Consider the following 58455-nt stretch of genomic DNA (forward strand, 5'->3'; position numbering starts at 1 on the left):
ATGTTACCTTTTTTGTGTAGTGGTATAACCTTAGCATGCTTAAAATGTGTCGGGTAATAATGCTTGGCAATACAGAGGTTATAGACATAGGTTAAAACTTCGGAAATTATTGGAGCTGAAATCTTCAATACATTATTAGAAATAACATCAAACGAAGTTGTTGAAGACGGTTTAAGAGATCTTAGGCTAACATATACTTCATGAACAGTGAGAAGCGGAATGATCAGCTCTGTCCTACCACGGTGAGCAGAATTACAAAAATTTTTAATCTCCTCACTGATTGTGTAATCAGCATCTGTGTTGAGCGCTACAGATGATATAAAATGATTGTTAAAGGGAAAGTAAAGACGGCTGGGCATAGTGCTGACCACATCAACCTTTCATATACCGAGGTCAAGAAACATAATATCAACTCTACATCATGTGTCCAATGGATCGCTAGGTCTAAAGAGGAATCTTTACTTCAAGCCTTAAATTTAGATTAGCTGCTATGGGAGGCCTAACATTTCAGCATGTATACAGGTTCCTTTGAAGCAATGATCCATTACATTTAATTATCCACGCTGATGATTTACAAGTTTCAAATCATGGAGAGACAAGCGTATGTTTTCCTGGCTGAGATTGATTTGTGCTCATGTATTCATACAATACCCCACAAGCCATCTAATGTGACACCATGGAGAACACGAGACTGTTGTGTTGTAGTTAGGTTGCGTGTGAACAACGTCGGCCGGTCCGTGAGGTGCAGCTGGTATATGCTTCACGCGCAACTGGATGGTAGCCAAAATGACAAAGTATTTACTAATTTACATATGCAATTTTAACAAGAATAAAATAACTACGAATTTAAACATGCACTTTTTAAGCACAAAATATATAATAATTTCATTTATGCATTTTTAAAAAGCACACAAAAAACTTTTGCGTATTTAAAATTTTGAATTACAGAAGCAAGATATGTCTTGGACCTCTTTAGGTTATATTTGAGGCTAAATATTTTTACATGAACATTTATAATAAGAAATTATGTTGTGCTCATTTATTGAAGCAAGATCGTTCAAGCCACGTAACCTTACAACATAAAAACCGTTGGATAGTAGAGAACACGTTGGAATAACGTCGTCCAGTGTATGGTCGAAAATTGGTACACTGTCAACGTAGAAACTGGATTTCGACCAAAACAGAAAAAATGTCATTGAGGCAAAATAAATTAAATTAAATTTTAAGTTAAAATGTAAAATTTAATAATTTTATTTAAATAAAGATGTTTCCAAAGCTGTTGTTTCCATTTCAATTAAAAGTTATTTTCTTGTTTATACTAAACTGAAAAAAAATACCTTTTCTAGTTTTTGCATAGCATGACTGGGTATACCTTTCGATCTTCTTCATTGTTCTCTATCCTGTACATATATTTGGTATCGTCGAGTTGGTATCGCCACGTTAGTATCGCCTGGTAGGTATCGCCGGGCTGGTATTGCCGAGTTAGTATCGCCTAGCGGGCATATGTCCAGTACAAGTATGTGACGTAACATCTGTTGTTGCTACTTCACACTTTGTGTGGGCGTCACATTTCTGCAAATAAAACACCAAAAGCAAATGTTGATTTCACACAGTAAAAGGCTGTCGTGTTCTTTGCTAAATAAGGCAAATGCCTAGCGAACAACCTCATTCCAGTGGTCAGACCGGAAAACACATTCACATTTATACCTGGTGTTTCTGTTGTTATTTTCAAGAATTGAAAGAACGCTAGTACAACATCACTCTGTGATATGGAATTGTTTGTGGCCTTTCTGTTGCTGTCACTTGCCTCGGGACTAGATGGTTGTGAGTTATACTTGGTAGCTAACTGACACTGGCAAATAGTATCTATGTCGGAATTAGACTGTTGCTCTGTGAAATATCTGTCATTCATCAAACAACAAAGCTTATATCCTGCAATGATATTGTTTTTGCGATAACTTTGAAACATTGATACAACAAACACCAACTTTATCTTAACGTATACAAACTAACATTATTCGAGTGATTGGTATTGATTTTAACAAAAAACTCTTGTTTTTATTTTAGTTAATTTTACCTGATAGAAAAATATATAACTTTAAAGTATAGCATTGAGTGACGTCTATAGAAATAGGCTAGTCTCTTCAATTGTCCCTAGGTGTATCAAATCTTCCAGGTAACATCTAAAGGTCTTCCTTGACAGGCCTTTATTTCCTTTTGCCCTATCCTTTTGTAGGTGAGGGCCTGTTTTGTCGTGATAGATGCAGGCTTCTGAGTTTCTGGCCGATCAATCTTCATTTTGTCTGAGGATTTTGTCTTTAGCTGTCTGTTTCTTTATTCGTTGCCTTAGAACGACGTTATGACAGTGTATTCGAATGATCTGTCTGATGCTACGATTGTATTTTCTTCTTATTTGTGGCAGTTATTCTCAATGTCTCTGTTTCACAGAATTAAAAAGGTTTTACAAGAATTTTCAGATCCGGGTTTTTATTTCAAGAGTTAAATAAAAAAATAATATTATTATTTGTCTTTATTTAACTGACATTTTGAACTGAGGTATCTAAATACGTGTTGGTGTTTTTGTATTCTGTAGCAGATGAATGCGGTATCGCCAACAACTTTAGAATCATTGGAGGGAGCTACAGCTCAGCGTGTGAGTTCCCTTGGATGGTGCTAGTACACGACATCTACCACGACAACAAATGTGGTGGGGCCATCCTAGACCAGACTCACGTTCTGACTGCTGCACATTGTGTGGCTAGGATCAAATACACGTGAGCTAATACTTCATAGCTAGGATCAAATATACGTGAGCTTTTCCTTCTCAGCTAGGATCAAATATACGTGAGCTTTTCCTTCATAGCTAGGGTCAAATATACGTGAGCTTTTCCTTCATAGCTAGGATCAAATACACGTGAGCTTTTCCTTCATAGCTAGGATCAAATACACTTGAGCTTTTCCTTCATAGCTAGGATCAAATATACGTGAGCGTTTCCTTCATAGCTAGGATCAAATACACTTGAGCTTTTCCTTCATAGCTAGGATCAAATACACTTGAGCTTTTCCTTCATAGCTAGGATCAAATATATGTGAGCTTTTCCTTCATAGCTAGGATCAAATATACGTGGGCATTTCCTTCATAGCTAGGATCAAATATACGTGAGCTTTTCCTTCATGGCCGCGTGGTAGCCAAACTCAAGTACAGCAGACAAACTAACAACAGACAAACTAAAAGCAGATACAGACTCTCAGCAGATACACACCCATAAAAAACAATTACATCAACCACAACTACCTCAATTACAGCAGTTGAAAGAATCAAATTATCACACATTTGCAGCTACGGCTAAAGGCTCATAATTATAAGAGACACAATTCAGCAGACATAATTACCACTTGCGCCCTGCATTTACGTAACTATGACAGATTACACAATTTTGTCATATACATCAACAACATACACAATTATACAATTATAACATCTACCAATAACAACAGACGAGACAATGACAGCAGACAGACACTTACTCCAGACCCATCTATCACAGGATCAAACCAGAACATCTGAGAGTGTACACAGGTAGCTCTGTCTTGGACTTTGAGAACGGCTTGGACGCTGCCACGATCAGATACGTCACTTTAGTGACACCGCATGAGGACTTCGGTGTTGCCAAGGGTTACCTAGGTGAGGTCTGGAGGTGGCAAGTCTCTGGTTGTTTGTTTTTTGCTATTTGTTGTCCTTATGTATGTGATGATGCCAATGTGGGTTTGTGATATATCTATTTTGTTAAGGCCAATGTACATAATCTTTTTCTGTTTGAACCCAAGCGGCAGATAAAATAGAGTTTGTCTTTTTCAATAACGTCAACATACAATGAGATAATGTGGCCAGCACTATGCCCAGCCGTCTTTTGTTCCCTAACGAGAGTTAGGTAGGCCATCCATTTGAGTTGGGTGACTCAGGGACGTCCTTTAAACTCGAGCCCGGGATCCTAACTCGAAACAATGGGGTTAGCAGTCGTCAGCTCTACCATTCGACCACGCCGGCCGGTGTGTTTCCCATGTTGGATAGTGGCATATATGTTAACTAATGTTGGTTGCTGCTAAATGTTGCAGCTGTTGTTAGTTTTTTCTGTTGATGTTATTGTTGGTTTTGTAATATGTTGAAGTTATTGTTGGCTGGTGGGATACGCTGACGTGACTGTTAAATGGTTGGATGTTTTCACCAACGATAAACTTAAATCATTTAAAAATAAACCGGGAGTGATCTCCCCTAAACTTTCTCGAATATTCTTATATAAAACAACAGGGTATGGTAACTCGGGATATAGTTATGATTTTTAATCCATTTTAAATACTTAAACTTTTTAAAATAGCATAGAATCTCATAAAAAAGAATTGCCGAATAAAGATGTGTATAATAGAGCGGAATATTATTAGTACTTTATAAACTCACATGCGTTTTTGAGAAATCGGAAATAGCGTAAATTAGTACTTCCGGTCAACGGAAATTACTCAAAATTTGACAGAAGGTAGAGATATAGATCTTTACTTACATGTGAAATTTCATTTATCTATCTGAAATAGTACTCAAGTTATAGGCTTTTGAAAAATTCAAAGTAGAATAAGTTCCACTTCCGGTTATCGGAAATCGCTCAAAAGTTGATACGAATCTACGATTTTGATAAAATACTTATATATAAAATTTCATCAATCTAGCTGTAACGGTACTCAAGTTATCGTGTTTACACACACACAGACAAACACACACACACAGAGACATACGGACAAGATTACAAAATTATGTTTTTTCCGTATCAGTGAGGTGTAAAACGTTGAGATTTGTAAAAATCTCGATTTTTTTTTTTTGCACAATTATAAGATTTTCTCTATACTTCGTATACACGAGAAAGTAAATATATTCATTTTACGACTTCTCACACCGGTACATATTGCTGCATGTCTATCCCAGCCAACGACCTCGCTATCCTGACGCTGAGCGAACCCATACAGTTTGACCCTTGCCACGGACCAATTTGTCTGGCAAACGGCACCAAATCTACACAGAAGGCATCACGGTGTAAGGTGATGGGATGGGGGCTTTCATCAAGTAAGTATAGCTGGATAGTGAGGGATTAGGGGCTTTTATGAAGTATGTCTGGGAGGCGTTGGTCTTGAGAATTACATCAAGTAGGTATGGCTCGGTAGTGAGGGATTAGGGGCTTTCATAACGTATGTCTAGACGGTAACGGTTTAATGACTTACTTTAAGTAAAGCCAGGTGGATTGGGATTGGGGGTTTCATCAAGTAAGTATGTCTGGATGGTGTTGGTCTTCAGACATACTTTAATTAAGGCTGAATGGGCAGGGATTCGGGTTTCCATCAAGTAAAAGTGGAGAGTTCCATCAATCGATTGAACAGTGTAAGTAAGCAGTCTATGGGAGAGTCATGCAATGTAAACTTATCCCATTACATTTCCGTGTTAAATTCAACACGATGTAACAATGAACCGTATATTTATAACACAACCAGTTCTAAAACTTTATCCTGATACAACCTGCCCTAATGTCCACAGCCAACCAAAACTTTATCCTGATACAACCTGCCTTAATGTCCACAGCCAACCAAAACTTTATCCTGATACAACCTGCCTTAATGTCCACAGCCAACCAAAACTTTATCCTGATACAACCTGCCCTAATGTCCACAGCCAACCAAAACTTTATCCTGATACAATCTGCCTTAATGTCCACAGCCAACCAAAACTTTATCCTGATACAACCTGCCCTAATGTCCACAGCCAACCAAAACTTTATCCTGATACAACCTGCCCTAATGTCCACAGCCAACCAAAACTTTATCCTGATACAACCTGCCCTAATGTCCACAGCCAACCAAAACTTTATCCTGATACAATCTGCCTTAATGTCCACAGCCAACCAAAACTTTATCCTGGTAAAGCCTGCCTTAATGTCCACAGCCAACCAAAACTTTATCCTGATACAACCTGCCTTAATGTCCACAGCCAACCAAAACTTTATCCTGATACAATCTGCCTTAATGTCCACAGCCAACAAAAAATTTATCCTGGTAAAGCCTGCCTTAATGTCCACAGCCAACCAAAACTTTATCCTGATAAAACCTGCCTTTATGTCCACAGCCAACCAAAACTTTATCCTGATACAACCTGCCTTAATGTCCACAGCCAACCAAAACTTTATCCTGATACAACCTGCCTTAATGTCCACAGCCAACCAAAACTTTATCCTGATAAAGCCTGCCTTAATGTCCACAGCCAACCAAAACTTTATCCTGATACAACCTGCCTTAATGTCCACAGCCAACCAAAACTTTATCCTGATACAACCTGCCTTAATGTCCACAGCCAACCAAAACTTTATCCTGATAAAACCTGCCTTAATGTCCACAGCCAACCAAAACTTTATCCTGATACAACCTGCCTTAATGTCCACAGCCAACCAAAACTTTATCCTGATAAAGCCTGCCTTAATGTCCACAGCCAACCAAAACTTTATCCTGATACAACCTGCCTTAATGTCCACAGCCAACCAAAACTTTATCCTGATACAACCTGCCTTAATGTCCACAGCCAACCAAAACTTTATCCTGGTAAAGCCTGCCTTATTGTCCACAGCCAACCAAAACTTTATCCTGATACAACCTGCCTTAATGTCCACAGCCAACCAAAACTTTATCCTGGTAAAGCCTACCTTATTGTCCACAGCCAACCAAAACTTTATCCTGGTAAAGCCTGCCTTATTGTCCACAGCCAACCAAAACTTTATCCTGATACAACCTGCCTTAATGTCCACAGCCAACCAAAACTTTATCCTGGTAAAGCCTGCCTTATTGTCCACAGCCAACCAAAACTTTATCCTGGTAAAGCCTGCCTTAATGTCCACAGCCAACCAAAACTTTATCCTGATAAAACCTGCCTTAATGTCCACAGCCAACCAAAACTTTATCCTGATACAACCTGCCTTAATGTCCACAGCCAACCAAAACTTTATCCTGATAAAACCTGCCTTAATGTCCACAGCCAACCAAAACTCCAACGAGAAAAACCTCAAGTCTGTTGATGTTGCTGTCGTGTCGGACGCTACGTGCCGGTCGATCTACAAAACAAATTTTGACGGAACAATATTCTGCGCTGGCTCGCGAGGGAACGGCTATTGCTATGTATGTTACTAAATATAGAACTGTTTCACACAATTATATAGCCCACAGAACCTTTTTTTTGTAAATTTTGGTTTAAAAAATTGCTATAAAACGGGTTGTCAGAACACAAATATTCTATTCAAAATCTCTTTCCACAAAACACAGCTACTAAAAAATTTCTACACAAAATTCTACTAATCTAAATATTTCTTTTAAAATTATTTCTTTTGCAAAATCATTCTTTAATATCCTTTTCTACAAAACTAATTTCCCACTTAAATTCTATTTTCGGTTCCCAGCTAAATTTTCTTCTATTGCCATCTTAGTAAGCTTCACACACTTCAAGAACATGAACTTTTAACCAGACATCTAACAAATTTAAATACAATTTTGTGTGTTAATAAATCGACATTACTTATTTTTAAAAAAACACATAAGTAGACATAACGTCAGACAATGGAAGCTAATAGTATGTACTCACCAGGGGGACGCAGGCGGACCACTGGTCTGCAAGGAATCAGACGGACGCTACTACGCCTACGGTATCGCTATCGGCAACATGGGCGACTGTTCAGCCACGGCTGAGTTCTACACCAAAGTCTCCAGCTACTTCAGGTGGATTAAAGAGAAGACGGCAGCGTAGGGCTAAGCTGAGTCCAGTTTTTCTAGCAGGAATTTCTCGGATGGTGTGGGGTGTCCCCATAGCAAGTCTAATGCCCTCCCTTTCCCCCTCGCACATACCATGCAGGAAATAAAAAAATATCAATTTTATAGAAACTATATACTTTAGCCTTGAAGTTTTATATACACCCAACACAATGTCTGAAAGAAACCCTGTCTGTTTCGTGCAGCTTACCACAATAGTTAACTGGTAATCTTGTATTAAATCTTGTTTTATTTTACTCACAAATTAAAGCAAAATTCATTTCGATTAATGTGATGTTTATTTTTCAATTGTTGTGTTGTTTTTTGTTGTTGTGATTTTCGGAGTAGTAAAGTTAATAGATAGTTTATTTGTGACTGTAGTACCTTATAATTATACAAAACGAATTGTGTCTGCTTGTCATTTACTAATGAAAAAAAATAGCAACAAATACTTTCTCTAACTATAAATGTAATCTATTGTTGATGCAGTAAACATACTCACTGGTCACATAACAGTTACTGACAACAATAACGCAACATTTAACCACCAGTTTCAATGCAATCCCGCCCTGGGGACTGGCGGGGTTGGTAAAGCTCATGTTTGCTAAACCGAAAAGTCCAGAGTTCGAACCCCGGTCAGATGAGGCTGGGGACAGATACCCGACTAGGGAGAGAAAACCCAAAATAAAAAAAATAAAAAACTGCTTCTTTGTAGATTGTTCTTGAATGGACAAAGACTATTGAAGCAAATCCAGAAAGAAAAAGCAGGCTGAAATATGAGTTTCCTTTAAATTTTGCGCATAACATGTTGACATGTAATACTTTAATTAATTGTATTGGAAGAAACCCATTCCCACTTAACAATTAAGAAATAATAAGGAGAATCACTCATTCACAACTTTTAACCCAATACCGTCTTTTGTTACTTATAAATTCACTAAAAACAAACACCAAATCACTGTCATTTGTTTACCAGATCTATGAATGCATTAAGTTCGCCGTGATTTTCATTGATCTACACAACTACTATAATCTCTGTGTCACTATAAATAGAAGTTGACATGGCTAGGATATCGATTGCAAACACATGGGGAAAACCCGAGGATTTCCCGATAACCATTCGGATTATATAGGTGGATCCCGATTCCTAAACCTTGTAGTTGTACGGTAGATGTTAAAGGTAACTTTCACAACATTAACTTCAAAGTAAGGTTCTATAGTAATATAAGCTTTATACTTGTATATTATCTTTAACCATATGATTCATTTATATCGTTATATTATTAAACTGCTACGTTTTAATTGAACAGTACAACTTCATAACATTCGTTTTAAAAAATCGTGCTCGGTTTGAATTTTTTTTTTTTAAATTCGACCAAACGGTTAGAATTTTTTTTTTAATTCGACCAAACATAAATGGTTGTTATTTTTTTGGTCAAATTTCTCACAGTAATAAATTTTTGTGAATGCGTATAAACGATAATTTGAATAGAAATAATATTGGTAAACGACAGTAACGTGCTTTCAGTTTCAGTTTAGTAGAGGTGGTGTTTAACTTGTATGCCGCTCGGTCCGTGTTGACCTACATTTTTAAAACCTACACACACAGTAAATAGAGTGTCAGATTAAGTGTGGTTCGTATGTTTGACGCTAACTCGCTTTTTAAAGATATCGCTGAATTTAATTGTATGCTAAATATTAATCATTTACATAAAAATAGCTCTTTAATTATTTGAAGAGGAGAAGCTAGGCCTATAAACATTGTGAATTAAATTAATGATTACACAGCTCAATCAACAATTAAATTAAAGGCCAAAATCAGTATAAGAGGATTATTAAGAACTGCGTTTCGAAAATTTAATCAAAAGTCATAAGAAATAAGTACATGGACTCAGTGGCGTAGCGAGGTCGGGTGTCACCCGGTGCGGCACTTAATGGTGTCACCCTCCCAGAGGCGTAGCGACCCTTCCCGGGGACAAACTTTCAAATTTTCGATTTGCACCCCCCCTCAAGTTTTCGATTTGCACCCCCCCCCCTCGAACTTTCGATTTGCAGCCCCCCCCCTCAAGTTTTTCTCTATATATTTTGCTATTTTTTGCCTTGGTGTCACCCCCCTAAATGGTGTCACCCGGTGCGGTCCGCACCCCCCGCCCCCCCCCCCCCTCGCTACGCCCCTGCATGGACTAAAGTAAAGCTAGATCTAGGCGTATTCGATTTGATCAAAGTGATGTACCCTTATATATCAATCTTTTCTGTTTTGCTAACCAAGTAAAGCTGATTGCAGTATATTTTTTTAAATTTTTGATAAATAGTTTAAGCCGGTAATCACACACCATAAAAACCCAACCCATTGGTGGTATTCATCTTAATTTGAACATACATTTGTTGCCAAGATACTTTATTTAACATTTTAGTGACTAGGCTAATTAAACAAACAAAAAAACCCAAACATTTCTTAACGTATGGTTGAATTTCATATGCATATATATATATATATATATATATATATATATATATATATATATATATATATATATATATATATGTGTGTGTGTGTGTGTGTTTGTGTGTTTGTGTGTTTGTACGTGTGCTTGTACTAACTGTTCCATATGTAAATTTATGCAGACAAAAAATGGCGGAAGCAAAAGCCAGAATTGAAGAGGAGAACAATCTGAACGACAAAATCGCTTCAGCGATGAGAAAAACTTTTGTCAGTCAAATCAATGCTCGAAAATTCTTAGGCCACATGAGAACAAAAGAAAATAATTTTTTTACTAAGGAAGATTACGTGAGTATAAGTTTTTATAAAGTAAAGTATAGATTTCTCTTTAGACTGAGTGATCCAGTGGGTAGGTGTAGTAGAGTGTATACGTTTCCTAAACTTGGCATGTAGAGTGGTCAGCGCTATGCCCAGCGCGTTTACTTTCCGTTACAAGAGTTAGGTACCCATCTGAGCTGGGTGGACCCAGGTTCGTCCCCTTGACTTGAATCTAGATTCGAACTCAAGACTTTCAGGTTAGCAGTCTAACGCACAACAAAGGCGTAGCGAACCTTCCCGGTGACCGGGGACAAACTTTTCGATTTGCACCCCCCCCCCCTCAAACGTTCGATTTGCACCTCTCCCCTCAAAATTTTCATTTTCACCCCCCCCCCTCAAACTTTCAATATGCACCCCCTTCAACCTTTCAATTTATTTTTCCAACCCATTTTGGCGCCCCCTAAGGTCGGCGCCCGGGGACATATGTCCCCCCCCCCCTCGCCCCCCCCACCCCCTTGCTATGCTACTGACGCTCAATAGCTAGGTCATACCGTCCCAAAATTTTATATTTGTACTATTTTTCCTAATCTTACACCTGAAATAATTCATGACATCCTGGGTTAATGAGATGACGTAGCTTTAGATGAGACAATTATGCCAAGTAGAGAAAAGAGAATACTGTAGGATTGAACAAGGAAACGATTGGTAAAAAGGTAAAAATATGTATAGCCCAAACATTGTGAGAAACGAGATTTATCGTTTATTTTTTTTTTCCATGAAGGAATATTTTGATATGCTGATGTTCCAAGACGCTAGAAATGTAAACGAAGAGATATTTGACACACTGGTCAAGTACATGGACTGGTTTGACTGTCTGATTCGAGCTGTTAGTGATGCGAACCTTCATCTGTCACATCTGGTTCAAACATTTTCTGATCTAAGAGGTATACTAATCTATCTTTCTGAATACTTATATATATATATATATATATATATATATATATATATATATATATATATGGTGCCCTGTCAAAACGGCCCGGGACAAATCGACCCCGTCAAAACGGACCCGTTAATACGACCCCGTCAAATCGACTCCCGACAAACCGACCCCGTCAAAATAGCCCCGTCAAAAGGGCCCCGACTTATTGGCTCCCGTCAAATGGGCTCCCGTCATATTGACTTGCGACATATAGGCTCCCGACAAATGGGCTCCCGACATTTAGGCTCCCGACAAATGGACTCCCGACATATTAACCCCTGACAAATAGGCTCAGGACATATTGGCTCCCGACAAAGCGGCCCCCGACATATAGGCTCCCGACATAAGGGCTCAAGACAAATGGGCTCCCGGTAAATGGGCTCACGACATTTTGGCTACCGACAAATGGGCTCCCGACATATTGGCTTTTGACAAAATGACTCCTGACATATTGGCTCCAGAAAAATGAATGATATGACCACTATTGGCATAAAAGTAACCATTGTGTCCTACCTCCAATACCACCATAACCTCTTTTTAATGCCCGAATGAAATTATTTTTTCATGAACCAACATTAATTCACAAATAAATCGAGCCCTTAACAGCTAAATTCCACCAATTCTAAAGTTTTGATAATGTTTAATTTACAACAGAAAAGATCTGTTGCTTAAAAGCGAGCACAGAAGTGTAAATGTATGATATACATGATGTTAACATGATAACACCATTTTGTTTTGATAACCTACAAGCACAGTGGCGTAGCGAGGTCGGGTGTCACCCGGTGCGGCACTTAATGGTGTTACCCCCCCCCCCCCCCAAGAGGCGTTGCGACCCTTCCCGGGGACAAACTTTCAAGTTTTCGATTTGCACCCCCCCCCCCAAACTTTCGATTTGCACCCCCACCCCCTCAACTTTTTCTCTATATATTTTGCTATTTTTTGCCTTTGTGTCACCCCCCTAAATGGTGTCACCCGGTGCGGTCCGCACCTCCCACCCCCCCCCCCCCCCCCCTTCGCTACGCCCCTGTACAAGCATATTGCAGTTAGGAAGGTACAGCGTGGACCCTTCTCCCCACACAATGAGTTGGAACAGCCTATAACCGACTCAATTATGGATGTCATAGATAGATGACCCTTAAATTAAAACATACTATATTTTATAATAGATAAACTAATATAAAAATAAGGCCTGCCGAACAAGATATGCATACGTTGTATTACATAAGAGTGTTGGATAGGCTAACTTTAAAGAATATTGATGAAGGGGTCCCACTGGCAGATGTCATATTCAATGAGAACACTTTGCCGGGAGACTTAGTCTCTACAGAAACGGTATTGTCAGTGCAGTGGCGTAGCTAGGATTTTTGGGCCCCTATGCAAAAATTATCGTCAGCCGTTAGGCCAGTGGCGTCGCTAGGTTGGGTCTCACCCGGTGCGGCACTTCGTATTGTCACCCCCTCCCAGGAAACAAAGCATATATATATATATATATATATATATATATATATATATATATATATATATATATATATATATATATATATATATATATATGTGTGTGTGTGTGTGTGTGTGTGTGTCGGCCTACATAGGCCTAAAATTTATATATATATGCCACATACTGGTACACGTACGTGTTTAAGCTTTAATCACTGCTGACTTAATAGTAACGATGTTTATCTACAGTCTGTTTATAATACAGTTGGATGTAGCATTGTTTTCTTTATAGTTTACGTTTACGTCATGGTGTCACACCCCCCCCCCCCCCCTCTTGATATAATTTTCGATTTGTACTTAGAAGACTATTTAACTGTAACTAATGGATCTGGAAAATGGCATTTCATTCTATAAATTTTACAATTTTTTGCCTTTGTTGTCACCCCCCCCCCTAAATGGTGTCACCCGTTGCGGTCCGCACCCCCCGCCTCGCCTTCGCTACGCCTCTGCGTTAGGCTACAGAGGAGTTAAACGAAGAGATCAACTTCTACTTACGATGGATATTTTTTAATATATAAATATTCTGAAGGCAACATTTTGTATCTTATATGTCCTGATTTTGTATTTATACTATATTATTATGTTTGCCTACTACTCCTAAAAAGTTTATTTATAGGCTGATTCTCTCAATGTCTTGCACGACAAAGTGATATAGCCTGTAGTGTTATTATAACGATTGGGCTCTGTTTGACCCACAAACACTGAATCCCACTGCTTTTTGGAACTTTTAACCTTTTTCTTTTTTTAAATTATTTATATGTAACAAACATTAAAATTCCATTGTAAAAGTTTTAATTTTTTATGAGCGAAAAGGGCCCCTATGTGCCTTGGGCCCCCATGCATTGTTTACGCTAGCTTTACGGTAGCTACGCCACTGTGTCAGTGGTCCTTTTGTCTGGAGCCAAATTGACAGGAGCCTTTTTGTCGGGAGCCAAAATGACGCTAGCCTATTTGTCGGGAGTCGTAATGACGGGGGCCGTTTTGTGGAGAAACTAAATGGCGGGAGCCTATTTGTCAGGAGCCTTATTGACTGGAGCCCTTTTGTCGGGAGCCTATATAACGGGAGCCTATTTGTCGGTAGCCTAAATGACGGGAGCCTATTTGTCGGGAGCCTATATGACGGGGTCCATATGTCGCTGGCCCTTTTGACGGGGCCGATTTGACGGGGTCGTTTTGACGGGGTCGTTTTGTCGGGGTCGTTTTGACGGGGCTGTTTCGTCATTGGCCGAATTGACGCCGCACGATATATATATATATATATATATATATATATATATATATATATATATATATATATATATATATATATATATATATATAATTACCTAATATCTAAATGTATATATTTATTTTTCTGCGTCAATTAATAAATGCATTTAAATATCCGATCAAAAACAATTTTTATTATAGATGGCGTAGTAAATTCAAAAGAACAGTCGTCATTTGAGGCAAGATACAATTTATATAATAAAATTGTAATTTCATAATTGTTAAAATATTTTTTATTTTAAATTTACAATTTGTTTTTATCATTACATTATGCCATTAGACAACATAATTTCTGTATTCAAAATGTAATATACTGAATATTTTTAACATTTTGATCTCCAGAACCCTGCAACACAACATGAAGGTGAGTACTTAAGTTTCGCCTTTGAACTTTATATTGGTAGGTTATGGAACGAAAGGACGCCGGACAGTGTCTATATTCGCTAAAGTGTTTAAACTAATCTTTAGGATATTGCAGTTAAGCCATCCTAAGAAAACGATATTTGATATAGACTTATTCAGCTAGATAACATTAGCACAGTATAAGTCAATGAATATAAGACAAGCTAACAGATTATGTACATATGCGATCCTGACTATAAAATGAATAAAGCAATCATAAGAAGAAAATGAATATTTTGCAACATCCATAACCTTTAAAAATGTGTTTTTGTTAAAATTTTTGAATTGTTAAATTTAAAAAATAAAAATTAAAAAAAAATATTTAGTGCTGATTTTATTTTTATACATCATAGATGAAGCTTTGAACGCCAAGATAATTCTTGAAATTAAGGAAACTTTTATCCGCCGTATTAACGCCAGGTCTTTTTTAAATCACATCAAGCAACATGAAGCTGGTATATTTTACCAAGAAGACTATGTAAGTACATTGTTTATTAACTGTATTACATTTTATGTTACTACTGTATACTTGTTGTTTTATTGATTGTTTCGACACATGAAAAGTGAATGATAACTATATCATTGTAATATATATATATATATATATATATATATATATATATATTTATATATATATATATATATATATATATATATATATATATATATATATATATATATATATATATATATATATATATATTATAAATCTTTAAAACGGTTCGAATTGATTTACAGGAGCTATTTGATGAGCTTATGAAGAAGAACTGGAAGAATGTAAATGAAATTATCTATGACAAACTGGTCAAGAAAAAAGACTGGTTCAAATGTTTAATCAGGGCTGTCAGCAACCCAAACCTTAACCAGTTGGATCTCGTGAAAACATTCGAAGATCGCAAAGGTTGGGTCAGCGAAAATTGACATTACAGTTTTAGTGTCTGATATTTGTTTCTCACATAATAGTTTGAAGAGGCTAAGCTATTTTAATGACACTTAAGATATTTTGGGATTGTTCTAATGTTTAGTGACATCAACTACTTTCTCTATGATCGTGGTCTCATTCAGTTTAAAATACTTTCTAATAAATGTATCAACCATGTTTAGGGGAAGATGATTAAATGACATTACAATTATATCTACGCTTTCTCTAAAGTGTTGTTGTCTAGATACAGCCATCATAAAAAAACAAACACAAACATAATATACTACTTTTACAATCTCAGAAATGGCGGAAGAAGATATCATGACATCCCCCGATCAAGTATGTAATTCTATCACAATTTTAAGATATATTAGAAATAAATATAACTACATTATATCTTAATCTTTTAATAATTTAACGTTTGAGGTATGCTTGGTCATTAAACATATTCAATTAATAAAAATTGAATTTATAAGTTAAATTTTAGCATCCAGTTTATTTTTAAAATTTTAATCGTTGATCTACGTGTTTGAATATTACACACTGTGTGGGAAGAGAGTTAACCCGGTGACTTTAATCATGATCACATTTTCTTGCATATAATTTTATAAAAACTTCGTAAATTAAAAACAACATTTTAAAAAGCGTTGAATATCTGCTTTACAGACTGTATATACACCATCTAACTGTAAGTAGAACCATCTCTTTTTTTTCTTACTTTAATGACATATTATAACGAAAATACTGATGACTGTTAAGAAAATCATTCATACGCCAGTCGAGGTTAAAAAACCACGAATTTGTAGTAGGACAAGTACGATTCTTTGCAATCATTCGTTAGTTTGGAAGATATGTATAGATATATAATTTTAGCTAATTAATGGATTTCCGTTTCCGCTATAGCGGACTATATTATTTTGATGCTCCACAATTATTTTTTGTTTAGCTGTTATTACAGAGAAATAAACAATAAAAAATCGAATAAACAAATGATATACTTTTATAACATAATGAACAATTAAAACAGTTACTACATTATTTGAGGTTTTGTGTTTTAATATAGAAAAAAAAATGTAATGTAAATTTTAAACGAAATACGAGTTGTTATTCATATTGTATTTTTAAAAGCACCGACTTCAGAAGAGTCAGAAAGTGACGATGAAGTAACAGTACAAAAAAGCCAGGGTAAGGATATAGCATCAATATAATATATTAAATTTGCATATATAATACGACCTACATGTCTTTGTATTATACTTTATATGATCGTATACGTTTTCGTTGTAATAGCTTAAATATGTATAAATACTGTTTTTCTTTGGTATAATAGCATCTAAATTGTATGAATAAAAAACGCCTTAATGTAATAGTTTACAAAAGAAAATTGAATGTGGGTTGGTCGAATTGGGCATTTGCAATGTGCTCTATATACAAGTTGTAAATGTGTGTGTTTTAAATTTTTTATAAATTATTAAAAAACAATGTTAATTAATAACGTAATGTGTTTGAATGTATATTTTTCGGGTTATTTGAATGTTGGGACAGTAGTCGTGTCTTATGTCTGTCACAGTTGTACCTTAGGGCAAGTGATGTATATGCGTATATCCAACAAACGTACCCTTTTAACTTCACCTTTGCGACTAGCAAGTAACACAATTAAAAAAAAACTGCAATAGAAGTTTTAAAGTTTGAATGTTACTCTAATAATATAACGTTTTCTGTTTAGCGTCTAATACAGAGGCCGTCACGTGCAAAGACCAAGAAAGTGATGAAGAAAGTCAAAGTAAGAATAACAAAGTAAAATTTCCTGTCAACATATTGACGTGTTTCAAATGGATGTTTTAAAGTATAATTAATATTCATTTAGAAAAATTATGTATTTTTACATCCCAGTCTGGCGAGACAATTTTTTTTTTCTCTTTAAGGCCATGCTGTGAAGAAAAGAAAACTTAACGAATCAGACGATGCATTTTCAAAGACCGTAAAAGGAAAGCCTGGTAAAAATATTTTGTTTGCTATTATTTATTTAGATATCCTCAAAGCTCAATCTAAGCCACACTCACTTTGCTGAGCCTTAGCCACTGACCAAACTGGAGTATCTCTATACGAATAATATTTTCAACCTCCGAAATTAAATCAAGTCAGCGTGGTCGAGGCGGTAAAGCTCATGTTAGCCAAACCGAAAAGTCACGAGTTCGAACCCTCGGGCAGATGAGGCTCGTTAGCCAAAAACAAACAACTGCTGACATAGTTTTTTCTTCGTTGGACAAAGGCTATGGAAACAAATCGAAAAATCGGAGTCAATAATCTCAATAACGTTTAACCGGTTGACACGTATACTTAATTATGTTGGAGGCGTGGTGGAGTCGGCAAAGCTCAAGGTTGTTAAAATCGAAATCAACGTCTCGAGTTCAAACGCTCTGGCAGATAAGGCTCGATCCCTTCCAAAACTAAAAACAAGGATGAAGAAATGCCGAGAAATTTAAAAAAAATCCTTCTTCGATTTTGTGTTTGTTTCTTGAGTTTTCAGCGATCGTTTTGATTTTCTTAATTATACAGTAGTGCTAATGTCATTTGTTTGACCAGGCTGGTGTAGGTGCGGGTACTGTGACGTCAATGAGAAATTCAACCACGTTTGCTGCGTTGACCTTCACAAGACCATAGAGAAAAACAACGAACGCAAGAGAAAAATATGGGACGTGGACAAATGTGTTATAAAATGGCCAAAGGTTTTCAAAACTGCTTTAAGTCAGAAGTTCTTGGAAAAAGAAGATAACTGGAGAAGATACAAAGTTGAAATGGATCCTACTAACAATCCGTAAGATAGTTTATTTTAAAACTTCCCATATATCACTAAATCAGATTATTAAGTTTCTTTTACAGTTGTGTTTATGACATTGGGTGTCATATATATATATATATATATATATATATATATATATATATATATATATGAATTAAGTAAAACCTAATTTGCAGTTTATGATTTATTGTTTTGTAATGTTTTAATTTGACTTATGTGTTCTTATATTATTTCAGGCTTGTTCTTTACCAACTAGGCTGTTCATACTTTCGACGTTTTGTAAGCGGGGAGAAACCTGAGGAAAAGATATACGCTATACCTTCGTGTGTCGACAAAAAACTAAAATCTCGTTTATTTGATCTTAAATAAAATAAATTTGAATGATTTTTCCACCTATTTGTTCTGATTAAATGTATCTGTGATCGTCATATTGTATTATTATAACTTAATTTCCCTTAATTCTAATACTTTAAATTAAGTCACTATTAATGCAAATTATTGATAGGAGACAACCGACGAAATCAAAAGATTAAAAAATCAAACATTTGTTTTTGCATTTTGTTTGGAATTCACTAAGGTCCGACAATATACATAAAAAGATGTACCATAATAAACGTTACTCATTTGACACGAACGACACGATCCGTATTTAACATTGAGTTTGTAGTAGAGCTCATGGTTGCTAAATCGAAAAGTCCTGAGTTCGACCCCCCCCCACACACACACCAGGCAGATGTGGCTAGATGGCTGGGGACAATTAAGAACGAAGAAAAAGAAGTAATAGAACATTAATTCTTACTCAATAGCCATAAAAATATAACGATCTTGTCGCCGTTATTTCATTCATAACTACTAACTCTTGGACACTAAGGTCAAGAAATTTTTATTTGAAAACGAGTAATTATATGCTTTTTGTTGTATTTGTTATAATCATTTACATGTGGTCATTTTACACATCTATTAAACATTCATTTTTAACACTACTTTGTTTGAATTTTAGTTCTTCTTTAATAAAGCCAAATTGAACTATTGATAATATCCAATTTAAAATACACTAGTTTTAAATCATTTATCAAATGTGTGAGCGTTATAGTTTAAAAAAAAAATAGGTTAGATTTTTATTTGCAATTTATATTAAATATAATATCTACATTTAAACAAGATCATTTTAAGGGCGTCCCCGTGTGTCTTGGGCACAAAAAAGAGAATGTGATATTTTTGCCTCACACATATAGTATCTTGTTGTTCCCTTTAAAAACTGCGCATTGTTATACATAATTCCGATAAATAGAAAGTTTACTGTAATGTTAATTTTTTTTCTTCATATGCTCATAATAAACATGCTTTTTTTTCGTCCACTTATTTGGTTCCTGTTTGTTAATCCTGATCCTATTTTAAACCCAAGAAAACCCAGGCACTGCCCCCCCCCCCCTTTCCGTTCATATACAATATTTAAAATATTTTTAAAAAAATGGCGTCTCAAAATAATTGTGTTTACCTAGGATCAGGGAAGTAAAAATAATTAGTGCAATTTTAATTACGTAGATGAAACCTGTATGTATGTAAACAGTGACAACCGGAACACAATACATGCTTTATAAACGGCCGTTTGCAGCATTGGATCAGTGAACGAGGGAAACCATGGAGATTTTGCTACTGGTTAAGATCGTTACACTGGCACTAGTGTTTCTGGTAGCCTCAGCCAAGGTAGGTTCTATTGCAAGTGGCCAAGGATATTATATTAAACATGAAAGAATATTTAACTTAATTTTCTGAAGTAATAATTTCAGTCTTTACTCGCTATCGAACACTCTATGTTTTTTTTCTTAAATTAACCTATTGAATCTACAAGAGAACATTTTGTGTAACTATCATTCAAATGTAAAACCCATTTATATTATTTCCTCCTGAATTTGTGTTTAAATCATGCAATTATATTTCGCCTTGTTTCACAATGAAATAATCCATGCATATTTCACCATGTTATTCTAAACGATGCCTAACCCAACTGTGCTATCCTCGCTCAACAGCAGTTTACCAAAGACGACTATGACGCGTTCTACGACTTTGAAACTGGTGACAAGAAAGAAAACGAGAGTGTTGTCGTGCATGTTCCATTCACTGGGTCTGGATGCAGTACAGTTGGTAGATACAGATGTGCATACGTTATACAAATACACCTACATAGCCACAGTGTTTCTTTCAGATTTTTTTCTCCTGGGGGGGGGGGGGAGGCGCAATTGAAATGTTAGGGGGGGGGGACGGTTTCAAATTTCCATGGGGGTGGACACTGTTAAAAGTATATATTTTATAAATATATATTTCATTTCTTGGGGGGGGGGGAGGAGGGGGTGTATAGAAATATAATTCACGCCAACTGTCGTGTTCTGCATGTTGGAAATATTTCCAGGGGTTCTCAAAATAATGCTGTCAAAGGATGACGTTCAGAAGAAGCGGGTGTTGGTCGACATGGAAATGACGTCCCCCACAGGCTGGCTTTTTGACCTAGGAGACTCAGACACCAACAACGGCTACGGTAAATTTTTTGTGAGATTTATTTTATTTAAATTAGCCACTGTAAACATGTACTTTTTTTTTATTTATAGTAAATTAGGAAAAATAAACAAAATCAACTCATCTAATAACCCCGAAAAAAAAAACTTTAGTACAATCAAATCACGAAATTTTTTTCCCTTGTTTAATATTATCAGTAATTTCAATTCAAAAGAATTACATTTAATAATAATACTAGTTTTCTATTGGTTTTAATCACCAAAGTTATCAAAACAATTCGTAGAATTACGGAAAAAAGTTTCTTTCAGTTAGTGTTTGATAGGCCACCAAGTAAAAACATTTTAAAAATTACTTTATTATATTACATGATTACATTTTAGTCATTTTAGAATTTTATTAAGTATCATTCACAATTTTAAAAAAAATAGGCATTCATTCAGCTGGGTGTATAATTAAAACAACAGTTAGTATCAAAGCTCGTACAAGAAAACATTGTATGCATCCAAACATCGACTGTACTTTGAAGCTGATGCCGCATTTTGTGCTTTAAATCTAGCTGGAGACTTGATGACACAAAGCTTATGTCAACTATTGTACTTTTGCTCTAGCTAGACATTCAATGACACAAAGCTTATGTCATCAATTGTACTTTAAATCTAGCTGGAGACTTGATGACACAAAGCTTATGTCATCAATTGTAATTTTAATCTAGCTGAAGACTATAATGACACAAAGCTTATGTCATCTATAGTAATTTTAATCTAGCTGAAGACTATATGACACAAAGCTTATGTCATCTATTGTAATTTTAATCTAGCTGGAGACTCGATGACACAAAGCTCAGACGCTGAGGTACAAGGCTTAAACGGATTTTTATCGGCCTACAACAGCGATAACGGCGGCAGTGGACTGGCGTTTAGCTTGCCCAACAAGTTTACGTAAGGAAACTTTATGTAAATGATGGAAAACTTTTGCGCTAAAAGACAAGGTAGAAACAAAGTATCATAATACATTCAGACGACGGATAGATGAATCACATAGACACAGATAACAATACACAATATACTCACACACCCTCATACACATATACACACACACACACACACATATATATATATATATATATATATATATATATATATATATATATATATATATATATAATAAGTAAGCTTTTAAAATATCTTGTCGTAATATTATACTTTCCCCCTAAATATGTGTGTAGTTTCGTTTTTATTTTTTTCTTATTTATCAACAGTTACATTACTGATAAAAAAAAAAACTTCCAACTTATATACCCAACAATATATCTAATTATTAACTAATATAAATAACAACCAATGTTACAGTTTGACCAAAGAAACAAGTCGTAAATTTTAACGATACATTTTACAGAGGCGTAGCAAGGGGGGGGGGGGGGGCGGGGGTGCGGACCGCACCGGGTGACACCATTTAGGGAGGTGACACAAAGGCAAAAAATAGCAAAATATATAGAGAAAAACTTGAGGAAGGGGGGTGCAAATCGAAAGTTTGAGGGGGGGGGGGGGCGCAAATCGGAAGTTTGAAGGGGGGGAGGTGCAAATCGAAAATTTGAAAGTTTGTCCCCGGGAAGGGTCACTACGCCTCTGGGGGGTGACACCATTACGTGCCGCACCGGGTGACACCCGACCTCGCTACGCCACTGCGATACAATGACTGATGCAGTTTATAATAATATAATAGGGAAGAGGGACTAAATCCGAAAATGCTAAATTGGTGGAAATGGTAGGACCTAGTAACGCCACTGAATTTCTCTCTCGCATCGCTTAATGGGGGGGGGGGGGGGAGCGAGGGGGAGATAGGAGCACGTCTACTGCTCTCCCCCACGAAATACTAAAAAAATATAGATAGAAAGTTCATACTTTAAACAGGTTCCGAAATTCTACCCACCACCCTATGAAATTTTAAGAGTGCACTCCCCACCTTAAGTTTAACATTTATGCCTGAAAAAAACCCTGGTTTCCTTTACATCCGATCCTCGATCTCAACTTTTTAGTCCATCTTTTCTTAGTTACTATAGTTACGAGAGAATAGTTAATATATCACACGGCGGGGAAGCAGCTGACAGAGGTTGGACTGTCATGTGAATCTTCCACAAAGATTGCCGGTGATTGACAAAAGTGGAATGTCCTTTTTGTGTGGCGGCCCCATGTGTTTGGGGAACAAAAAGGAAATGAAGATTAATTAACATACGTCACATGTAAATATTGCAACACAATATAATTAACTGCGACTGTGGTAACAAAAAATATTATTCTTTCTTGCATCAGACTTACATATAGTAATTAGCTATGTATGTTATTAATTATACATTGTGACATCGATTACAACGATCTTTGACAGTTCGTGGTTTTATTTAAGATAATAAACAACTGAGGTATATTAAACATAAACAACTGTAATGTTTATTTTCCTCACTCCTGTAGGTATACAGATGACAGATTAATTTTAAACTCTGTTTACTTCGTTCAATTAAAAACAATGGTGGGCAATTCTTTAATTAGACTTGAGCTCATGACTGACTTAGTTATTCCCCTTGTTTTTTCTGGACATCATACTAATGCTATTTTTATCCACAAGCTGGTGAGACTATTAATAGTTCATTCCGCCTTTGTTTAACAGCAACCGTGTGACACTGGTTGCCGGTGACAGTCACGTGACCTGGATATTTGACGATGACGTCACCACGACCAACTACTTCTCAAGCCCTGGCCTCTACGGCCTGAAAGGTCAGTGGCAGTGTGAGGGTGCGGTCAACTATGACCTTTACCTTGGCATCAACGGGGTGGTGTATGGCGCCGCTTACTCGGGACGCACAGGGAGCGGAGTGTGCCGAGTCGGCTTGAAGATTTTACCGGAAATTTAATGCATATCAACTGAGAGTCTTCAGAACACATTTTCTTTCCTTTTTGTACTTCACTATTATTATTAAGCTTATGACATTACTAGCTCATTACGTATCAATGTTTAGTTATCCACTGAGATATATTAATTTTTAATTTATCTTATAAAAGTGAAAACAAGGAATTCATATTTGGAAAAAATAAATTATTTTGTTGTTAACACAGTAATTTTATATATTATTCAAAGAAGATTATAGTTGTTTTTTTTTAAAGTTGTTAATTGATTTCGCGTTTGATTTTCTTTTTAGAAATAGCTTTTATCAAAATGAATTTTATATTTATATTTGTATTTTAATCGTTTAATTTTAGCATTGCAGATAGTAATCACTACAATTGGTTTTTGACTTGTATTCTATTTTATTTTGAAAACGTGTTGCATTTCTTTTATTAAAGTACATTATTAGAAGGCAGAAACATGAAATATTATGAATTGTATATCTATTAAACTTACTATACACTACTAAACATTAAATTTTACAAATTTTTTGTGTTTTAATTATTAACGTTATTTAATAAACAGATATAATTGCATCACAAATCTATTGATTTATTCCCTGTATGAGAATGTTCGTGCCGTGTATTATCATGAATATATAGATTCCTTCCCTGTATGTAGAACGACTATATGACAGTACACGTATTTGCTGAACATTATAACTTTATTTTACATATGTCCACATCTTTGAGTTGAGACAATTAAACAATAAAGAATAGTTGAAATAGTATAAGAACAGTCTACGAACAGAGTGACATGGTGACGGCAGTGGCGTAGCTACCGTAAAGCTAGCCTAAGCAAGTTTGAGGGGCGGGACTGCAAATCGAAAGTCTGAGGGGGGGGTGCAAATCAACAGTCTGAAGGGGGGGAGGTGCAAATCGAAAGTTTGTCCCCGGTCGCCGGGAAGGGTCACTACACCTCTGAGGGGCCCCACTTACACTTTTTGCATAGGAACCCAAAAATCCTAGCTACGCCACTGGTTGACGGCATACATTATTCTATACAGGTTCGTGCACCTTTCCACATTACACTTACCATTCTCTGCTCACGACATCAATGAGCGAGATTAACAAAAAGCATGGCAAAACATGATTAATCTCTCCGTTGGCCAGGTATTCTACTTCCATACAAGTTTATGCAATAGCTCCATTTCATTTTTTTCTAATTCAAATAATTTCTTACTAAGTGTTGTATTGTTATTTTAAACTATACTGGTGCTTATCTAGATTATGCGATTTAAAATTAGGACATAATCGAAGTGTGTTGACAAGATTTAATAACCTAATTTTGGAAAACTATAATAATAAGAAAAACGAAAAGTGTCATTGAAGCAGAAAAATGCATGACCATGTGGTAAAAAATGACTGCACGTGTTCTATGTAAATCTTATCTAAAGAGAAAAACTAACTGGTAATTGTAAAAGTCGCGGACGGACCCGAACAAAAAACCGTAAGTTAAGAATTTCTAAAACGGCAAATTAACATCCGCAGTTCTACAATATATATATATATATATATATATATATATATATATATATATATATATATATATATATATATATATATTTATATATAAAATAGTCGCAAACTATTGAATGTTAGACCAGTGGCGTAGCCAGGATCGTCTCAAGTGGGGGGGGGGGGGGGTCCAATTTTTACCCGAGGACAAACTTTCAATTTGCACCCCCCCCCCCCTCAAACTTTCGATTTGCACCCGCCCCCCTTCAAACTTTCCATTTGCACCCCTTCCACAAACTTTCGATTTTCACCCCCCCTCATACTTTATATATATATATATATACCGAGGGGTCTATGGGGGGGGGGGGGGTTATGACCCCCCTAACCCCACCCGCCTACACCACTGTGTTAGACAAACCAACGTTCAATTAAGTCTTGTTAGTTCCAACTTATTTTATTTTGCTCAGTAAATCGATAATTCTCTATCATCAATACACGCAAAAAAGAAAACAACATAAAAACAACAAACACTAGTACCTATATATGGTTGCTAGCCTTTGTCTCATAATAAATAAATAAACCGGGAGTTATCTCCCCTAAACTTTCTCGAATCTAATATATAAAGCTTAATTCTGTATGTAACATGTAATAAGTTTGTTTGTCGTGGACATACTTCCATGGATTTTAGTGTTAGATTATTATCGTGCTCAAATTTATGAGTTAAAAAATTACTATTGAAAGTGTTGGGAAATAATTTTCATTTTTGAAGCTGATAGTAATAATTGTCGGCATGTTCATTAAACACAATTTAAAAAATATATCATCTTTTACAAAAATTTTCATTATGTCTGAAAATTATTTATATTTAGTCCTTTAGCACTTACTTCCCTTTGATAAATTAGGAAAACACAATTACTTCCCTTTATAAAACATTGCATTAGTGGAAAAGAATTTACTTTTTATTACTTTGTTTTGGTGTTGGGAAAAAAATAATAATTACATAATTAGCGGGGATTGATCAAGTGCAAATGTTGTAAGTATTTTACGGTTCAGTTTGGAGTATTATAATTGTTCATTAAATTGAAACAGGCGCGTCCGCCGGCGCCCCACCAGGGTTCAATTTGGCGCTCTGGGCTTTCCTGTGAGCGCTATGGTGCATAATTTCGCTTTGCGTTTGGATTTGGTTTGTTTTCGTTTGCTTTTTCGTTTTTTTTCTTTGTGTTCGTATTGGTGTTTGTGGTTGTGGTTGGGTTTGTTGTTAGGTTTTTGTTTTCGTTTGTATTTGTAATTGTGTTAGCGTTATGTTTGCGTTTTGTTGTTTTGGTTTTCGTTGGTTGTGGTTTGGGTGGGCAATGCCGGGTTTTTGATGATTAATAAACACACAGGTAATGGTCTTTAACAGAAAGGTTTTTCACAGAAGCCAGAGCAGAGCCTGGCCGGGACGGCTAGTATTCTTATATAAAATAACAGGGGATGGGAACTCGTGCTACAGACATGATTTTTAATCCATTTTAAATACTTAAAGTTTTAAAAATAGAATATCTGAAATAGTACTCAAGTTATTGGTTTTTGAAAAAGTCAAAGTAAGAAAAGTACCACTTCCGGTTATCGGAAATCGCTCAAAAGTTGATACGGATCTACGATGTTGAAAAAATACTTATATATGAAATTTCATCAACCTAGCTGTAACGGTACTCAAGTTATCGTGTTTACACACGGACACACACACAGACAGACAGACAGACAGATACACACACAGACACACAGACATACGGACAAGATTGAAAAATTATGTTTTTCCGTATCAGTGAGGTGTAAAACGTCGAGATTTGTAAAAATCTCGATTTTTTTTGCACGATTACAAGACTTTCTCTATACTGCGTATATACGAGAAAGTAAAAAAGACTAGTATGATACACAGTGTCAGGATCGGGGCTATTTATAGTCCTGAAATAGATTGAAATATTTATGTGACTAGTGCCAAGATGTGAAGGGGAATTCCCTGTCGTCATAAGCAATACCCGTCGTGCAACAGTGTGACCTACTTCTTGGCAGACGATATCGACAGTCCTGATATAGGTAAATTTTACAGGTAAGGCAGGGTTCTCTATGTGTTAGTGCATGTGGAAATATTTTCTTCTTTTCTAAAAGTCACAAAGTTAAGATAAGTAATGTCTTTCATCAGTCAAAATTAGAGGTAAAACTAAATTACCGCATTAAAAACTACAGCATAATAAATGTCTATATTTATAGCTGACATATTTAGTAAGCTACCGCTTACACTTTATATTACTATACGATTTATTTCATTTACTTCCTTTGAAGTTACGTTACGAACATTTTGCGTTGTGAATTGACAAACGACAGCTTAGCGGCAACAGGACTTAAGACCACGGGTAGAACTATGATAGATGGAAATCAGTTTAATTACAAAATGGGACTACCGGCAGATGCGTCATAAGGGGGAAGGCAATTGGGGGGGGGGTAGGTGAGTACGGCACCAGGGTGAAACTTTTGAGGGATCGACACCAAGGTAAACAAGTGAACAAAAAATAGAAGAAAAATACTTTTTCCACTTGAATTAATGATAAATTAGAGTTTAATTATCTTTAAGTGCAAATTAATAAATACTAACAAGAAGGGAGGGGGGTTAAGATGTGAAAGAATGTATTACACAATGACGCAGACTTGCTAACTATCGAAAAAACAATGCTACATCTAGCAGTATTAATAACCGGTTAGATATATACGTTGCTATTAAGGCCAAACACAACACATGTTTTTGACAGGTTAAAATATTTCTACTAGTATGGGTTTAACACTAATTCTAATAGTAACACCATGTAGCTATCTAACCTGATCGTTTCCAACCTCTACAGCCAACGTAAATCAAAATAATCCACGATTGGTTGCAATTGACCAGGTGTGCGAGGCAGCCATATTGTTTCTAGATAAACAAAACAATCGCCTGTCTTCGTTTGTTTACATTATTTGCATACACTCTTCTATTTGTTGTTTTAAAATTATACAATAACGCAAAGTTTAATAATTGAAACTTTGCCAAGAAATATACTGTTGATTGTCATTGGAATACTATGAAACACTGTTTAGTGCGATTTATACTAAGCTAAAACAATGGACAAGTCTGTCAGATTAAAGAATGTACTAAGTCCATCCCCTTCATCCCCTTCTCGCTATTCAACCAACAGTGTATAATCTTAATACAGCTTGCTGTGATAGGTTTAAATGCATTCATCGGACTGTAAACGACACATAATGTGTTAATGTGTATGCCCATCTATCCGTGTAGGATTTGCTAGCAGCTTATGTAAATACTAGAAGGGATAGCTGATAAGCATTCACCTGTACTAGACCCTATCTACACGTATGTGTTAATCACGGTTGAATGAACATTGGTAATCATTGGCTCATTGGATCTTCACACTTTTTTTCAGCGGTGGGTAGAAATGGGGCGGTGGGGGGCGTGTTTAGCTTCAAGCGCTGTACCAAGGATTGTGTAGTAGGCTATTTTCAAAAGGCAATAAATCTTTTTATACTCGGCAAAGTTTTTAGTGCATACGTAAACAAAGAACATAAAAAAATATATTATATACACATACATTGCCAAAACATATTAAACGGATCAATGTCAAATAATATTTTCGCTTATAGTCCTAGAAAAAATGGATTCATATTAATAAAAGTGGTGTCGAATAAAACTAATCAATTCAAATGTTAAATTGTTATGTCATGGGAGGTAATTTAAAAACAAAATTCTAATCAAGCTAAATATTGATTAAAGTTGATTTTGTTTTTTTTATTCATACCGTATTAATTATTATATGTTAAGGCTCATAATCCTATTATATGAACCCCAATCTTCGCATTTCTCCCTTTCTCTCTCTCTCTGTCTCTGTCCGCATGTTCGAAGGCTATGTTATCTGTATTTTTAGTGGTATATGGAGAACTTAAAAATGCGGATTTTTTTTATAATATTATGTTTCTCGATCAAACTAATACAAATTATTAAAAAAACAACACAATGATCATTTAACAGTCGGGGTTTTAACGAAATCATTTAAGTCTCTGAATCAGTGTGTGCTCTTAATATGGTGTTGAGGTGACCAATAATGTACATAATTTGGTTTTAATTTTTTAAATAGGTTTTGGAAGCCTATGGGGGTAATTCAAATGTGTCGAATGTTAAGCTGTTTAGTTATTTATTTGGTTTGTCATCAATATCGTGTAGTAAATCACATTTTGACAATATATATTTTATAATTAAAAAAAAAGTAAAACAGCAAAAATATAGGCCTATAGAATTCACATGAAACGCGTATCTATCGCTAGTTAAAGTTGATTAATGTTAAGATTATTTATATTATTTCCTAATAAGTGGGCGCAGAATTTTATTGTTTTTTTTCTTCTTTTGTATGATCTCTTAAAATCAGTATATTTTTTGTGTTATTCAAAGAGGTGGATACATTAGATAATGTGGAAGTCTCTCTCTCGGCGCGGACGTCCGGGAAAGCGTAATTTGATAAAGTGGTTGGGTTTGTGTTTGCATTTGCGTTTTGCTGTGTGTTTGAATTTTTAACTGAGTTTGCGTTTGTGTGTGTTTGACTTGTGTTTGTATTGTGTTTTCGATTGTTTTCCTTTGTGCGTGTTTTTTGGTTTTGCTCTGGGAAGTAAAAATAATTAGTGTAATAATTACGTAGATGAAACATGAATGCATATAAACATTTTGGCAGCAGGAACACGACACATGTTATATAAACGACTGTTTGCCGCACTGGATCAGTAAACGTAGGAAACCATGGAGATTTTGCTAGTGGTTAAGATCGTTATATTGGCAATAGTGTTTCTGGTAACCTCAGCTAAGGTAGGTACTATTACAAGTGAACAAGGATATTATATTAAACATGAAAAAGCATTTAATTTAATTTCCTTAAATAATAATTTCAATCAATAATCGCTGTCGAACACTCTTTAAAAAAAAACAAAAAAACAAAACAAACATTTAAGGGGATATGCGCGGGGAAAAATCACAAAATTTCTTGTTTTTGGTCATGATGGGTTTCTTGCCCTTTTGGATACTTTGTCCATTTTTGTATAAAGAAAATAATAACTTTAAAGAGAAAAAAATATTTTATGTGTTTGAATTACGATTTTTATGACCCTATTAATTAAAAAATAATCAATTTTTCCCAATCTTACAAGCTCTCTATGAAAAGTTTTATATCCGTCATTATATTGTATTTGACATCATTGGAAAGCTGGATTTCTCATGTATTTAATAAACTTAATTTCCTAGATCTCGGAAGCACCCAAAGCTCACAATCGGCTTGCAGTTTACACAGATATGGTACTTTCCTGACCTAGTTTTCGTTACTTTTGGCGGTTTTTCTCAGTTCGCAGGTTTTTAACACTAAAAAGCCTACTACTTTTTCATTTATTAAACAATGCCAACCATATTTTCAGTAAATGTTCTTGATGCGAAAATACAACTTTTGTCACGAGGGAGTTGTGATTGCTTTCATAGAAAAAAAGTATTTGGTAATTAACATGCACATTTAGAAATTATTGAATACTAAAAAGGGTACGATTTTTTAGAAAAGTAAAATTCTTACTAGTAATTATTTCAAAAAGTTGTCGTGACAAAAGTTTTAATATATACTGAAATATAAGCAGTTTAAATTTGATTGCTATAGGTGCATAAATAAAAAAGCCTTAGTATTTTTAAAAGTACCGAAAAATTCAAAATGGCGGAGGTTTTTTGGGTTTCCATGACAACCAAAATTGTTTTCGACCTTTTTTTTGCTGTTTAATACTTACTTTTATATGCCAAATATGATAAAAGTATTCAAAAGGCTTTAGATCTTAAACTGTAAAAAATAGAAAAAAACATAGCATATCCCCTTAACATACAAGAGATTTTTTTGTAAATATCTTTTAAAATGTGGAACCCATTAATACCTTTCCTCAAGAATCTGTGTTTTAAAAATGCAATAATATTTATTCTTGTTTCATAATAAAATGATTAATGCATATTTCACCATTTTATTCTAAACTATGCCTAACCCTACTGTATTATCCACTCTCAACAGCAGTTTACCAAAGACGACTATGACGCGTTCTTCGACTTTGAAACTGGTGTCAAAAAAGAAAACGAGAGCGTTGCCGTGCATATTCCATTTACTGGGTCTGGATGCAGTACAATTGGTAGATACAGATGTGCATTCGACAGAAAAAAGAAAAAATACGTTATGCACATTTACATAGAAGGCCACACAAACATATGCTCATACATACAAATACACATAAACACACACATGCATATATATATATATATATATATATATATATATATATATATATATATATATATATATATATATATATATCCTGTAGTTATCTTATAAAATTTCTCTGAAAATCAAAACATCCTCATTTTTTCTTTTCGTTTCTTGCAGAACACAGCCTCTTTCCAAGCTTTCAGCTATCCTCTTTGCTTCCTATTCTTTCGGCCTCCTGTAGCACGCTGCGTATTTTCTTCAAGGGTCGACCCTTGCGTTGCTTTCCCTTGGATCTCTTTACATGTTGAGAATGTATATAGTTTACTTTTTAATTTTTTACTCCTTATTCTCAGCAATAATTATTACATTTAGCTTGAAATTACTAGCAAACAATATGTGAATGCTTTGTATAGAAATACAATTTACGTTCTTATGTTCTACATGTTGGTAATATTTCCAGGGGTTCTCAAAATAATGCTGTCAAAGGATGATGTACGGAAGAAGCGGGTGCTGGTCGACATGGAAATGACGTCCCCCACAGGCTGGCTTTTTGACCTGGGGGACTCAGACACCAACAACGGCTACGGTAAGGTGACAACGGTTTTTATGAGATTTTTTAAATTATATTAATCACATTATATTTTATGCGGAGAGATGTTAAGGTTAATAAAAAAAAAATCAACATAAGACTTTGGTGAAACCATATTCTATTCCAATATTTTTGTAAACTATATTTTTTAGCTTGAATGATTTGATTTTTGTTTGGAACAAAAAAAAAACAACTATTATTAACACTAAGCTATTTAGTCAAGAAGCTCATAAAAATATGTACCTGTTTTTAGTTTAACTTCAGTTCTGGTTTCGTTATTGATGAAAATTATATAACACAAAATTCGAACATTATTTCTACTTTCCTTACAAATTGGAAATTATCCATGACACACAATTTACATTGTAAACATTAATTTCCCTATTTTATAGCTGATAAGTTCACACAGCACATTTGATGTGTTTTAAGCATCGTTTGCACTTTTGTTCTAGCTGGTTACTTGATACCATAAAGTTCTTGTCATCTATTGCACGTTTGTTCTAGTTGAAGACTATATGACACAAAGCTTATGTCATCTATTGTACTTTAAATCTAGCTGGAGACTTGATGACACAAAGCTTATGTCATCTATTGTACTTTTAATCTAGCTGGAGACTCAATGACACAAAGCTTATGTCCTCTATTGTACTTTAAATCTAGCTGGAGACTCAATGACACAAAGCGTATGTCATCTATTGTACTTTAAATCTAGCTGGAGACTCGATGACACAAAGCTTATGTCATCAACTGTACTTTTAATCTAGCTGAAGACTATATGACACAAAGCTTATGTCATCTATTGTACTTTAAATCTAGCTGGAGACGCGATGACACAGGCCTCAGACGCTGAGGTACAAGGCTTAGACGGATTCATGTCGGCCTACTACAGCGATAACGGCGGCAGTGGACTGGCCTTTAGCTTGCCCAACAAATTTACGTAAGGAAACTTTGTGTTAGTGTAGATTATGGAAAACATCCGCGATAACAGGCAATTTAAACAATGACATGGAAACACAAGTACACATATTTGGCAATTAAGTAATTTTATTTTGGTGATATGTCATTCGCTACAAAGCACGGTATAAAAATAATACACAGACACAAGCTGATAATTAAAAGCTTCGAGTATTTAAACGCAGGCACACGTATCTTTTATGTAGGGCTCTATCTCTTTCAGCAATAGAGCTAGAGTAATATCGAGAGGTGCGCTTTCTTAAACGGGGTAGGGATGGGAAAAGGGGGAAGGAGTGATAAAGATGGGCGACACCAAGAAAAAAAATAAACGTGTAAAATGTAATGATAAAACAATGTTATATCTAGTTGAAAATATAAAACGGGAGGGGGGGGGAACTGAAAAGATTAAAAAAATGCAAGGGGTTGTTGACACCTTAAGTTATACAACCTAGTGAAGCCACTAAGCTTCTTTCATGCATCTTTTGAAGGTAGGGGTAAGGGGTGAAGGCCTGGAGAGCTGGAGCATATTTGCCACCTTCACTCCCCCCTCCCCCAACTTACCCTTAAGTTTTAAGTGCTCACGGTGATACATTTTTTAAACAAACCCTTGTTTTCATTTACATCCAATCCTCGAAACTCTACTTTGTAGTCTATATGTCTTAGTGACGACAGTTACGAATAAGTAATTCATATATTTCACACAGAAACATTGCAACACAAAATAATTGATAGCGACTGTGAAAAAAAGTATTCACTCATTTATCAGACATTAACTGTAATACAAACTTTAATGATTTTTTTTATTTTGATTCGTGATATCAAGTTTGTGTTGGGGTCGGCGTGGTCGAGTCGGTAAAGCTCATGGTTGCTAATGGTCTCGAGTTTGAACCCTCGGGCAGAAGAGGCTCGTTAGCTGAGGACAGCCACTATTCTAGGAGAGACAACTCCAAAATCAAACAACTGCTGTTTTATAGTTTGCTCTTGGTTGGACACAGGCTATGAAAGCAAATCCAAAAAGAAAAGCAGGCTGAAATCGGAGTCAATGGCCTCAATGGCGTATAACCAGTTGACACGTATCCTTACATGTGATGGAAGCATGGTCGAGTCGGCAGAAATGCTCATGGTTGATACATTCGAAATAGTCTCGAGTTCAAATCCTCTGCAGATAAAGCTCGATCCCTTCCAACACCAAAAATTTAGAACGAAGAAGAAGATGAAGTTTGTGTATATAAGTTGGATGGTAAACAACAAAGGTAGATTAAACAAAAAAAAGCTAAAAAGTTTATTTTGCTTCACTCCTATTGGAGTAGACCTACACTTGACACATTATAATTTAAACTCTGTTTACTTAGTTCAATTAAAAACAACAGTGAGCAACTCTTTAATTAGAACTCATGACTGACTTAGTTATTCCCATTATTTATCTAGACATCATACTAATGCTATTTTTATCCACAAGCTGATGAGACTATAAATAGTCCGTTCCGCCTTTGTTTAACAGCAAACGTGTGACACTGGTTGCCGGTGACAGTCACGTGACCTGGATCTTTGACGATGACGTCACCACGGCCAACTACTTCTCCAGCCCTGGCCTGTACGGCCTGAAAGGTCAGTGGCAGTGTGAGGGTTCGGTCAACTATGACCTTTACCTTGGCATCAACGGGGTGGTGGATGGCGGCGCTTACTCGGGACGCACAGGGAGCGGAGTGTGCCGAGTCGGCTTGAAGATTTTACCGGAAATTTAATGACTTCGATGAAAAATCTTCAGTGCACATTTTTTTTTCTTTTTTTGTACTTCACTATTATTATTAAGCAAATGTTATTATTCGCTAATTTCTTATCAAGGTTTAATAATCCACTTATATCTTTCTTCACAGTTTCTATCTTTGCAGTTTTAGTAATTTTGACAATGTCTTAAAAAGCGTTTTATTATTTTGGAATTCACATTTCGCAAATTAAAAGAAAATAATTATTTTGTGATTACATTCATCGTTAATGGATCTTTTACATTTGTAAACAAGGAATTAATATTTCGAAAAAAAAAATCAAATTATTGTATTGTTTGTCTAAATACGTTTTGTTTTTAATTTTTATTTAAATTTTTTATTTTTAGCATTGCAGATAGTAATCACTACAATTAGCTTTTTACTTGTTTTCTATTTTAGTTTGAAAATTTATTTCATTTCTTTCATAAAAGTAACCAACATTATTTGAAGATAGAACATTGAATATTATTATGTGTATATCTATTACAGTTACTATATACTACTTAAAATTAATTGTTACTGATTCTGAACGTATTAATTATAAACCTAAAATAATAAAGAATATAATTGTATAATGAATCTATAGATTCCTTCCCCGTATGTGAATGTTCATGCAATGTATTTCGTTGTTACATATTGTTGTTAATTGAAAAATGTTTCTAGTTATATTACGGTATACATATTATATACTATATATTGTATAGAACAATCTTTTATTCTACTTATTTAATCTTACATACAGTCTTAGTATTTCTATTTATAACTCAAATGTCAGGTCAAGTTTGAGAAATGTGGTTCGGTTACTCTCCGTGGTATTTAGTACATTGTAAATTAGAGTATTATTATGTAAAAAGCATGAACATAACTAGAATCACTATTCAAATGTAAAGAAATGTGTTTTAAAACTTAAAAAGATGAAAAACAAGTAAGATACTTTACACAAAAATACACTGGTAATTATATCAAGTAATCTCAGAGCGTTCGTTGAAATAATACTTATAATATTACCATCTCCATTAAGCTTGATAGCCAATTACAACGCCAGGGGACGCAAATGGTTAAAACGTAGATATAATATAATTATAATTTCTTGGTGCTTTCCCATTGAATGATCTGTCCTTAGGATGAAGTACTCTATTAGATGACGTGTATTTATGGTTTACTGTAATGGTACTTAACATGGGTTCTATCAAACCCCACGGCGGTCAAGATACATACCCTACTCATACATTTGCGATCGGATTTTGTTCGTGCGGACTAGCTGTTTGCGTCGTAATTAATTTAAATTTATTTTTTGTAATTTCCCTTAGTATTATAAAATAAACCATTATAGGAAATAATGTAAATACTACATTATATGTATTGCAACAGTGGGTTACCTTTTTCTGACGTCATGTTACGTTATTTGAAACCTAGTTATTATAAAATTCTACGTTTTGTATTATTTTGTTTCATTTACCATTCTCATACATTCTTATACATTTTGCGAAGATTGTTTTGGTACTATTTGTTTGATTTTATTACTACCAGAGTTTCTTCTAGGCTTCTCGTCGGGGAGGCTTCCCCCCCCCCCCCCCCCGAAAAAAGTCTACCGCCCCCAGAACGAAATGGAATTTATATAGAAAAAATATACTTTTAACAGTGTCCGCCGTCCGCCCGCCGAAAATTTCAAGTACCCCCCCCCCCCCCCCCCCCGAGAAAAAGGTCTGGAAGAAACACTGATTACTACTAAATCTGTAATTGATTTCACTTTGGTGATCCTGGTCAAGGCCAAAATGTCAAATGTTATGATCGAAAACCATTTACATAGTTTACTTAGCTAAACAGCAGTAAAAGTTAACTAACTAAAATTGTAGTTATAAATATAGATTTTCTGTATGTTTCAGAGACCTACATATTTTTCGGCCATTATATAAATAGTGGTGACGAACTAAATAATTGAAGAAAATCTTTTGTTTTGTTGTTTTAGTGAACACATGTAAAAGCTTGCATATATACGTTTGTAATTACTTGATTTTATTTAACACTTTTTTGTTTTAGTAAATCAAATGGCGTACCTAGAAATACATGTGCACAAAATGAACAAAGTTGTGTGTAGTAGAGAGAAAACTTTAGTTATTTATATAAAAACATTTCATTAACTTAAAACCAAATAATATATAAAATAAAGTCGACGTTAATATCATATTACTATGTTACAAGGTCTCCACCAACGTGACAAGTAAAAAAGTAATCTTCTTCTTCTTCTTCTTCGTTCTTAATTATTAGTGTGGAAGGGGATCGAGATTTATCTGCCAGTGGGTTTTGATCTCGAGACTTTGTTCGAATTTATCAACCATGAGCTTTTTGCCGACTCGACCACGCCTCCAACACAATTAAGCGTTACGTGTCAACTTGTTATGCGCCATTGAGGCCATTGACTCCGATTTCAGCCTGCTTTTCTTTTTGGATTTGCTTCCATAGCCTTTGTCCAACCAAGAACAAACTACAAGGCAGCAGTTGTTTAATTTTGGAGTAATCAATATGGTAAAAGTGGATGACATTTGCAAGTTTAGACCCATGACAAAGACAAAAGACAAACGAACGACAGAGTAGGTTAGGTTAAATCAAAGCTTATAACAAAACAAGAAGAACCGGTATATTTAAAATAAATAGAGTAAAACAAAAGATTGAAATTGTTACACCGACATGAACAAACATAATGTAACACTGAGGCTGTACATTTTAGTTTTTTTTTAAACTGTGTCTTCTAAACATGACGACGTTTCTTGGTGAATGAAGAGCAATCAGCTTTGTTTGTGCATATATTCATGTGGCTTTTTTGCAAACAAGAGATAAATAACGTTATAATGCTATTTATAAACATCCTTTTTTACATTGAGCATAAATTTTAAACACCGTTGCGCTACATGTGGTTGAAAATAAATCACAAATACAATACACCAGGATACGCCTGACTGCTATACTTACAGCCCTTTGTTTACAATGTCTCCATAGCAGCCACCATGTGACAAGGCGTCGAACTTGCCAGTTCCGGGACGATCACACAGTTAAAAAGCTGGACTGGTTATTGCTAGATAACATTGTCGCAGTGTAAGCGATTCACACAGCTGGGAGCTACACTAAACTGGTAGAGATGGTTTTTTTAATCGTCAATATAAATGATAATAAATTATAGTTATTTGTGAAAATATGTAAATTATTTTAAAGTTAATAAATAATTAAGCACTATTTTGTGCTTCGTTATAGGAATACAAAATATGCATTAGTGATTTTAATGTAAAATGTGTATCTTATGTTAGTATTTTAAAAACATTTTTATAAATTTTAAAACATTGAAGTTATTAGAAACTAGATTTCCCATTGTTGCAATGTGTTTTTTTTTTCATTTCAGAAAGATGCCCTTCATTAACATTCTGCTAGTTGGAAAAATTGGACAAGGTAAAAGCTCAACAGGGAACACTATTTTACAAAACAAAGATGCTTTTAGAATATCGAACGGGGTATCGCCAGCAACATCACATACCATTGCGATGAGCTCAATGTATAAGGGAATAGAAATTCAAGTTGTGGACACCCCAGGGTTGTGTGATACAAGACCGAAACAAGAAGGTTATAACAAACATCTACTTCGGATGGCAAAGGCAATGGATAATTATCGTTACGATGCTATAGTCATCGTAATGAAATACAACAACCAGATTACTGCTGAAGACATACAGACACTTGAAATTGTACAAGAAACTTTTGGTGAGGCTTTTATGAGACATAACGGAATACTTTTATTCACCGGTGGCGACATTTTTGAAACTGAGGAAGAAGTTGTGGAAGAGAATTTAAGCTTTGAAATGTGGTTGGCAAGAAAAGCTGAACCCGAAATTCAAACTTTGATTCAAGAATGTGGTTCCCGTTCTATCTTGTTTAACAACAACTTTAGAGATGAAAGGGAAAACGAAATACAGGTAGAAAAACTTATAATGATGATTGATGGTATGGGGTATTTGAGTAAACCTTTTTTTAAAGGAACGGTATTTGAAAGAATGTGTTTTATTACAGAGGGCTTGATAGATATTGATATTAATTTTGAGAATCTTGATCTTTCAATGAAATGTATCCATGAATTACAAATAGAAGCAGATTCGATTTACAACGAACTGAAAACAACCAATGCTAGGGCTGCAGCCCTACTACTTGCTGTTGGCCTGCAGAGGTCTATCAAAGAATTAAAGGAAGATCTTGACAACTTCAAAAAGAATTCTGGGGCGGCAGAAATGAAAACACACTAAAAAAAATGCCATAAAGATACTAAACAAATAATAATGGATAAAATTATGAATAAATAAAAATTCAGAAACAACGATAGTGTGTTAATGTCATACAAAAACGATTACAGCGTTCTATGACAAGCTTTTAAACTATTAACCAAATGTATAAATAACACAATATGTTTTAGTATTCAGAAATTCTGAACTTTATATTTATATTTAGCATATCGATTATTGTTGTTTGATCTGAATTTTTAGCACTTGTATAAGTTGTTTAAAGATTTATATTTCACAACGTTTCATTTGGTAGAGTATTTGTATTAATTTTAATGATTTCTCATGTATATTTTATTTTAGTTTACATGGGTTTTTTAAAACTGGTACTATCTTAAGATTACAAATAACACATGTTTTTTTTTTCAGTTTCATCGTACCTCCACATTTTAGGATTGTCATTGTTTTATCAACATATAAAATACCCATTTTGTGCATTTTATTTTAATTGTAATTAGTTATTAGTATATTTAAGTGTAATGTATTGCTTGAAAAATAAACTAAATATGACTGAAATGTAAATAAAATCAATACTAATACAGTTGCTTTTTGTAGTGGTTAAGATATATTAGATATAGTTACAATAGTAAGCACATAACAAACAGATACATTCTTATTTTCCATTAAGATATTTATTAATCAATATAATTTATTGGCTGTTGTGTTTGCAACAAAACTTTTCTTTTAATTTGATTTTTAAATTTAAAACCCCCCCACAAAACTTTGCCTATTATTTAAAATAATTATGTAAAATAAAAGAATTCATTCTTATTGCTTTTGTTTTAAAGTATACAATTTAAAAATAAACGTATGCCGAATATTTACAAAAATGCTAGATAAATAAGTTTATACTTGTTGGGAATTATTTTCAAAACAATCGAGCAATGAAACTGAGGTATCGATGCATTGATACCGCCCCAGCCTCCTGAGGCCTCTGGGCTCTGTAACTGGGAACAGGAACTCATCTAGGTAAGAAAACTCTAAAATCAAACAACTGCAGCCTTGTAGTTTGTTCTTGTATTGACAATGGCTATAGAAACAAATCCAAAAAGAAAAGCAAGATAGCTTAAACGAGGAAAAAGACGATATGAGCGATTAAACAAAATATTCACAATCGGTGTATTTAGAATAAAAATTCCGATCTTCTAATACAGATACAAAGACCTATATATGAAGTCACAAACAATCATATCCCTCAAAACAAAGAGATATAACACGTTTTTTTTTTTTCTTTAAGAGGTTACAGACATTGTTAAGAAGTTTTGAACCTGTCGGTTCATGTGGCAGATAGCGTAGTTTATTCTATTTCATGACCTTAAGAGGTATTTGTTAAATAATCAATGTAACTATAAAAGATTAAAAAAATGCTTTTCAATTGTTAAAATGTTAAATTTTACAATGGTAAGTTTGTTGTTAAATTGGCCACATTGTTAAGCTAAGAATTTGTGAATATCTATATATATAAAGCAAAGTGGTCGGGTGCCCGATAAGGCACTTCCCGGCGCCGCAGGCGCGTCAAATTTGGCACTAAGGTGCCTTATGGCGATAGAACACGAGGGCCGGTGACGGTTCGGCAAAAAGTCTAAGGAGCGGGGGTCAAAACTGACCTTGACTGACCGGCGCCTTATATGGGCTATATTACGGAAAAAAAATTCCTCCGACGACCCCCCTTGATATTTTGTGAGGTGGTAGGAGAACGCCTTGGGGTGTCACAAAAAACTCGCCATGTCCGGGAAAAATCGGGAAATGGGTCAAAACTGACCAGTCGTATTTCCCTATATAATCTTTGTATTTTATGGGGAAAACAGAGGGTCATTTCAAAACGGATTTTATGGCACTTACCCTCTTTACATCTGGCTCAGTTTTGGCATGCTTATAGGTAAATGGCTTGACCTTTAGGGAAAACTGTCGGTTACACTCAAAGCCCTCGACGAGGGCTAAAAAGTGACCGCGAGTGAAATTCTCTTTATATGAGCTCTATTACGAAAAAAAAATTCCTCCGACGACCCCCCTTGATATTTTGTTATGTGGTAGGAGAATGCCTTGGGGTGTCACAAAAAACTCGCCATGTCCGGGAAAAATCGGAAAATGGGTCAAAACTGACCAGTCGTATTTCCCTATATAATCTTTGTATTTTATGTGGAAAACAGAGGGTCATTTCAAAACGGATTTTATGGCACTTACCTTCTTTACATCTGGCTCAGTTTTGGCATGCTTATAGAACTTGTAAGTTTATCGTTCTTTCTCGCGTTAATTCATGTCTGGTTAGCCAGGGAGAGATAAAAGTTTTCGAACTAAATCAATTGTTGTGAACGGGATTCCCATTGATAACAAAAAACATGGCGGCTATTTGTTAGTAGGTCCCGCTTCAAGATTTCAAAATCATCAAACGTTCCAGAAATGCAACAATTGTAAAAACTTTCAACGCTGTTTTGTTCATATGGATGGGAACAAACATATGTGTATGCATTTTTGAATATAAAAGTTTTGTGGCGGTAAGTATATTGATTTTATTTCTTTTGTTGATAGTTAGTTTGTCCAAGGCTAGGGGACATTACTCTGGTCTGACTCTACTCAGTCTTTGCTACGAGACTCAAGATTCCCAGACCTAGATCTAGTCTAGATCTGGATTCTAGAATCTACCAACTAAGATCTACATTGCTTTAATCTAGTTCTAAGAGTATACGTTCATGAATTAGAATATATTAGATCTAGATTCTAGATCTAGTATTTTAGTGATCTAGATAAAATATTAAAAATATTAAGAAAAGGATGACGGTAAACAGGATGACTTTCACTTTCAGTCTCACTCAGCCTACAACTAATACTTATTAATCGAATCTAGATCTAGATCTAGATTTAGATATCTAGAACTTTGACAACAATGTTAATGTTAATAGACCTAGATCTAGATCTAGCTAGATTACTGAACTAGACTCTAGACTAGTGCTGATTACTCAGTGATTACTGTAAGAAGTAGCTTTGACTTGTAGATAGATGGCTAAATACTAAATACTAGATAGTATAGAAGTAGATCTAGATGCAGAGTATGGTAGGCCCTAGATCTAAAAATCTAGATCTAGAGAATCTAGTAGATCTAGATAGATTCTAGATCTAGATTAGATCTAGTTTAGGTAAAACCTACCCTAGTTAAGTTTAGTAAGAGCTAGATCTAGGTAAGGCTAACCTGTTTTTAATTTTAAACCGATTTTTTTTAGATCTAGAATCTAGATTTCTAGACTAGATCTACTCTAGCTATTTTACTATTTACTAGATCAGTAGAGTGAGTAGAGTAGTAGTAGAGTGTAGTGTAGAGTACTGTAAACTATTGTAGAGGGTAGGTACTAATAACTAGACTTAAACTAAATTAGACTAGAATCTAGATACATTTAGGGCTTACAGACTTATCAGTCAGACTACAGTGTTGCAATTAGTAGATCTAGTAATATATACTATATAGATTAAATTTAGTTTGAAATTGTTACAGTAGTGTAGACTACTAGAAGAGCAAGATGATAGATCTCCATCAAGCTACAATAGAGTTTAGTTAGTAGTTAGTTAGCCGTAGTAATAGTACCAAAAGCAGTGTAAGTAGCACAGTAAAAAAAGTATTACTAGGCCATCTACTATTGTATTAGGCCCTTTTATTTTTAGCAAGTTAAAGTTTGGTTAAGTACTAGTCTTCTAGCAAGTTGCCTAGTAGTAAACTTAGAAACTAGATCATGTGTATTAGTACTATTAGACTTGTAGGCTAGTCTTGTTAGTCTAGACCAGGGACTATAAAATCTACAATTGATAACTTTTGGCCTTTTAGTATAAGCCTAATTATTAATGAATTACATGGTATAAAAATTAATAAATTGGTCAGAGTCAGTACGGTTACAGTTAGCTGTTAATAGAATTAAGTTTTAGATCTATTGACACCAATTTTTAGTTACAAGTAATGAAAATGAAACTAATAGTTTTGTAATAGTTAAGATATGGTTAACTGTAAACCAGATATTTTAGTTTTTAAGACAAGCTAAGTAGATAGAAAACCGAACCTTTACAATAAATTAAACCTTTTATATATATATATATATATATATATATATATATATATATATATATATATATATATATATATATATATATATATTAATATCACATATTAGTTAAATAATTATTTTAATATAATATATGGATAAACTTAATACTTTATTATATTTAAATTCTCTAGGTACTTGGCAAGCAATTTTCTCACACTTTACTGTGGCTATTGGTGCTGATCTTGAACTAAAGGTGAGCTGAATTTTTTTTTATAATAAGCCATTTTTTAGCTTAAGCCCAAGTTTGAAACCGATTCAGTTTTCTAATTCTTAAAGAATATGTTGCTACTAAGATTATTTACTGTAAGTATTAATATGTATGGCTTGATAGTGGCACTGTCAGACAGTAGCTTTCACATTTCTATCCTAAAAGATAAGAGTTCAGATCCCTGGTTTTAGTCCTGGTATGATGTCCTAAGTCTCATGAGTACCAGCTCTCATGAGTACCTGGCTCAAGATAGGGAAATTAAAGGTGGCTGGGTATATACCTCTGAACACTCTAATCTTACATGCAAATGTCACAGAAACAGGTGAATTTTAATTCAACTGCTATATTGGCTGTCTGTTTTAATCAATGATTAATTTTTTCATATTACAGAAAGTCGTTAAAAATATTATTTATTTAATTTCTAGGTAAATGGAACAGCATGGATGTGGATTTTTAGACACAAGGAAGCTGAATTTAACTTTTAATGAAGAATTTAAATGATGATTGTCCATGAAAAGAAATATTAATCATATACATTGTAATGCTGTATTGATGCATCTTCTGTTTTAAGTAATTAAAAAACCATCCATTTATGAAATTCTTTTCATTTTTTTTTTTCAATTTTAAAACTGTAGTTCTGTTTTGTTATTTGAAAACAATGATGAAAGTATACTGAACTGCCATTGAGATATTAATATAAATGCTATTGTTTATAGTTTAATTCTTTCAGAAGCAACTATATTGACATCAAAACTGAATCTTTATTGTACACTAAGTATAAAAGCTTACCCGCAAACCAGTCCATGTCAACAATTTATTGACATCCAAACATTAAATTTTTTTAAAGGTGATTTTTCTTAAATAAAACAGACTACTTTCATATGGGATAAGAAACATTTAATTTTGAAATTGATTGGTTTATTAAATTTTAATGTAGCTGAAACTAAAACACTGGGTACAAATGTATTATTACTTTGTTTCTCAGAAAATTGTTAATTTTGAACATAAGAACTGTGGGAAGTAGGCAATGATGTTAAAATATCTCTTGAAACTTGAAGAAATTGTGGAAGGTTTAGAGATAGAAAACAACATTTCAGAAGATGATGTTTGAAATAATGGTAAAATATCTTTAGCAATTGTCACTGAATAAATATTTTCATTAGCCAAATCACATTTAGGTATAGAAGAATAAGGTACGTCTTCAGATTTTCTTATCAGCGAAGATCCTGGGTGATTCTCTTTGTTACCATCGGTCAAACGACAAGCCAATTCTGGAAAATTCATTGGGTTCTTTGCCTAGGCAGCTAAATATATTTAAATTAAGTTCATGCAAGGCTTTAGAAACATCAATTTAATAAAACTATAATTTGATTAACTTTTTATTAATATCAGCTCCAAAGGAATAATATAAACAAGTTACACATCATCAATAAATCAAATGTGCAGATATTTCCATTTCACCAAACTTTCTCTAAGTCATAATATATATTTTAAATTCATGGCATTTTGATAGGCTAGATATGTTGGCTTTCATTTACCACAATAATCTGATTATATAAATTAACAACATTATATTAGGATTACCCAGCTATCATGCATTCTTCTTTTTACTGCCCTCCTTTATGAGGGGGGGGGGGGTAAAAATCATCATAAAATGTGTGATGCAATTTACAGATGAACCCTCTCTCTCTCTCTACCCCTCCCCCTATATATATGTATATCTATATAATCTCTAAAATCATGTTGGTACCTCTACCTGTTTGAATGTTAGGCCCCTTTCCTTCAACTGTTTCTGTGTGGATCTTCTCCATGGGGGTCATCCATAAATGACGTCACGCATTTTTTGGACGATTTTTACACCCTCCCTTCCCCCTACACATCGTCACAAAAAGCCAGACCTCCACCCCCTAAAATGACGTCACACAGTACTAGATTCTAGATCTAAATTACTACAGTTGCCTACATTCTAGATTTAGTTCTTAAGTTCTACAACAAGACTAAACTAAACTTTACTTGATCTAGAATAATCTAGATTCTCTATATAAATTGATATTGAACATATTCTAGTCTACCTGTCTTAAAGTAAATAGCCTATTTATTAGGCCTAATTTTAGTAATTTAGTAATTAATTCCACTCAACTACACTGGTGTAAAATAAAAGAAACTAGATCTAGAATCTAGATCTCTAGACTACTCTTGTGTCTATAAATTAAAAATAAATCCTGTATGTCGTATGTTACTGTCTAAGTCGGAATTTTCAAGAGGGCTTTTTTTTTTACAGTCATAGATCTAGATATAGAATTCTAGATCTAGACTCTAGATCTAGGCTATATATATTTATTAATTAAATTAGGCTTGATTTCAGATTTACGATTGAAATCTTTTAGGCCTATAAATATCATGTTTTATATAGATGTATTATTATTATACAGGTTGTATTCTAGATCTATCTAGCTCTATATAAAATATAATATATTTGTGTGTGTGTTATTTTAAACCTAATTTACTTAAAACAACTTATTGTCGGAGTTTGTTTTTATTCCAAAAACGAAAGTAGATTTCATAACTTAAAAAAAAAATTAATAAAAAATATTCACATTTGGTTTGAAAAAACAAAAAAACGCTAGCTGGCAACTACCGGAGCGAGAACTTGGTAAGCTACTTTAACAACTTACAAGCCCAATAGGTAAATGGCTTGACCTTTAGGGAAAACTGTCGGCAGTGGCGTAGCCAGGATCGTCTCAAGGGGGGGGTTCCAATTTTTACCCGGGGACAAACTTTCGATTTGCACCCCCCCCCCCTCAAACTTTCGATTTGCACCCCCCCCCTCAAACTTTCGATTTGCACCCCCCCCCTCAAACTTTCGATTTGCACCCCCCCCCCCTCAAACTTTCGATTTGCACCCCCCCTCATACTTTTTATATATACCGAGGGGTCTATGGGGGGGGGGGGGGTTATGACCCCCCCTAACCCCCCCCTGCCTACGCCACTGACTGTCGGTTACACTCAAAGCACTCGACGAGGGCTAAAAAGTGACCGCGAGTGAAATTCTCTTTATATGAGCTCTATTACGAAAAAAAAAATTCCTCCGACGACCCCCCTTGAAATTTTGTGAGGTGGTAGGAGAACACCTTGGGGTGTCACAAAAAACTCGGCATATCTGGGAAAACTTCGTAAAGGGGTCAAAACTGACCAGTTGTATTTCCCTATATAATCTTTGTATTTTATGGGAAAAACAGAGGGTCATTTCAACGCAGACTTTAGGATACTTAAGCTCAGTATATCTGGCTAATTTTTTGCATACTCTTAGGTGAATGGCTTGACCTTTAGGGGAAACTGTCGGTTTGACTCAAAGCCCTCGACGAGGGCTAAAAAGTGACCGCGAGTGAAATTCTCTTTATATGAGCTCTATTACGAAAAAAAAATTCCTCCGACGACCCCCCTTGAAATTTTGTGAGGTGGTAGGAGAACACCTTGGGGTGTCACAAAAAACTCGGCATATCTGGGAAAACTTCGTAAAGCGGTCAAAACTGACCAGTTGTATTTCCCTATATAATCTTTGTATTTTATGGGAAAAACAGAGGGTCTTTTCAACGCAGACTTTAGGGTACTTAAGCTCAGTATATCTGACTAATTTTTTGCATACACCTAGGTCAATGGATTGCCCTTTAGGGAAAACTGTCGGTTACACTCAAAGCCCTCGACGAGGGCTAAAAAGTGACCGCGAGTGAAATTCTCTTTATATGAGCTCTATTACGAAAAAAAAATTCCTCCGACGACCCCCCTTGATATTTTGTGAGGTGGTAGGAGAATGCCTTGGGGTGTCACAAAAAACTCGCCATGTCCGGGAAAAATCGGAAAATGGGTCAAAACTGACCAGTCGTATTTCCCTATATAATCTTTGTATTTTATGTGGAAAACAGAGGGTCATTTCAAAACGGATTTTATGGCACTTACCTTCTTTACATCTGGCTCAGTTTTGGCATGCTTATAGGTAAATGGCTTGACCTTTAGGGAAAACTGTCGGTTACACTCAAAGCACTCGACGACGGCTAAAAAGTGACCGCGAGTGAAATTCTCTTTATATGAGCTCTATTACGAAAAAAAAATTCCTCCGACGACCCCCCTTGAAATTTTGTGAGGTGGTAGGAGAACACCTTGGGGTGTCACAAAAAACTCGGCATATCTGGGAAAACTTCGTAAAGGGGTCAAAACTGACCAGTTGTATTTCCCTATATAATCTTTGTATTTTATGTGGAAAACAGAGGGTCATTTCAACGCAGACTTTAGGATACTTAAGCTCAGTATATCTGGCTAATTTTTTGCATACTCTTAGGTGAATGGCTTGACCTTTAGGGGAAACTCTCGGTTTGACTCAAAGCCCTCGACGAGGGCTAAAAAGTGACCGCGAGTGAAATTTTCTTTATATGAGCTCTATTACGAAAAAAAGTTTCCTCCGACGACCCCCCTTGATATTTTGTGAGGTGGTAGAAGAACACCTAGGGGTGTCACAAAAAACTCGGCATATCTGGGAAAACTTTGTAAAGCGGTCAAAACTGACCAGTTGTATTTCCCAATATAATCTTTGTATTTTATGGGAAAAACAGAGGGTCATTTCAACGCAGACTTTAGGGTACTTAAGCTCAGTATATCTGGCTAATTTTTTGCATACACTACTATAGATGACTAGGCCGTATGGAAAAACTGTTGGTCAGACTCAAAGCCCTCGACGAGGGCTAAAAGATGATCTTGAGTGAAATTCTCCTTATATGAGATATATATATAAATAAATTGACGAACGATCCCCTTAATATTATGTGACGTCGTAGACCAACCCTGGAAGGTAACAAAAAAACTTTATTCCCGTCGGAAACAGCCATTATAGTTGTTAAATATGTTCATATACCGTAATTTCTTATATAAGCATAGCAACTGTTTGTAAAAAAAAAAAAAAAAGACATACGTCATACGTTCAGTTTTCAAGGGAGGTAACGTTTTTTAAATTATTATTTTTCAAATAATTGTATACTATTTTAAACAGAAACAGAAAATGACGAAGTATAGCATTTGTTTTAGTACAAAATTAAGTTGTTAATTTAGTTACGTATCCCAATTAAATAAATAAATAAATTTCAAAAGGCAATGTAATAAAAACTATGAGATGTACTGTTCATGGAAGCTGTGTAGTTCTAATTCCATTTTACTTATACATTGCGTACTTTCCGATATTTCTCTGCGAACGGTATTTAAATGACAAACTAAAACATTTTTTTTCTAAAGTTAGCATTACTGTTTAAATTAAAGCACTCAACACCAAATCCATCGCTAAATAATTAAGTATTCAAATTCTCAAATGTTATTGTAAAACCTAAGCGAAGCTAGGCAGTATGCCTAGTTAGTAAAATAGTTCTGTATAGGGTAATATTTTATTTTACTTTTTTTCTACAAAATCCTAAGCGAAGCTATTAAAATTGTATCATAGATTACTTGGTAGAACTTTAACAGCAATGAAAGTAGCAAAAAGGAAATAACTGCTCCCTTTGGCGTCCGCAGAGAGGTATAGATAATAATAGTCTAATGTTTAATAAGCTTCCTTGGACGCCCGCATAAATAAGCGTCTTTACTTTGTATTGAAAAAGGTTGGTGTTAAAAAAGCTATAGTGTTCAGTTTAGAATTGATGATCGTTGGTAAACGGGTGATGCATACGGTAAGATGTTCAATATTTAAAAAAATTAAAGCGACGATAGGCATAATGATTAGTATTTCATAGTTTCATTGGTAAGCTGATAGCAACATTATAAGTAGCGAAAACGAAGGGGGAATTGCTTGCATTATTTTTTAATGGGCTTCCCTGGGCGTCTGCGTCATTAAGCGCCTTTAAATATAATCCGAGTGAAGTGTTACAAACTGGCTGCCAGCTGTAAGGACTGCAACCAAGATTTACCAGCTATTTCCAACTTGTAGCAGCAAAGTAACTATTGGCCTTCAACAAGTTGCAGCAAAGTAACTATTGGCCTTCAACAAGTTGCAGAAAAGTAACTCTCGGCCTTCAGCAAGTTGCAGCAAAGTAACTCTCGGCCTTCAACAAGTTGCAGCAAAGTAACTATTGGCCTTCAACAAGTTGCAGCAAAGTAACTCTCGGCCTTCAACAAGTTGCAGCAAAGTAACTATTGGCCTTCAACAAGTTGCAGCAAAGTAACTCTCGGCCTTCAACAAGTTGCAGCAAAGTAACTCTCGGCCTTCAACAAGTTGCAGCAAAGTAACTATTGGCCTTCAACAAGTTGCAGCAAAGTAACTATTGGCCTTCAACAAGTTGCAGCAAAGTAACTATCGGCCTTCAACAAGTTGCAGCAAAGTATCTATTGGCCTTCAACAAGTTGCAGCAAAGTAACTCTCGGCCTTCAACAAGTTGCAGCAAAGTAACTCTCGGCCTTCAACAAGTTGCAGCAAAGTAACTATTGGCCTTCAACATGGAGCAGCAAAGTAACTATTGGCCTTCAACAAGTTGCAGCAAAGTAACTCTCGGCCTTCAACAAGTTGCAGCAAAGTAACTCTCGGCCTTCAACAAGTTGCAGCAAAGAAACTATTGGCCTTCAACAAGTTGCAGCAAAGTAACTCTCGGCCTTCAACAAGTTGCAGCAAAGTAACTCTCGGCCTTCAACAAGTTGCAGTAAAGTAACTATTGGCCTTCAACAAGTTGCAGCAAAGTAACTCTCGGCCTTCAACAAGTTGCAGCAAAGTAACTCTCGGCCTTCAACAAGTTGCAGCAAAGTAACTATTGGCCTTCAACGAGTTGCAGCAAAGTAACTCTCGGCCTTCAACAAGTTGCAGCAAAGTAACTCTCGGCCTTCAACAAGTTGCAGCAAAGTAACTATTGGCCTTCAACAAGTTGCAGCAAAGTAACTATTGGCCTTCAACAAGTTGCAGCAAAGTAACTATCGGCCTTCAACAAGGTGCAGCAAAGTAACTATTGGCCTTCAACAAGTTGCAGCAAAGTAACTCTCGGCCTTCAACAAGTTGCAGCAAAGTAACTATTGGCCTTCAACAAGTTGCAGCAAAGTAACTATTGGCCTTCAACAAGTTGCAGCAAAGTAACTCTCGGCCTTCAACAAGTTGCAGCAAAGTAACTATTGGCCTTCAACAAGTTGCAGCAAAGTAACTATTGGCCTTCAACAAGTTGCAGCAAAGTAACTCTCGGCCTTCAACAAGTTGCAGCAAAGTAACTCTCGGCCTTCAACAAGTTGCAGCAAAGTAACTCTCGGCCTTCAACAAGTTGCAGCAAAGTAACTATTGGCCTTCAACAAGTTGCAGCAAAGTAACTCTCGGCCTTCAACAAGTTGCAGCAAAGTAACTATTGGCCTTCAACAAGTAGCAGCAAAGTAACTATCGGCCTTCAAAAAGTTGAAGCAAAGTAACTATTGGCCTTCAACAAGTTGCAGCAAAGTAACTATCGGCCTTCAACAAGTTGCAGCAATGTAACTATTGGCCTTCAACAAGTTGCAGCAAAGTAACTCTCGGCCTTCAACAAGTTGCAGCAAAGTAACTCTCGGCCTTCTAAAAGCTGGTAATATCGAACCCACTGATTGCAACTAAAGCTGTAAGCTGTTTGATTGTTTCTAGCTATCCTCTGATTCGGTTGTTGGCTTGTTTTTACCTCTCCTCTGATTCGGTTGTTGGCTTGTTTTTACCTCTCCTCTGACTTAGGTTGTCGGCTTGTTTTTACCTCTCCTCTGACTTAGGTATCTGGATTGTTAATACCTCTCCTCTGACTTAGGTTGTTGGCTTGTTTTTACCTCTCCTCTGACTTAGGTTGTTGGCTTGTTTTTACCTCTCCTGTGACTTAGGTTGTCGGCTTGTTTTTACCTCTCCTCTGACTTAGGTTGTTGGCTTGTTTTTACCTCTCCTCTGACTTAGGTATCGGGATTGTTTAATACCTCTCCTCTGACTTAGGTTGTCGGCTTGTTTTTACCTCTCCTGTGACTTAAGTTGTTGGCTTGTTTTTACCTCTCCTCTGACTTAGGTTGTCGGCTTGTTTTTACCTCTCCTCTGACTTAGGTTGTTGGCTTGTTTTTACCTCTCCTCTGACTTAGGTTGTTAGCTTGTTTTTACCTCTCCTCTGACTTAGGTTGTCGGCTTGTTTTTACCTCTCCTCTGACTTAGGTTGTTGGCTTGTTTTTACCTCTCCTCTGACTTAGGTTGTCGGCTTGTTTTTACCTCTCCTCTGACTTAGGTTGTCGGCTTGTTTTTACCTCTCTGACTTAGGTTGTTGGCTTGTTTTTACCTCTCCTCTGACTTAGGTTGTTGGCTTGTTTTTACCTCTCCTCTGACTTAGGTTGTTGGCTTGTTTTTACCTCTCCTCTGACTTAGGTTGTCGGCTTGTTTTTACCTCTCCTCTGACTTAGGTTGTCGGCTTGTTTTTACCTCTCCTGTGACTTACTTATCTGGATTGTTTTTACCTCTCCTTTGACTTAGGTTGTCGGCTTGTTTTTACCTCTCCTCTGACTTAGGTTGTTGGCTTGTTTTTACCTCTCCTCTGACTTAGGTTGTTGGCTTGTTTTTACCTCTCCTCTGACTTAGGTTGTTGGCTTGTTTTTACCTCTCCTGTGACTTAGGTATCTGGATTGTTTTTACCTCTCCTTTGACTTAGGTTGTTGGCTTGTTTTTACCTCTCCTCTGACTTAGGTTGTTGGCTTGTTTTTACCTCTCCTGTGACTTAGGTATCTGGATGGTTTTTACCTCTCCTCTGACTTAGGTTGTCGGCTTGTTTTTACCTCTCCTGTGACTTATGTATCTGGATTGTTTTTACCTCTCCTTTGACTTAGGTTGTCGGCTTGTTTTTACCTCTCCTCTGACTTAGGTTGTCGGCTTGTTTTTACCTCTCCTCTGACTTAGGTTGTTGGCTTGTTTTTACCTCTCCTCTGACTTATGTTGTTGGCTTGTTTTTACCTCTCCTCTGACTTAGGTTGTCGGCTTGTTTTTACCTCTCCTCTGACTTAGGTTGTTGGCTTGTTTTTACCTCTCCTCTGACTTAGGTTGTTGGCTTGTTTTATCTCTCCTCTGACTTAGGTTGTTGGCTTGTTTTTACCTCTCATCTGACTTAGGTTGTCGGCTTGTTTTTACCTCTCCTCTGACTTAGGTTGAGAAAACAAAAGGCAGGTAGGGAAACTGTTTCCACGAATCGATAATCTTTGGTATTTGAGTAAACTTTTTTTTAATGTAAGCTCTTAAAATCAAAGGCTTCATATCAAGACATCAGTATTAGTTTTGCAATTATCGATCATTGAAAGGAACTTTTAAAAGATGCAAAAGAATTTTTTTAAAAGCGAGACAACTGAAAAAGTAAAACATTCAAAGTACAAATGGAAGCGGATTAAAGTAGAGAAGGAAAATTTTAACATCACAATGAAGTATTTGTGTGATCATTAATTAAAAAGAAATAATTGAAAGGGTAGCTCGGGCAAAGCGAAACGTCCAAAATGAAGTGACGTTTAGTTAAAAATGTTAAGATTTTCACAACCGTATCAAGAAAATAATTTGGGTGATACATATATTTTTCATACATATAGAAATCTGCAGCTAATGTATTTAATTAATATTTTAGAATATTACACAATTATAAATTAAAAAAAAAATCACTTAGTAGGGATGAAACGAAAAATCGAGAATAATAATAAAAATATTATCAAGTAATGGCTTGTTTTTACCTATTTGTCAAATGTAGAATTGCAATTTTTACATGCTTCGAATAATTTTGGCACTTTTATTAATCTTATGATTAAACGATTTAGTTGAATACACATGTGGTTGTACTGATATTAGAAACTATCGTAGCATATACCCGTGCTTCGCCACGGTGTGGATATGAATATTACCTCAGAGTGCGGGTTCCCGCATTGGGGTGAATATTCCTTCGGTAGCACTTTGGTGCGAATATGGATATTCACAAAAATTAAATTAAAGTAAATAAATAATTGTGGGACGGAGTGGTCTAGCGGTAGAGAGCTGGACTGCTAACCCGTAAGTCTCGAGTTCGAATTCGGGTGCAAGTCAGTAGACCGTCCCTGAGTCCACCCAACTCTAATGGGCACCTAACTCATGTTAGGGAAAGTAAAGGCGGCTGGGCATATTGACTATCTCTTCATATGCCGCGATCACAGAAATAAGTGAACTACTTCACTGGCCCCATAGACTGTATGGTTTGAAAGGGAAACTTTAAAAAAAAAATGAGAACCAACGCTCTCACGACAAAGCGTTTAAAACATCAAACGGTGCGATGTCTGAAACATCAGAAACACAGATCAAGATTTCAAGTTTTAAGGGAAGAGAAATGAAAGCAGTTGATACCCCCGGACTGTGCGATACAAGTCCGAACAATGAAAATTATATAAAACACATAATTACAAAGGCTAAATGGACGAACGGTAAACGTTTTCATGCCGTACTCTTTGTAAAAAAAATTTGGAAATCGTTTTATGGCACAAGACGCGTATACGATTTCCACTTTAAAAGAAATGTTTGGAGTAGATTTCTGGCGATTTTATGGAATTATCTTATTTACTTACGGCGACAATTTCAAAACAGGCGAAGCCTTTCTAGAAGAAAATCTAACATTTGAACCATGGTTGGCAAGACAAACTGAACCACGTTTTCAAGACTCAGAAAAGAATGCTGTTATCGAATTATTTTGTTTAACAACAGGTGTAGAGATAAAAGAGAAAACGAAAGACAGATTGAAAAAAAATTAATACAAATGATTGATGGTCTGGGGTAATTAAGTAAACCATATTTTGAGAAAGAGACATTTGAAGAAGTTTGTCGTATTAATGGTAGCCTGACAGACATTGAAAGTAGTATTAAAAACCTGGGTCCTGCAAAAAAAACTTTACAGAAGTTATACAGCCAAGCAGTTCAGTTTTCAGCAAACTTAACGCCGCTAACAGCGGTAACTGTACAACTTGCGGGGGTTCTGCAGAGGTCTATTAAAGAATCATTGATAGAGCCAAGTAAGCAAAATTTGAAGTGGAGCACGTAGAAAAGGAGGCAGACTAAAAATGCAAGGTGGAAACTTAAGAAACAAAACTCTTGATTAAATACTACATCACAAACGATGAATGAATGCAACAAAAGTGTTGAAACAATACTCTAAATAAACCGGAAATGATCTCCCCTGAACGTTTTCTAATATTTTTATATAAAACAACAGGGGATGGGAACTCTGGATATAGTTATGATTTTTAATCCATTTTAAATACTTAAACTTTTTAAAATAGAATAGAATCTCATAGAAAAAAGAATTGCGCACCAAGCGAACGCCGAATAAAGATGTGTATTTGTGAAATCGGAAATAGTGAAAATTACTACTTCCGGTCAACGGAAATTACTTAAAATTTAATAGAATGCAGAAAACTAAATCTGTTACTTATTTGTGAAATTTCATTTATCTATCTGAAATTGTACTCAAGTTATAGGCTTTTTAAATATTCAAAGTAGAAAAAAGTTCCACTTCCGGTTTTCGGAAATCGCGGAAAAGTTGATACAGATCTACGATTTTGATATAATACTTATATATGAAATTTTATCAACCTAGCTGTAACGGTACTCAGCTTATCGTGTTTACACACACACACACACATACATACACACACACACACACACACACACACATACACACAGACAGACGGACAAGATTGGAAAACTATGTTTTTCCGACTCAAGGAGGTATAAAACGTCGAGATTTGCAAAAAATCTCGATTTTTTTAAAAGACTTTCTCTATACTTCGTATATACGAGAAAGTAAAAATGTCATGTGATTGTTTTAAAAAACAAAAATATTTATCTCTTCGCACATTGAAAATAAAAGACGTTTTATATTTTTTTAAAGCTTTGTTGAAATCTTCTATGCATTATTAATTATATGAGTGGCTGTGATTTGATGTCATATTATTTGATTTTAAAATTATCTTTGGATTTATATTTTAACAGTGTTTTATTCAGTTAGTGTATATTTTAAACGGATGCCATATAAATAATTATTTATTTTCCCACTTAGGAACAATACTTTGTAATTGATTTTGTAATGTGATAATTAATACGATTATGTTCAATTTTTAATCAGTGTTCGACAAACTACTATCTCTCGTTTGTGTTGCATGTTATTGAACACATTCACTGTTCTTATAATAAATCTGAAGTTAGATATGATAAAATATCATAATTTTCAAGGTTGAATAAAATTTATCGGGTTTCATTACTAACAATATTACTATCAAAAACAAGTGTGTAACAAAAATCAATAGTAGAGTAAACTATTATTCTTTAGGACATTGAATATATATATATATATATATATATATATATATATATATATATATATATATATATATATATATATATATATATATATATATATATTACGGCTACTTCTACTACATACATTTGAGTACAGCTTGCGCAGAAAAAAAAATTGCTATGAAAATGAGACACGCAGACAAACGCAAAACCGAGCAGATTGGAATGGTCAGGGAGTTTGAAGCTCATGGTTACTGAACCGAAAAGTCCGGGTTCGAACCAACGGGAAGATGAGGCTAGATAACTAGGGACAGCCACTCACTAGGAAAGACAACTCCAAAAAAAAATTAACTGCTGCCTTGTAGTTTATTCTTGGTTGGACAAAGGCAAAAGAAAAGCAGGCTAAAATCGGAGTCAATTGTCTAAATGGCGCAAGTTGAAATGTAATACTTAATTGTTTTTGATGGAATGCCTTCAAATACTAAAACTAACATGGAAAAAGAAGAAGAAGAAATGAAAATAAATATTAAATTTAGATTTACATTGTAATAAACTGTAATACGCAAGCTACTGGCTAGTTGCATGAATGTAGTTTTGAAACTAAACGACACAACCGAATGGAAACTGATCTTTTTTTTTTACTCCTTGCAGTTGGCACTGAGCATTTTGGTGTATTTTTTATATAGAGATAGACAAATTTCAAATAACTGCCATCACTTACAACTTAGTTGTTCTTAGATGCATGGATTCCACTGAAGATATAGACTCATTATTACAATATTATTATATTAAACATAGTTTATATGTTTTCACAGACAATATTTAAAAGAATATAATAAAAATTTACAATTCAAATGGAAATTTGAATTTCATGTGGCTAAATATAATAATAACATTGCACATTGGTTTGACATTGTAGTTAACAGAAAGCTTATTTTTCAACCAAAATAGAATTTTTTAATAAACATTTATGAAACAGGTACTAAATGACTTCCGATTTTATTAAAGCCAGAAATATTAAAAAACGCAATTATTACTAATATAACAAATGAGCCAAATAGTCTTTAAGTAGTGAGACAATAAAAATAAAATAGTATACAAATGAATTTTCAATATCTCGAGTCAAGCTGAAAAAGTCCATCGTTCGCAATTTTGTTAATCTTTGGTAACGATGTACGCTGTTTATTTTATCATAAAAACACTTGTTGTGACTTTCATTGTTTTACTTTCCCTGGCCACGCCGGTTGACTCAATGAAGTTTGTTTTTTTAAATATATGAATTGAAAAATAAATAAATAAAAAATAATAAACATTCATATCAATTGTAAAATGATTATATCGATTTTAAACCAGTTTCTATCCATAATAAATGTGTGCGAAAATACTTTTAAAATATATATTTTTTTTTCAGCAAATTTTATCAAAGATATAAGTAGTTACTCTGCTTTTAATTTTAGTTTTATAAGTCTATATTATCCATTACTTTTTCAAGGTAGATCTACTTATAAACGAAAAAAAACAACTAATTCAAAGAAAGCTTTAAATTTTGCAATACAGTTGGCAAACTGTCTGTATTTACTATTCAGATATGTCGTTTAATAACACTGCCATTTTGGGCTTTATCTTATATACAATTTTACTTATTATTATTTATGGACATGTGAATAAGTATTGATTTAACATGTTAATTAAGTAATTCAAAAACTGAGTGAATAGACATAAAGCTACCTTTTGTGAGAGCTTTTCTTTCAATGTATTGACATTAAGTAGCTCTTTATTACAGAACAGTTGTATAGACTATAGATATACTTGATCGTGGTGTAAACAATGAAGCTATTCCACACCTTAGTTTTGATTAGATCCAGATTAGATCCGCCGCCCCCTAAAGGCCTAACATAGGGGGTTATCAATGAGAAGTGTGCCCGAGATTTTGAATGCTAACTATCATTACAACACAACCAGGACAAGGCAAAATATTGTTATAAATCAGCGACGCATAACTAAGCAGTTGCATATAAAGAAACGGATAGGAGCTCTTTTGACAGTTTAATACATACGCAATTAATCGATACCTGATTGTGAAATGTTCTGGTTCGCTCTGACGTCAATCTTTACCACGTCATTGTACCCGGAATTTAAAACGTGATACTCATTATTTTATTCTTTTCAAATTTGAACAACTTATGAAATCTTAAACAGATCTAAGAATTCAACAAATCGTCTGATGCAAAACAAATATATTCTTGTTATTCTCGGAACTTATTGTTGTTAACTTTACTGTATCCTGTCTTGTTTTTTTTCTCTCGCGAGAAACAGGTTATATTTTAATGACTACACAAATGTTTTGTTTTAAAAACTCGTTCATGTCTTTCTACGAATTGTGTAAATAGACTTTAACTTCAGGTTGGCCAAATTTGAGTCCATTGATTGGATATCTTTGTTTTGAGTTCAGCCAGTCCTTAAAAGCAGTCTTTGACAAATCTACTTCGATTTTCAATTTTAAAAAAAAAAATCATTAAAGAATAAAAATAAATTTAAATTATTGTATTCTACTGAAATTGTGTTTTTATTTTTTTATTTT

The 58455-nt window shown here is 34.9% G+C and overlaps 5 protein-coding genes across 7 annotated transcripts; all 5 read left to right on the forward strand.

The window, feature by feature from the left end:
• Window positions 1–2431: 2431 nt before the first annotated feature.
• On the forward strand, window positions 2432–8085 carry LOC131938703 (chymotrypsinogen 2-like). The gene is made up of 6 exons (XM_059296832.1): window positions 2432–2483; window positions 2594–2774; window positions 3549–3685; window positions 4973–5110; window positions 7061–7200; window positions 7664–8085. Exons 1-6 carry the CDS (start codon window positions 2432–2434, stop codon window positions 7820–7822), a joined length of 807 nt encoding a protein of 268 aa, XP_059152815.1. The 3' UTR covers window positions 7823–8085.
• An 856-nt stretch (window positions 8086–8941) lies between these two features.
• LOC131938661 (uncharacterized) lies at window positions 8942–18834 on the forward strand. Its single transcript, XM_059296778.1, has 14 exons — window positions 8942–9004; window positions 10450–10612; window positions 11364–11526; window positions 14472–14509; window positions 14673–14694; window positions 15086–15210; window positions 15471–15633; window positions 15956–15993; window positions 16321–16342; window positions 16783–16839; window positions 17381–17437; window positions 17580–17651; window positions 18241–18472; window positions 18694–18834. Exons 2-14 carry the CDS (start codon window positions 10457–10459, stop codon window positions 18824–18826), a joined length of 1278 nt encoding a protein of 425 aa, XP_059152761.1. The 5' UTR covers window positions 8942–9004; window positions 10450–10456; the 3' UTR covers window positions 18827–18834.
• Window positions 18835–20033: 1199 nt separating this feature from the next.
• Window positions 20034–24444, forward strand: LOC131938684 (uncharacterized). Its single transcript, XM_059296813.1, has 5 exons — window positions 20034–20164; window positions 20488–20602; window positions 20868–20993; window positions 21789–21909; window positions 23633–24444. The coding sequence occupies exons 1-5, from the start codon at window positions 20099–20101 to the stop codon at window positions 23874–23876; spliced, it is 672 nt and encodes a 223-aa protein (XP_059152796.1). The 5' UTR covers window positions 20034–20098; the 3' UTR covers window positions 23877–24444.
• A 2989-nt stretch (window positions 24445–27433) lies between these two features.
• Window positions 27434–35547, forward strand: LOC131938683 (uncharacterized). 3 transcript variants are annotated; one of them, XM_059296812.1, is made up of 6 exons: window positions 27434–27457; window positions 30120–30247; window positions 31473–31587; window positions 32122–32247; window positions 33067–33187; window positions 34706–35547. In XM_059296812.1, exons 2-6 carry the CDS (start codon window positions 30182–30184, stop codon window positions 34947–34949), a joined length of 672 nt encoding a protein of 223 aa, XP_059152795.1. In that variant the 5' UTR covers window positions 27434–27457; window positions 30120–30181; the 3' UTR covers window positions 34950–35547. The 3 variants fall into 3 exon arrangements, with proteins under 3 accessions (XP_059152795.1, XP_059152792.1, XP_059152794.1); XM_059296809.1 differs by lacking the exon at window positions 27434–27457 and adding an exon at window positions 27462–27562 and having other exon boundaries at window positions 30117–30247; XM_059296811.1 differs by lacking the exon at window positions 27434–27457 and adding an exon at window positions 27462–27562.
• A 2002-nt stretch (window positions 35548–37549) lies between these two features.
• On the forward strand, window positions 37550–39570 carry LOC131938691 (uncharacterized). Its single transcript, XM_059296820.1, has 2 exons — window positions 37550–38100; window positions 38365–39570. The coding sequence occupies exon 2, from the start codon at window positions 38369–38371 to the stop codon at window positions 39254–39256; it is 888 nt and encodes a 295-aa protein (XP_059152803.1). The 5' UTR covers window positions 37550–38100; window positions 38365–38368; the 3' UTR covers window positions 39257–39570.
• The last annotated feature ends 18885 nt before the right edge of the window (window positions 39571–58455 follow it).

Source organism: Physella acuta, unplaced genomic scaffold (genome assembly GCF_028476545.2).
Source record: "Physella acuta isolate Inbredline_101_S28 unplaced genomic scaffold, ASM2847654v3 ptg000255l, whole genome shotgun sequence".
NCBI classification, from domain to species: domain Eukaryota; kingdom Metazoa; phylum Mollusca; class Gastropoda; family Physidae; genus Physella; species Physella acuta.

Excerpts from the sequence above, each read along its gene's own strand:
- LOC131938703 (XM_059296832.1), top strand. The coding sequence starts at position 2,432 with ATGTCTCTGTTTCACAGAATTAAAAAGGTTTTACAAGAATTTTCAGAT. Across the intron at positions 2,775-3,548 it reads GTGGCTAGGATCAAATACAC|GATCAAACCAGAACATCTGA; the intron begins GTGAGCTAATAC and ends CATCTATCACAG. Across the intron at positions 5,111-7,060 it reads GGGATGGGGGCTTTCATCAA|CCAACCAAAACTCCAACGAG; the intron begins GTAAGTATAGCT and ends TAATGTCCACAG.
- LOC131938661 (XM_059296778.1), top strand. The coding sequence starts at position 10,457 with ATGGCGGAAGCAAAAGCCAGAATTGAAGAGGAGAACAATCTGAACGAC. Across the intron at positions 14,510-14,672 it reads AAGAACAGTCGTCATTTGAG|AACCCTGCAACACAACATGA; the intron begins GCAAGATACAAT and ends TTTGATCTCCAG. Across the intron at positions 16,840-17,380 it reads AACAGTACAAAAAAGCCAGG|CGTCTAATACAGAGGCCGTC; the intron begins GTAAGGATATAG and ends TTTTCTGTTTAG.
- LOC131938684 (XM_059296813.1), top strand. The coding sequence starts at position 20,099 with ATGGAGATTTTGCTACTGGTTAAGATCGTTACACTGGCACTAGTGTTT. Across the intron at positions 20,165-20,487 it reads TTCTGGTAGCCTCAGCCAAG|CAGTTTACCAAAGACGACTA; the intron begins GTAGGTTCTATT and ends CTCGCTCAACAG. Across the intron at positions 20,994-21,788 it reads AGACACCAACAACGGCTACG|CTGGAGACTCGATGACACAA; the intron begins GTAAATTTTTTG and ends ATTTTAATCTAG.
- LOC131938683 (XM_059296812.1), top strand. The coding sequence starts at position 30,182 with ATGGAGATTTTGCTAGTGGTTAAGATCGTTATATTGGCAATAGTGTTT. Across the intron at positions 32,248-33,066 it reads AGACACCAACAACGGCTACG|CTGGAGACGCGATGACACAG; the intron begins GTAAGGTGACAA and ends CTTTAAATCTAG. Across the intron at positions 33,188-34,705 it reads AGCTTGCCCAACAAATTTAC|CAAACGTGTGACACTGGTTG; the intron begins GTAAGGAAACTT and ends TTTGTTTAACAG.
- LOC131938691 (XM_059296820.1), top strand. The coding sequence starts at position 38,369 with ATGCCCTTCATTAACATTCTGCTAGTTGGAAAAATTGGACAAGGTAAA.